Source organism: Thalia democratica, chromosome 2 (genome assembly GCF_965202585.1).
Source record: "Thalia democratica chromosome 2, ktThaDemo2.hap1.1, whole genome shotgun sequence".
Taxonomy (NCBI): domain Eukaryota; kingdom Metazoa; phylum Chordata; class Thaliacea; order Salpida; family Salpidae; genus Thalia; species Thalia democratica.
Window position 1 is genome coordinate 73,579,287 of NC_139166.1, and position 72,089 is coordinate 73,651,375.

At 24.5% G+C, this 72,089-nt stretch overlaps 3 protein-coding genes across 3 annotated transcripts; 1 reads left to right on the forward strand and 2 right to left on the reverse strand.

Moving 5' to 3' along the window:
* Positions 1–15,967: 15,967 nt before the first annotated feature.
* On the forward strand, positions 15,968–26,846 carry LOC145828933 (polyubiquitin-B-like). Its single transcript, XM_082936678.1, has 5 exons — positions 15,968–16,046; positions 23,024–23,239; positions 24,010–24,231; positions 25,757–25,981; positions 26,728–26,846. Exons 1-5 carry the CDS (start codon positions 15,968–15,970, stop codon positions 26,844–26,846), a joined length of 861 nt encoding a protein of 286 aa, XP_082792804.1.
* A 14,460-nt stretch (positions 26,847–41,306) lies between these two features.
* Positions 41,307–41,987, reverse strand: LOC145828934 (14-3-3 protein 2-like). Its single transcript, XM_082936679.1, has one exon. It carries the CDS (start codon positions 41,985–41,987, stop codon positions 41,307–41,309), a length of 681 nt encoding a protein of 226 aa, XP_082792805.1.
* A 4,092-nt stretch (positions 41,988–46,079) lies between these two features.
* On the reverse strand, positions 46,080–46,745 carry LOC145828935 (uncharacterized). The gene is made up of 2 exons (XM_082936680.1): positions 46,653–46,745; positions 46,080–46,532 (listed from the first exon to the last, which is right to left on the reverse strand). The coding sequence occupies exons 1-2, from the start codon at positions 46,743–46,745 to the stop codon at positions 46,080–46,082; spliced, it is 546 nt and encodes a 181-aa protein (XP_082792806.1).
* Positions 46,746–72,089: the final 25,344 nt, after the last annotated feature.

Sequence of the window (72,089 nt, forward strand, 5' to 3'; positions counted from 1 at the left end):
CTACTATAAAAAAATTAGTTAAAAATAAAATTATGACAGCAAAAAGACAAAAATGTATGTTTTTTGTAGATTTTTAGTATCATAAAAAATAAGTTTAGGTTTTATAAAAATATGTTGATTCCAAATTTCTAAAGTACAAAATTTTAATTGCTTTATTAAAACTAAAATTATGTTAACTTTCAGATTTCTAATTTATTTTGATAATAACTTAAGTCTAGGCTTTGATTCTTTTTAAGACAATCTTAAATAAAACATCATACTATAAAATTTGCAAAATAAGTTTTAATATAACCAAAGTTGAAAAATTATGAGCTAATGTTAAGTTACTTTATTTTAAACATTTTTTTATATTCTTAGTAAAAAACTTAAAATTATACATAATAATATACATTAAAAACTTTATAATGTTTCCTGTTATTTCCTGTTAATTATCTAAGATTTTCATTTTCATATGACGTTGGTATCAACGGACAATTTATATACAACATTTTTAGTTATATTTAAATGTTTTACATTGCTCAACACTTATTTTATTAAGTTTATAACCCTAAGCATAAATATTAACATATTATTGATTAATTTTTTAAACTTTATAATAAACAGGTTGTAATATACATTTATATGAAATTAAAAAAAAACATTAAACTGAAATTAAATACTTTGTGGAAGGTTATATTAAAAAGTCTATACAACCCTTAACAAAAAAGTAAAAGTAGAAACGGATAATTAGTTTATATATAATAAAAAGTATTAATTAGATTTTTTTGATTAATTAAAACTAGACCCAGTATAATCCATTTCAGCTATAAGTTTAATTAGAGAGTAATATATATATATTTTTAACATTTACTTGAATGATATTATTAAGAATAAGTTTAAATGTAAATAAAATTGTGGTCAAAGAAGTTAACAACAAACTTTGAATTTTAATTTTTAACTTTAATTTTGCCTCTATAGTTGTTTTATACTTAACCTTATTTGCTCGTCAAAAAATTACATTATATTAACTTTAAGATTTCTTAATTATATTTAAAACAGGGTTGATACAGGTTAAGTTTAAAGATCCTGACTTTTCTTTTAAACTTTAATGACTTTTTAATCAAATTCATAGTTAAAACAACTTAAAAAAACATAAACAAGATTTGTAATTATGCAATTTTTTTTTACAGGTTATAAAAACAGTTCTTATGCTGGATCCAATCATACAACTTTTATACATGTCTTAAACAACCTTCGTATGGTCAATATAAAAGCAATATACAATTTTATAAGCAAATTACTTGTATCATCTATACCACAAAGTAAAAACACATGTGAGATTATATAAGAACATAATTTATTTGAAAAGTTTAATTAGACCCTGAATAAAAAGAATTGCAAAAACAAAGCATTTTTGAAATCAATTTATTAAGAACATGTTTAAACCATTTTTATGAATTTTTCTGACACATTTCAAAAACCCGCATTTTCCTGACTTTTATTATATTTTCCCTAGTTTTTTCTGATTTCCTGATTTCCTTGACTTTCCTGATATTATGGCAACCCTGTTAAAACATCCTAAATTATTATTTTTTTTTTTTTAATGTTAATAATAAAGTTGGATTCAATTAACTAACTAAAAAGTATTCAGAAACAACTTTTATATGAAGTTTAAGTATTATAAGTTCATATTCAGTTATGTAGACATGATAACTGCTTTGTTTTTTGAACTTTTTATAAAAAGTCATTAATGTATTTTATCAAATAATTGTATACAACTGATAAAAGATTTTAACTTCAATTACGTAAGTACATTCGATGTTAACTTACTATAAAGTTATTAAATTTTGTCCTGTATATATTGAATGCTAGTTTATATAGACTAAACACTACAACAGAATAAGGGCTATTATTTTATGAAACCAAGAGAAAATATTCTTTTTTAATCTATAATATACAGTTACAAAAATTAAATTTTCTAACAAAGTACAAAATTAACAATTATGTCATTTCCAAGTAAAAAGTTTTTAACAACATATAGTATTCAATAAAAATTTAAAATACTCAATAGAATTAAAACAAAAAAGTAGTGTTTAAACTAATGTTTATTAAACTTAAATAAAAAAGCACAATTATAAATTAGCATGTATTTTTAATTGGTATTTAAATTTTAATAAATATATCAATTAAGATTTATATTTTTTTTTGGAATAAAAAATATATTTTAGTATTTTTGTATATAGATACAAAAACACTAAAAATATGAATTAAGTAAAAAGTTTAAAAACTATATAGTCTAAAATGAAAAGTATTTGAGAAAATATAGATTTTTAAAGAATTAGATCTAGTTCTTTTGATTTTAAACAAATAACTACTTTTTAAATAACTAATTTTTCTATTTAAATTATAAATCAATGATCTATTTACTTAAGTTCTGATAAAAATTTTAATCAGCTCTATTTGCTCTCCAATATGTTTACTTCAGCTAGTTCTTCTCACAACTGCCTATCTAATTGTGACATCCTTATTTATATTTGTATGTTACACATGATTGCACGTTAAAATGTAAGTGTAAGATTTTTATTTTTCACTGAATGAAACTTATTTGAAATTTTATTTTGGAAACTTTAATAAGATTGTTGAATTTTAATTGTTGAATTGTAAAATTATAAAAATATAACTTTGTTACTTCTTGTAGCACTTACATGAATTTACTGAAAATTTTTGATAAGAATCCTAGCTTTTCAAATTTCAAAATAGTTAGTGTTAATTTCAAAAGTTAGTTTAGCGGGCAAGATTTACATAATCATGGACAACAGTTTTACCTTTTGCAGGCCACGTTTTAGTTAAACTTTTTATACATTTGCGGTTCGTTCATTTTTTCTGCGGGGTAGTACCTATCCGTGGGTTTTACGTTAAAAAAATCTCTATTAAGCACTATTTACAGTTCAATATATTGCATATAATGCAACTAATTAATCAAAGTTTAATAAAAGATAAGCACAAAATGAGTAATAAGTTTTATATTTAAAGAAGAATAAATTACACAGAATAATATTGCAGTGACTGTACTTTAAATTTACAAAACATACTTCACAATTCAATTTTAATAAACATAAAATAACAGAACAAATTAAATTTAAGTAAAAGTACTGTTTTTAGATACATCCAGTTAAAATACTTAATTGATTTAGTAACGTCGTATTAGAAAATTAATGAAAAAAACGAAAAAGAAGCATAATGAGTAATCAAATTTATATCTAAAAGTTGTTCTTTAAATCATACCTAAAAGCGTTTAAATATTTTCATTTATAAAAATAAATTTTTCATATTCCCAAGGTTTTATAAGTACATCGAAAAATTGCAGGGTGTTCAGTAAAACTGATTATCCCTTCCCGCTAAAATCTCCCTCCTAAAACTCTTCTATGAAACAGCCAAGCATATTAACAAACTATTTTAAAACGATAGGTCTCGCAAATTCCATCCGACCGCACACCCTTCTGCCATTACAAAAGTACCTTGCTGCTTGGACTGAAACGACTATTTCGTCTTAATGCAGCTTTGGCCTGCATGTATCGAGGCCAGGCAACGAGTTCTCAGGGTCCTTTAAGACGGACCTCATGTTGATGAGGAATATGAAGTACTTTTGAAATCAGTGAGCTAGCAATGTAAAAAATAAAACTTACTAAAATCTAGTTATTTTTATATACAGTATACATTTTACAATAATAAGATTCTCTTCAGGGAAATTACAGTTGAAATGCGATCCCCTTTAGGACCGACATTAGAAAATATCCTAATGGGTTATATTGAGTATAAAGTGATACCTAAACTCATAACTAAGCACCCTAGCACCAAACATATGAGGTATGTTGATGACTGTTTCATAATAACAACTAGTGAAAAAGAAAAAAATCACATATTCCTAGAACTAAACAAAGCACATCAATCCATTAAGTTTACCAAAAAATCTAAAACAAGTAACCAATTAGCTTTTGTCGATGTTTTGATTGTTAAAAAAGATAGAAAATTTACAACAAAAGTATTCAGAAAGCCTACCTTTAACAACAACTACTTAAGCTTCCAATTATTATTATTATCCATTAAAAGTTATAAAACAAAGTCTGATTTTTAAATAAATAAATAATAAGATTTCAATTTCATGCTAGTGAATAAAAACTTACCGAAATAAGTTGTATCTCATTTAACAAATACTTAAAAAATAGAAAAATATAAATATCAAATCTTCCAAATATAAAGACTGTTTTTTTTGTTAGAAATTAAACATTTTTCTCTCTACAGTGCTTCTCGTAAAAAAATTTGCGTGAGACTTATAGACAGCTGTACTAGTAAATCCAAATGTATTTTGTATTTTAAACTTAGTGTTAAAAACATAAATATTTTATTAGTAACTTTTTCCTAACAAAGAATTAAAATGCTATAACCTGTAAATATTATTCGACATTATCTGACAATTATCACTTTAACTTGTCTTTAAAGAAATATTTTTTCAAAAAAAAAGCTAATTCTTTCATTAATTATTTTATAACTTATTTTAAAAATTTAAATCCTATAGTATAAAGAATGAAAAGTGCAGGTAGCTTATCATATGATAAAATCCAAACTTTATGTTTCAATTCAATTTAGTCAATTGTAAAAGTCAAGCCAAGAAAAAACATAACAGTGAGGCCATTAATATGCCTATTTATAATTTAGATATTTTTATAAGTATTTAATTTGGATCATACAGATTACTGTTATATGTTAAAGACTAAATGAACACAAGTTTGGTTTTTCAAATTGTTTTAAAACTAAAAGCTAATAAAACTCAATTAAAATTAGAGGTCTTTATGTTAAATTAAGAAATAAAGATTTTTCGAATGCTATTTAAGCTGATCTATTTAATGAATGATTTATCATAATTACTTACATGAAATTTAAAGGATTTTTTTTTAAAGAATCTTGGCTTTCTGACAGAATCTAAAAATTGTCAAAAATCGACTGCATTTAGTAATTACATATGTAAAAGTAAAACAATTTAAAAAAGTGCTACGTTTTTTAGAATTGCTTCAAAGATTTATTTGAATTTTGGAACATCTTAAAAATAAAAATTGAATTGTGTAATCTACTGTGATGTGATAGTTGTTTTGTTGCAGTCTACTGTGACGTGATAGTTGTATCATTTAGATCTACTGTGATGTGATAGTTGTATGGTTGCAAATCAGTGTGATGTGATAGTTGTTTCGTTGCAGTCTACTGTAATGTGATAGTCATATCATTGCGATCTGCTGTGATGTGGTAGTTGTAGTGTTACTATCTACTCTGATATGTAAGTTTTATAAATGAGATCTACTATAATGTAATAGTTTAAACGTTTATTTTTATATTGTTACTCTAAATCTAAGCTTAAACTAAGTATGTTGTTATTTTAAATTAAATTTTGTTATTTAAAGTATTTGTAAATCTATTTCAAACTTTTTTTTTTATATTTTTATATGAAAGAATTTATAACTTTAATAATTATGCAAAGTAACATCATACGAAATTTTATTATTTGTACACTGTTAATTGCTAAATAAAATGTTTTATTAAAGAAGAAAACTTTTTATTTATATCATTTGATGCACTTTTGAAAGATAAATATTTATAGTACTCGCAAACAATTTATTCTACGTCGACTTACACAGTCAAAAATTAAAATCAGACTTGATAATTGTTAATAACATCTTTAATTAGCTATTATAACTAAAAAAGTTAAACACAATTATAAATTATACCCAAATTGAACTGATATTGATTGTTTATAAAATGAAGTTAATCTAAGAAATATAATTTATATAAAAATATTTCTTTTAAAACAAAAAGTATTTAGATTACCAATTTTTACTTATAACTTCTTTGCTGATTTTTTAAATCTATTTTATGTAAATTCTAAACTATGTTTAGTAAAATTACAGTACAGTCTTTCGAACAGCGTTATGTGTATTATTCAAAATATGTTTTTGTTTTTTTTAATAAACTTTATTTACAGCTTGTACATGAAAGTTTTAAAAACGATGTGGCTTACGACATAACGAGAGGTTATTAGCTGTATTTCTCAATTTTAGCATGTATAAAAGCAATTGATGAGAAACTTTGTAATTTGTTAATTTAACATTTACAATGAACTTTTTTTAAAAAAGATAAATACTTCGACAGAAAAAGGTGAAGTATATGCGTTTGAAGATACAAAAAAAAAGTAAAATATGTATTTATAAAACTTTTTCTCTTGCATCATATTACGTGGAACGAAGTGTGTATTATTAATAATATGGTTATATTTTTAAGCATCAGCCAAAAATATGGAGACCACTTTACAACTAAAATATTAATGGCCTTTACCGTCCCAACATTTTTAATTGCAAAAATAAAGTTTGCTTGCTCTGGATAACATAAGTTTGAAAACTGCAGTTAGTTTACCATAAAGACGGAAGAAGCTTCATTTATTTTGTTAACTGTTTTTAATAATATTTCTAGATAATCATTTGTTAAAAATTATGGTAAATATGAAATTTTATTAAACAGAACATTAATTTTAGATGCGTATTTCAAAATAGTATTTTTTATGTTTATTTCAGTAGAAAACCGTGGTAGGTTGATATTTAAATTAAATGTTTGTCTAATGTTTTAAGTTACCTACTTTCTCTTTAAAAAAATATTAGCTCATCAAAGAACACAACTGGAAATTTCTCTGAACAATATATTGTATTGTTCACTCTAGAAAAAAACTCAGTAAGAAAAGGAGAAGAAGTAAAAAAATATAATTCAATAACATTCAAAGTTAATAACTTATGAAAATCAAGCACTTTATAATTTCTGTTAACTATAGTTTCTTTTGCTTTGTTTTTCGTTATATATTTCATCAAATTTGGGTTTAAATTTAGTATTGGGCCCCTTTAGAAATTTAATGTTTTTTTTTATATTTTTATTTATTTTAGCTATTCTCCAACAGTAGATTAAATTTTTAATTTAACTTAGTTATCAAACTAAGTTTTTTATAGGGGAATTTTTTTTTCTTTAGATTTTTTTAAGATATCCCCAAACAAAATTCTCCAAGATATTTAAATTTCTCATGGCTTTACGGAAAATAAATAATAAGTTTCAAATATTTTTTATTTTTAATATACTTGTTTAAGTAAGTTTTAAGTTAAGGAAATTTTAATTCTATTTTTGTTTATTTTAAGACTTATACAAGTTTTACACAAATTCATAGCACTTGAGCCAGAATTTTTTCGAATCATTTAAATTTATGTAAAACTTTCATAGATCATAAAAAAACGTGAAAAAATTTATTTTTCCTAAATTTCAACTAAAAAACAGAAATTAATTTTTTATGGAAATATTAATAAAAAAAAGTTTTTCAAAGTAATAACAAAGTCAAAATAAAACGACAATTTAACTTACCAAGTAGTCTTTTTCATACATTTAAAAACCAAAAATATTTTATTTAACTTAGAAACTATTTTAAATCCTACTGTAAAATATTAAGACTTATATTAAGTGAGAAGTACCAAAATGACTTAAATATTAAGCTTATTACAATTGTTTTATTGCAATTTCTTTCATAAAAAACTTATCTTAGTAAGTTTTAAAAATCTTTTAAAGATGTAGTTCTCATTTAAAAATATTAGGGTTCTTATACCAATTATATACTATAACTTTGATTATATTTAAGATGGGAACCGTTCAGTTCCAACCCGCGCACAATTCCCACCCGATCAATTCCAACCCAAATCAAATCCCACCCGATCATTTCCCACCCGCGCAATTCCCACCTGAATCAAATCCCACCCGATCAAATCCAACCCGAATCAAATCCCACCAAAATCAATTCCAACCCGATGAAATCCCACCCAAATCAATTCCAACCCGATCAATTCCCATCCGGATCAATTCCCACCCAAATCAAATCCCACCCGATCATTTCCCGACCAAAACAATTCCCACCCGAATCAATTCCTATCCACATAATATTACCCGGTCAATTTCTATATATTATCAAACCCAATTATATTTATTCTTGTACGAGTTAAAAATTATAATACGCTTGGAACTCACATTAAGAATTTAGTTTTTGTATTTTTTAAAGTCATTTGAAATATGAATTTAGTAAGGTAAAAACAATTTTTTTATTTCAGCTAATTTTGTTATTGTTGCTTATTTTATCATATTTTTAGTTTAATGTCAGTTTTGTTTGTTGATAACTACGATAATTAAATAATTACGACTTGCGAGCAACAGAAAGTTTGTCTGTTACTTGTAAAATGGTATCACTTTTACTAAAGTCTAACCCAGATTAGGTTTAAATAGTAATTAAGTTTTTAGTATCGGAACCATTTTCGATCATGGTAACTAAATTATGTCCAAATAATTTTTTTTGTACGAGTTGGAACAATTGACATTGACACTTATTTATGTTTTAGTTTTTGTAATTAATTAAAACAACAAAATAATATAGTTTTATACAACATAGTTTTCTTACATAAGAACTTTGGAATTTGAAAATTATATTAATGCTTATTTTATTAAACTGTAGACCTAAATAATTTTTTTTTCGTTTATTACTAGATTTTTTAAAAGTAATTACGGCCGACAAGGAAAATTGGCCTATCTTTTGTAAAATGTTTTTACGGCTAATACAATTTAGTCCAAATCAGGTTCAAGAAAATTCAAGTTTTTTTAGTATCCGAACTTTTTTTTATAACAAACTATTCTACGGTAAATGATTTATGTCCAATTAAATTTACCTTTGAAAAGACTATAGAAATTAATATTGCTCGGTATAATTTTTTTTAAGTGAAATTTAAGAAAATATTTTGTTTTATTAAGCTTAATGTTTCATATTTCTTGTATAGAACAAGACTTCCTTAGTTTAATTTAACCACAATTTTAAGTATTTGATGCATGCGGCGCGAATAGCTTATTGTAGAAAAATTGGTATTTAAAAAAAAAAAAACTTGTTATTCAAATGTTCTTATTCACTTGTTATTAAATTTTTTCTTTAAGTTTTAGCTTTAAAACTAACTAAATTAATTGTGTACTATATCTACCTAAAAATGAGCTTATTTTAATTGTAATTAAGGAGTTTTTTTTTCTCAAATATATGTTTTATAATTTATGTGAAAAAAGATAAGTTAAAAAAAAATTTGAACAACTCATAAAAACTTACTGTTACACAAAGACTGATGTAAATGTTTAAAATAATACAGGGTAAAATACATTTGTCTTACTGTATAATTTAAAATCAACAAAATTTAAAATATGTTTAAATGCATATTTATCAATTGTCTTTTGTGCTATTTTTAAACACCTCCTAAAAATGTTATAACTTAATATCTACCGCTATAGGACTTTTAAAAATTGATTTTTAAATATGTGTGTTAAAAGCACTTTCAATAAATTTATCTTCATTAAGAATGTAGTATGAGAATTAACCAAAGATTTATAATTATAAATATAATTAACCAATTTCAGAAATAAAAGAAGTTAATAAAAAACAAAAACGAAAACTGCATAGATACTATAAAATTTAAGTGATTGGCTTAAATGCATTATATAAAAAATGATTCAACAGAATCAATCTCAGTAAAGAACATAGAAATTTTTTTAACGTTGTGTTCTACATTTTTAAAATAATTAAAATATCAACACTATTGAAATTGGAGAGATGAAAAATTGAATATATATTAATAACCAGACAAATATAAAATAAACTTTGTAAACAAAAGGATTTTTAAACGAACAAAAGCTTATACAGATACTAATAAGTTGAAGTTATGGGCTTAAATGCCTCTTATAAAAATTGATTCAACTTGATCATAGCACTAATGTTCAAATATATCTTTTACAAAGTTTTACATTTTAATACAAGTAAATTAAATATTATTAAAAACGAAAAAAATACTATACAGTAACTTCTCGCATCTTTGCGCACTCGCGACGTTACGCACTTTCGTTTAGTTACGCATTTTAAAATTCTAAAAAATTTAAAAGATAAAAATTTAAATGTTTTTAATATTGCACAAATTAGGTTTATTGTATTTTTTAATTTAAAATACTTTTCAAATGCTAACTCATCTCTCTATATCTTAAAACTTTGTTTTTTGACTAATTGATAATCATTTAGTTATAACTCTGTATATAATAAATTTTGTTAAAAATTAAAGATTAAATTAAATTTCTTAAAGATATACGACTATGTTAAATAATGAAATAATGAGAGTTGAAAACTCAAATTAAAAATACAGCACTCTTGCCCTATATATGAATAAATACCTAAAAAAGAAATCTAATGAAACTTCCTAGCAAAAAGTAGCAGTGATACTTAATAAACATAGAGCTTACACTTAAGACAAATCTTAATTGTTTTGTTAGTAAACATATCATAAATTTTTCTACAAGTAACATTATAATGTATAAATTTAAATCCTTTTTTTAATATTTGTATAGTTGTATGTTTTGTTTTCCTATTTATAAATAAAGTAAACAAATTGTCAAAAGGGGGAAAATTCCCAGTCTGCTTTTGACTAGAAGCAATATCAAAAAACAGCCATTATAGTAAGTATATTTGGTACCTCTCGTATCTTTACGATCTCTCGTATCTTTACGCATTTTTCTGAGGACACAATGTGTGTTAATAAGCGAGAGGTTACTTTATATCAATAACTTAATTGTTAAACGTTATTAAAGAAAACTTTTTTGGTCGAAATATGTGAGTTAATATGAAATTTTAAACTTAAAAAGAATGGAACTTGACTGAAACTTGTAATCAATCTTTCTTTTAAACTTTATATGTACAAAAATTAAACGGATTATAATTTAGGCATAAAGCTATTGATCTGAACTAACCGTATAACATATATAAAGGTTGATAATTATTTTATTTCAAATATAAATGAACTGGATTGAGTCGAATGAGAATTCACTCGAGAGATAATTTACCTGAATGGGAATTGAAAGTGAGGGAATTAATCGGGTTGGATTTGATTTGGGTTGGATTTGATCGGGTAAGAGTTTTAGGTGTGATTTAATCGGATTGGAATTGATTTGGGTGGGAATTGATTTGGGTGGGAATTGACTCGGGTGGGAACTGATCGGGTGGGAATTGATCGGGTGATAATTGATCGGATGGGAATTGATTCGGGTTGGAAATGATCGGGTGGGATTTGATATTGGTGGCAATTGATCCGGGTGGGAATTGAACGGGTTGGAATTGATCGGATGGGAATTGATTCGGGTGGGATTTGAACGTGTTGGAATTGTTTCGGGTGGGATTTGATCTTGGTGGGAATTAAGCGGACGGGAATTGTGTGGGTGGGAATTAAACGCGGATTGGAAATGTTAGCATACCATTTAAGATATTAACCAATATTAAGGATAAAAGAAACAATAATTAGTATTTACTGAAATTAAAACTTAAGCGAGTCTTTTATAATTTAGTATAAAGTTTTAATAATTAATTTTTTTTTAGTCACAAAAAAGTGCTTAAAAAATTGGGTCTAAGGACCATCATGGTTGTTAAGTTGAAATATTTTGAAATCAGTTTAACTTGTTCTTTAGCAAAAAATTTTATACATTTTATTTTTAAGATTGACAAAAATTTTAAAGCTAGTACAAAAAATTATAAGTTTAATTAGCCATTTTTGGGCTTGCAAAAAAAAAATTAAACTGTTTATTTTTGATATAAGAAATTAAAAACAACAATTAAGAAGTTATAGAAATATTTTAACAAACATTATAGTGTTTTGAAAATATAACTTGTTGCATGAATATTTGAAAATCATATAAATCGTGACAAAAACGTTTTTGTTGTACATACAAATAGCTTTTTTTAAATATAACTTATCATAAAAATATCTCCTTTAAAATATAGAAACTGAATATTTTTAATCCGAATGTAAGTAATAGTCTGAACAAGCAAGTAAAATTATCAATAGACATATTCTTACAATTTAAACTATATAGTATAAACTAATTTTAAATATATTTGAGGAAAAAACTTTGCAATATTTTATGCAATAGAATAGGGGTAAGTAGCGTTTTAAATCGGCGGAAAGAATCCGGAAAAATTATCTCTTGGCGAACTAAACCATTCCGAATTAGTGAACTGCCGTATCCAGCCGCATAATGCCATTTTAGATCCGATTTCAATTGCATCCTAATTTGAAAGTATTATCCGGTTCCAACTGGATAATCCTGGAAAACTTTCGATTCCGGCCTGAATTTTATTATATGAATATATTTATTAATTTTTTGAATGTTTCTAATTAACAAGAAATTCTCAAGTTTGACAACTAAAAAAGTAGATTATGACGTGTCAGATGTTAATATAATGTTTATAAATAGAATTTATATAGTAATTAACAAAGAAAGGTAAACAAAATATCATATTTAAACAAACGTATGAATTCAAATAAATCTTTTTTTGCAAGTTTAATAACAAATTTAATTGTAGAGACTTTTTAGCTTACAATAGTAATATGCGAAAAAAAACAATTTCTATTCGTTTAGAGTTAAAATCAGCAGGCCTTTGGTGGTTGCATCTAATTTTAGACAAAATTTATGTTGGCAATTTTTACCTCAGAATATCTTATGCAACATTAATATAGTATTTTGAAGGCAGAACTTACAGACCGCAGGTAGACCCTTTCATAAGTCGCATGCCATTAAAAAAAAACATGATAGCGGACTACAATTTTACCTTTTACGGATCGCATTTGCGCCGTGGGTCACAGTTTACTGTTATTGAGGTATTTAGTATCTTGAAGCTTTACAATTATTAAAGTTTTAGAGAAAAGAAATCATACATTTAGTTTAAAAACAATCAGTACCTACTAACTAAACATATACATTAGGAGCTAAATTACTAAAATACGTTTAATAATGTTTAAAAACTATTGTAAGAATCAAATTTCTAATAATTTTTTTTTTCAATTTTCATATTTATTTTAAGAGTTTTCGACTAAATCTTTTCATAAATCATTTTCAATTGTGCACAATGTCCTTATGTGGTAAATGGCCACATGTAACATAGTTAGCTGAAAATTAAAAGGTCGCCTTATTTATCAGCACTCAGTGCCCTACCAGATCCGTACATTGAGAATTAGCTTGATCACATTAATATCTTGAAATTAGAATTTGGTCAGTTTCAAATGACTTTTTTTAATTAATACATGACCGAATCAGGATCCGAATCTTACTTTAAAATTAGAATGCACCTTTAAAAAAATACTATTTCGTCAATTCAGAATCCAAACACTTGGATTATGTTGGTCACTAGCTTGTCTTACTAAGTAAGCTAAATTAATTTTTAATTATTATTACATATTTTTGTGTGGTCAATAAAATTAAAGTAACTTATACGAAACTAATATTTTTTACAGCGACAATATTTTCCCAAAGTATTTTTTGTTTTAACTTGTTTCAATTTGTATTTAAGTTCATTTAACAGGATTTTTTTTAAGGTAAGAAGTTAAAAAAAAAACTTAAATAAAATCAGTATCAAACTGAGTTCATATATACAGCAAATTTAAAACAGTGATAAAAATCCAAAAGTCAAAAGTGGGTACCTAGGAAATTAGAGGTGGCTCTGTAATCACTGTATTGTAAAAATAGTTCTAATTGTGTTATTCTTCTGTTTTATTGTGCTCTTTATCAAAGTTTTTTTTTCAATAATTTAAAAAACAATACACCATGTTATAAATGAGTTATTAAAACTTTACTTATTGATAATATACAATGTTAACTAACAACTTAAAAACAAGTTACACACTTTAGTTTAAATCAAAGTTAACTGTTTAAAAATAAAAAAATTAAAAAACTTCTGTATTCAATCACTTTAGTACTAATAATTTGTTTATAATTTAAAATTGTAAGTTTAAATCTCAAGGTTTTAACTTTATTACCTTTTTTGAGTTTAATAAAAATTTTATGTATCAGGTTAACAAAATCGGTGGTAATCAGTTAATACTGTTTTTAGTATAAAGTTATAGATATGAATATTAACATTTATAAGCTAGTTTTAAAAAAGGTAATATCTGAATAAATATAAATTATTAAATAAGTCACTGCAAAAAATGCAATTCTAATAAAAAGACATAAAAGTATGAATAGAATAGAGTAAGATTTATCAATTTTTAGAGAGACACCTCAAATATGATTTCAGTTAAAAAAGTTTAATGAAGTTTTTCATTATTTTAAGTAGACAAGATTTTTTAATTTATTTCTAACTGTTTTGTAAATTCATTTTATTAAACTTGTTGTTATTTAGTAAAATAAAGTTTACTTTTATAGAAATTTGCAGATTACTTAGCAAAAATGCATATTTTTGTTGAGAAGTTGGGACAAACAAACAAAAATTTTAAAATTTTTGTTGATCCACTTGATACAAGTTCAACTTTGAAAGCAAAAATTCAAAATCGAGAAGGTTAGAGTTTTCACTAAATTTTTACTAAACAAAATGACATTTTTATTGATCTAAACCTAAATCAATGCTAATTTGAAATAAAAATATTAGTACTATACCAACTTTTACTTTAATAAGTAAATTAAAATTACTTTACATTTATGTGTCTTGATAAAATAGAGTTAAAAAGTAACTAAAGAAGATAAGCTTAAGTTAACATAAATTAAGCCTTGTATCAGAAAAAAAAAAAAGTATATTTATTTACAATTTACAGTGTTGCCACGAACTTAAGAAACTCAGGGAATTCAGGGAATTTTGATTATTTTTTTTATAACTCAGAGAAACTCAGGACAGTTATGGTTTTTTCTAATTATTTCAGAGAACTTATAAGATTTTTTTTAAAATCTCAATGAAATTTTATTCTAGATCTTGAATGAGATTTTGTAAACCCAGTTTCTATATATCTTAAAAAAAAAGCTAACTTTATATACTTTTTATAGTTTTTATTTAGAAACTTTTTATCCTTGCGGCTAGTTCGTCAATATTATTAGAATTAACTTTGTAATTTTTTAAATAGTAATAACATTTTTAAGGATTTGAAAAAAAAAAATCAGGGAAGTTTAATGTTACTCAGGTAAGTTTCTGGTCACTCAAGGAAGATTTTTTGACTCAAAGAGTGACAAACCTGAACTTTTTTAAAAGGTAGATAAATTAAAGTTATAGTTTTTCTTTTTGTAATCTTTTTTATTAATAAATTAGCATTGATTTACTTATAAATCAATAATAATTCATACTTTTTATTTACCAACTACTATAGAAAAAAAGTATGTACTTAATATATTTTGTATATTTTTTTTATAGAATTACAAGTTGAAACTTTACTTTTAATATTATATTTTAATGATTAGAAGTTTAAAATTTTTAAGTATTGATTATATTTTTAGGCTGTTTTTAAATTATGCTGTTGTTATGTTTTTACAAACATACTACATACTTTAAAAATGTAAATTTCAAATTTTGTGTGTGAAATGAGCTAGAAAGTATAAACAATATATACTTTTTATTTTTTATATTTATAGTTGCTTATACTTTCTTTTATTTTTTTATATTTATTAGTATTTTAAAAAGTAGTTGTTTTTTTTAACAATTCTTTTTATAAAATTTTAGTAAGTATTAAAAGTTTAAGTTTTGTATTGTTATCAATCATATTTAAAATAAAAATTCTTTATTTGTTTCCATTAACTTATCAACTTATGTTTTTGATTTTTTTGTATTGTATTAAATAACATTTTTAGAACATTGGTTTAGGACTTAAACTGTTATTTGAATACACTTCGCTAAAGGCTTTTTTCTTTTTATCATCAACTCCTAAGTATGGAGTATAAATTTTAAAGTATGACCTTAATGCCCTTCTACTGTTAATGGCCCCTCTTTGGCTCCTTTGCAGATTATGGTCTTCTATTTATTCTATTTGAATGAAGTGAATAATAATTAAATAAAATGAAAACGAGACAAGCTTAAGTTTTGAAAGAAGAATTTTAAATAATGAAGAATGCTCTGATGGTAGAGATGAAAAAAATTGTGAAGGAGGAATTGGTAGTTGAAATAAAAAAGGGATTTGCAAGTGAAAAAAAATGTTAAAAACTGCTAAAGAAATTAAAAAAATTAAAACAGATTTAGATACTACAATTCAGTTTATGAACTCAAAGTTTGAAATTGTTGTGAACCAAAGTAAAGAATTAACTGACAAAGTAAGCAAGTTGGTATATGATAATTAAGTGACAAAAAACCAGTTAAAAGGTTTGAAAGAGGATAAAAGTAGTTTAAGTTCACAGGGAGATTTATCGGAAAAAAATCTTATAGGAAAGAATGTTAAAATTACCTAGGTAGTACTTAAGAGTGATAATGATTAAGAGTTTAAGTTGGGCGGAACAAATTGAAATGGTAAAAGGTAAATTACTAAAGGCAATTGGTGTTGTTTACAAAACAAGGTACTTTTCAAATGAAAAACCTTCATACTTAATTTTTAATTCCCTTTTTGTGTGCCATATAAGGTATGGTCTGTTATGCTAGGACAGAACCAATAAAATGAAACTTAATGAAGTTAATGTACTCTTTTATAAAACACTAAAGTGCATTCACTTTAAAAAGTTCAACGAGAGTGTAAAAAATTTGAAAATAACAAAAAAAAAATTAATATAAAAATTTAATCAAATATGAGTTAGGAGTTTGAATGTTTTTTACTAGTAAAATTTATGAGTTACTTTAAAATTATAACTAAAATTCATTGCCATTAAACAAGGTCTTGAAAAAAATATTTTCTTACCAAATTTTAAAAGCAGTAATGCTCATAAATAAATGGCTAATTAAGGTAGTTAACTTTGAATAGACCTACCTATTAAGTTAAAAGACTAAAGTTATCTTGGAAAGTTCCAGGTTGAACTAAAGGATAGTTTATTAAATGATCATCTAATTCAAGAGAGTTTGCATGAGGTGAACAGGAGATTTTTTTTCTTGTTATTATTATCTACAGGGTTGCCACTTTACCTGGAAACCTGGAAAAACCTGGAATTTGAGAAATTTTGAAAAGAAAAATCTGGATAAACCTGAAAACTTGATCAAAAACCTGGAAAAACCTGCAATTTTTATAAGTTAAACATTTTCAGTTGTAAATTTTTGATTTGACATAAAAAATCTATCATATAATAAATATTTTTTGTCATCATAAAAAAACTTTTTATGTTAAAAACACATTTAAATTAACTTTACAGTATCTTTCAATGCTTTTATAGTGTTTAACACAGTTTCTTCAATAGAAATTAACTTGATACTAAAAAAAAACCAAAAAGTGTGTAATTTTTAAAACCTGGAAGAAATTAGGAAAACCTGGAAATAAATTTGAAAAAATGTGTTGTAACCCTGTATCTATAAACATAAGATTATTTTCGTCTAAGTAGGTTTTTTTTTTTTGAACAATTTAATTGGGTTTGAATAGCATTGGTTTAGTCTAGTTTATAGAAAGTTGTAACATATATATATGTATTTTATTTTTCTGTTTGTAGTTTAATAGTGTACTAGTAAACAATTTCATAGTCTAAATTTTATATGTGTAAATAAAATTAATAGTCTCTAAAAATACTTTTGCTAGAAAACAAAGAAAGTTAAATATTTAAATCATGAGCTGAATTCACAGATAAAACTTAAAACTAGTAATGAGTTGACTTATTTTATTATCATTAGTGTTTTTGATCTTACTTGTTTCATTATCATTATTTTTTTTGCAATAATAAAATAAAAACGTGTTTACAAATAGAAGTATGTTTTTATAGTTGTTTATATTATTGTCTTGGTGTAGTTAAATTTCTATATTTAGAAATTTATTGAAGATTCTAAAAACTGATAGTTTTAATTAAAAGAATATATTTTTTTATACACTTTATCTAGCTTATGCAAAAATTTTTCATTAAAGATACTGCTTTATTTTACTTTTACTAGAACATTGCAGCTTTATTTTATATATTCATTGTTATTATATCTTATTCTTTTTTAATGTTATAGTTTTTATCCATTTTTACTTTTTTTTTTTAATAAGTTGAAATAAGTTAATAGTAGAGTACAAACTGCTAAACATACATTGAAAAATAACTTCAAATTTATTTACTAATTTTTTATTTCTGTTTTTTAACTTATATAAAAGGTTAAATTATTTGCTAAAATTGTTGATTTATTTTAATATGAAAAGCATTTCAGATAGAGTTTACTATATTTTTTTTGTGTTTATAATGTTAGATACATGTGTATATAAAACTTATTTTAAATTTTAGAAAAATGTTTAATATTAAAAAAAAAAATAGTTTCATTTTTCATAGAGTTTTTCGTTTTATAGTTTAAACTTTGACTGTAAATATATTTTTTTTTTATTTGTCGCTCATTATAATTTTGTTTAAGTTGGGTATGCAACTCGATGACTTTGAGCTCTTTTTGTGTATCAAGGTCCATGGACCAAAAAATTTTTGATCATGTTTTTGTTTTTGTTCAATAAACAACTCTTTGTGGATTACCCTTAAAAAAAAGATAATTGATTTAACTGTAAAAGTAATGACTAATGTAGATTCTTAGCTAAGGGAAGTTAATATTTAATAATCTTGAAACTGGTGAATAAAAACAGAAATAAGGCTACAGTATATAGTAACTCCTATCTTAGTAAATAATAAAACATCGATCAAAGAAACTACGTATTTAAATATAAAAAATATCTTGCTAAAGCTAAACTTTAAAAGGTCATCGATGGTGCTAAAAAAGCTTTTGTTAATAAAAATCTTACTCCAAAAACCAAAAAATGTTATATCATGCCAATTGTTTCAGGGAAAATACAACTGGAGATATGTTTGGACAAAAAATGGAATATTTATTTTTAGGAAATCTAAAAGCTATGATGCAGTCCCACTTAGAAACATTGTAGATTTCTAATAGAAAAATTAGTTTGATAAACTAGATCTATCTGAATTTATTTATAAAGAACAGTATATATGATGTCTAATATTAATAATAATGTATATACATGTCTCGTTTGTAAAAAATATTGATAGTGATTGTATTTGTTGTAATATAGGTGACCAATGGTTGCATCATCATCATATTAATTAGTATAAAAATACAATTACAAATCAAAATTTTACAAAATAAGCAGTAAAACAACACTAGTTAAGAGTAACTATTAAGTTAAGAGCCTTAGTGTAAGTTTTTATTTTAAAATATTTTCTTTTATATTTATTAAAAAAGACTCTTTTAAACTAAAAAGTACCTCGCGAGCTGCAGAAATTAGCTTCGAGGACCGCATTTGGCCCGCGGGCCGCAGTTTGCCGACCCCTGATGTTGAGTATGCAATAACGCATGCAAATTTTTTCAAAACTTTGTCAGTGTAATTTATGTAATGTATAGACTCATTTGAAATATTCAGCCTTAACATTAAACCAATTTTAAAATCATGTCCTAAACGAGAATGAAACTTTTTTTTGTAAACTTTGTTATAATGCCACGTTTCCAAGTACACTTCTGCAGGCAGATTAAATATCAAAGAAGTAAATAATGACTTACGTTTGTTACATTAAAACATAAAAAGCTTATTAAGAAACATATCTCTACTAGAAGAATTAATATTATCCTGTAAAATTTCACCAGTCATAGTAGGGGTCTGTGAAAGTTAGTTAAATAAAAATGTTGATCTGGACACCATTATAGTACAAATACACATTTCACTACACAAATTCCTTATCAAAAGCAGGAGGAGTTGGTATATATGTTAGTTACTTTATAATATATACAGTTAGAACAGATCTTGTTTTCACTAGTGAAACTTATGAGTCTGTCTGCTTGGAGATATCAATAAGAAAAAATAATGAAAGTGTTTTAATTGAATTAATCTTTCCTCCTTCAGTAATTTCAACAAGAGACTTAACTAAAAACATTAATATACTTCAAAATAAGGAATTTTGCATAACTGGTGACATTAAGTTCTTTAAGAAATATAGAAAACATTAATTAAAAACTATTTTAATGGTTTTCATATACTTGGACTTACACGCTCAATTAATGTACCAACTAGAGTTACCCATCAAGGATAAATACTAATCGACCACTTTTATTATATAAAATAACCAAAAAGTCCAGAATACTCAAGTTTTTTGTTATCTGATATTTCTGAACATTTTTCATTATATGTAAGACTTGTATGTAAGACTATTAAATTGTAAGTTTTCAAAAACTGAAAAAAGTGCTAAAACTCAATTTTACCTGAGCTATTCTAAAATCAACAGTAAAAAACTCTCAACTGATAGCTCTAATATTCTTTCTGAAATTCAAATATGTAAGATTACTAATTCCAAGGATTCTATAAATTTATAGTTTGAACGTTTGTTAAAAAAACTTAAGGAAATAATTGAAAAAAACATGACTACAAGAAAGCTGTCAAAATCCAAACAAAAATTAATGTTGAAACCCTGGATAACTAAATGTATACTGAAATCTATTAGGTATAAACAAGACTGTATAAAATGCTGTGCAAATATAATTTTAGTTTTACACAGAAAGTAAAGACAAAAATTAAAACAATTTCAAAGAAAAGTTATTTTGAAAAAATATCACAGAACTGTTATAAAAGTTTAGCAGATACTTAAAAGATTATTAATGAAACTATTAACAGACAAAAGAAAAGCTATGAGTTTGCTCACAAACTTGAAATTAATGAAAAATCCTTATCTAAACCAGTTGATATTGTAAATGACTTAAGCTATATATTTCAAATATTGGAAAACAAACTTGTCTAAATACAGTAAGCTACCAAAACTTTTCTACAAATGGCCTAAAAAGTTACTATAAGAGTTTTGTCTGGTTTGAAATTCATGAAAAAGGAATATCTGATATTATAAAAAGTTCAAAATCAAATGTAGCAAATGGTGCTGACAACATTTCTGTTAAAATGCTAAAACTGATGAAATCTCTTATAGCACCAGTATTTAATAGACTAAAAACTTTGCATTTTAAAAAGGTGTATATCCTAGTTCTTTGAAATTGGCCAAAGTATTACTAATATATAAATTAGGTTCAAAAAAAGTTCCAGCTATTTACAGACCAATTCCACTCCAGTCAAATATCAAAACAATCATTAAAAAGGCTATATATATTCGATCATATAGTTTTCTTTAGTAAAATTAGTATACTTAATAGCTCCCAGTTTGCTTTTAGAGAAGGACATTATACTACTCTAGCTTCATCAGAGTTTGTGGAGAGTACACTGACTTTTTTTGTTGAAAGTAATGCTGTTTTGCAGTGTTGTAAAATTTAAGTAAGGCATTTGACTGAGTAGACAAAAAAAATTTGTTAAACAAGTTAGAGTGTTATGGAATTAGGGGAAAACTGCTTAAATCTTTGGAATCGTTTCTCACTGAAAAAAAAAAACAGTTTGTAGATTTAGCAGGGTATACATTAAGTTGTGTAAGCGTCAAGGCGGGAGTGCCACAGGGCTCTAATTTAGGACTCGTGTTCATCAACAACTTAAAACATAATACAACACAATAAGTCATAAACTTTGCTGATGATACACTTTTATATACAACATTTAAGACAATCACCTATAAAAAAGATAATGAATACCTAAACTTCCAATTAAAAATCGTATCAAGATGGTTAATGGACAACAGGCCTAGGCTAAATTTAAATAAAACAAAGTACATGCTCTTCTATTCTGACAAAACTGATATTTTGAAAATCATAAATTTAGGTATAAAAATTGGCAGTTCAACTATATAAAAGGTAAATAATATTAAATATTAGGTTTTCACAATTGACAGTTATCTTAATTGGTCTAACCATGTTGAATCATTAAAAACAAAAATATTAATGACAATAGGTATTTTATACAAAACACGATAGTATTTAAATTAAAACTCTTTGTATTACATTTTTAATTTAATTCTGAAGAGTTATGTTAGAAACGAATTACTTAGTTGGGGTAGAGCAAGTAAAACTAAATTTACAGAGATAAATTAACTTGTAAATAGAGCTAAAAGGTGCATGAATTTTAAAAGCTGGAGTGATAATGTTACCAGTATGAAAGTAAAAAAATAAAATTATATGTTGAAAACATGTTTTTGTATGAGTTAGGAGTCTTTATGTAGTCAAAAAAGGTATATTGCCAGTAAATTTTAATCATTACTTTAAAAGTATAAACAAAGTTCACAATTATTTAATAATATTTTAAGAGACAAATTATGTATCTGGTATTTATTAGCATGAGGAATATTTATCTTGAATAAGTACTTTACATATAAAACAAGTATAAGAAAATACTGAATGTTTTTGCTTTTTGCACTTAACAGATAGGTCTGTAGATTTTATTAGAACAGGTTATGCTCTACAGTTAATGATTATACTCAAGTTTTTTTTTACATATATAAAAGGAAAATATGTCAAACATAGCAATTTCACTACTTCTCAATTTTGTTTTATAATTGACCTTTTTGTTGTAATTTTAAGGGATGTTCTTGTAGAGTGAGCAACAAGGAAAATGTGAATGTACATGATCGAAATTTTAGGGAGGAGACGTTGTGGTGCCCATGGTAGATTATTGTATAGACTATGGTTTTTGTAGTTAATATGGGCAGTAATGGGTTTTTAAAAGATTGCACACTTTATTTTTTTCTTTTAGAATTAAATTCTTTGTTCAGTTAAAGGATAAATATTACATTTACATTGATCTTAAAGTTAAATTAAATTAAATTTCCAAATAAAATGGATCAAAGTTTTTTACAAATAAATGGTGTGAGGCTTGATGACCGAAAAGTCTTTCTTCACATTAATTCGTTGACCAAAGTTGGAAGCGTTCACATTTTTCTTTGTTCTTTCCAAACTTCTTAAGCAGCCCCGAAGGGAGCTGTATGACCGACTTTGGAAACCTTTGTCTAAACCATATGAATTAAACTAGCTAGGATTTTAAGTACAAACTAAACAAAAGAACTGATTTAAAGTTTTAGTTATTAGATTATGAATAATAAAAAACATTTGGTTTAAACAAAATTTTAAAAATAGTCCAATTATTCACAGGTGTTCCTTTCGACATGCAACGTTTGATATTCGACGGAAAACAATTGGAAGATGGAAGAAGTTTGTGTGGCCACAACATCAAAGATGGATCAACTGTTCAACTTGTGTTGAGGATGCAACTCAAAGTGGAAAGGTTGAACAGTGACCAGTTCACAGTTGAAGTTGATCCCCAAGACACATGCTCAGTTGTTAAAGCAAGAATTCAAGATGATCAAGGTATTAGTACAGTTCGTTTTGTTTCAACTAAAACACTTAAATTTGTTAGTTTTTTTATAGCTTAAAGCTTTAACAAAAACCATTGATATACTTTGCAAATAAAATATTTGGTTTAAATTAGTTAGTTTTTCCACAATTGTGTTGAAGAATAGCAGTATAAAGTAAAAAGTAATTTACTTACTAGCTAGATTAGTTTTGAAAATTAAAATAGTTTATTTTTTTATTATGTTAAAAATAAGTACTTTAGTTTATTGGAATTAATGTTGTAACAAGTATTTAGTTAAAAATTTTAAACTTTGTCTTATAAGTTCTTTACACTATAGTAAATAAACTACTTAAGAAATTTAATTAAATACACTAAAACTATATAACTAGATATATTTCGTGCTGTTCTGATTAATAGTTACAAACTTTCTTAACTAAAATTATATAGCTTTTAGCACAAATATACTGTTTTAATTATAAATAGTTATAATGTAAAAATTTTGAAGTTCTGTTGTTTTATTTTATATATTTTATCATTAGGATTATTTGTTAGCCTAATAGGTTTTACGGCTTAGTTTGTATGTAGTGCATAAAGATTTTATTTTGAAATAAATAGTATTATAAAAGTAATGCTATCACACTTTGCTTTTATTATACTTATGTCCCTGATTAAATTTTTTATAACAGTCGGTAAACGAGTATAAAAAACTTAATAATTTTCTTTTTATTTTTGAAGGTTAGCTTTATGTTTTTTCAACTCACTACTGTTTGTTACTATATGTCAGGTTTACCATTTAAAGAACAAATTTTGGAATTTGAAAACAAAAAGTTAGAAGATGGGAAAACATTGATGGATTACAAAATCACGAAAAATTCAACAATTGGTTTGAGACTAGCTGGTGAATTGCAAATTTATGTGTATTTTTTGGACGGAAAAAGAATAACCTTTGTTGTTAGAGATTCTGACAAAACTGAAAGTCTTAAGGATAAGATCAAACAAAGTGAACGTAAGTGTTATAAATTTTTGTATGTTATACTAGTAATATCAATAATGGTTCTATTCATATGAACCAAAAATCATAAGATTATGTAGTTTGTGGAATAACTTTTTTTTATAATAATTTTTTGTGTATTTTATAGTTGACTTGTGGTTACAGAAAATAATAAAACAATTTTCTTTCAAAAAGACTAGTTTTAAAGATCTATTGTATTATTTTAGTTTATATATATGGTTTGTATATAATAAGCCAAACTATACTAGTGAGTAGTGAACGTTAGAAACAAACTTTGGTTGATAAAAATGAAAGTTTGTATTTATTGTGAGAAAGTAGTTTTAATGTTTAACAGTTTGTAAAAAAATTGTATTTAATTATTATTAATGGATTGGAAATAGAATTTCTAAAGACTAAATATCGGACAAAATGTTATACACAGTTTGATAGAACTGATTTTTTTGTTTTTAAATTGTATGTAGATAATTGTTACTCAATTTATTCAAGAAAAAATATAAGCTGAGTTAAGGGTGGTTTTTCTATTTAAAAAAATAGAATCACACTGAACTTTTGCATTATTCTAAATCAAAATTTAGGCTATGTTAATAACACAAAAATACTAAAAGTATTTACAATTACAGCCAGTTTTCTTACCAACGAAATAAAGTTTCTTAAAAGTAATTATGAACCTAAAAATTTGACACCTTTTCTAAAACTTAATATGTTAAATTATATTTTTAGAGGAGTTCTGAAAATCCTATAAGTTTAAAGTTTTTTGAAGAAATAGGCAAATGTTTAGTTTCTTCAAGCACTGTTATTAGAATACGCAGAGTTTAAAGTAACTTTTGAGGTGGTTACATTTAAATTTATATGGCTGCTAAAAAGTACTCAAAGTACACAATAAAAAAAGTATTTTTTGAGAACAAAAACTCTGTTCTACCCATCTACGTCTGTGGCTTTATGACCACACTGTATTAACAAAAACTCGTAAGAAAATTTTGGGAAATTTTGTATTAACTCTTATTAACCATATATTTATTTATACTGATTAAATTATGGGTAACTAATGTTTTTTTATTGCTGTAGTACTTATTTATCAAGTTTTTGTAATTGTGTTTATAAAAAAATAAATTTAACTTAAAAAGTTTTATGATTCTATATTAGCTGAAAGCTCTTCTTAATAATATAATATTGAGAGTAATTTTCAATACTTCTTTCTTTCATACTTACATTTCTTTGGTGTCACTTTTATAGTTTACGACATTAAGCCTCACATATATTCTCAAGCCTTTTGTATGTGATAATAGCGTTGCACTAACAATAATGTAGTATAAATACTGTCAAAAATATAAACACATAACATTTTTTAAACTTTCATTTTATTTTTTTAATCGATACTGTTGAAAAAAAGATACCAGAATTTATAAACTTTCACATGTGTATGGTACTTGAGAAAGTATTTTCATGCTGAAAAATTAAAAAAATTTATGAATCAAAGAGTAAAATAACTGTTTAATTATAACAATTTTTTTATCATTAGGTATCCCTAAAAGGCTTCAGCGTTTACTCTTTCGAGGAAGGCAATTTGAAGACAATGATAAATTTTCGGACTTTAACGTCAAAGATAAGGATACCATTCACCTGGTACCAAGACTTATTCCCAACGACGGAATACTTATAAAAACGGATAGAAAATCGTTCAAAGTTCGTCTGTTTACAGATGACTCAATAGAAGATATAAAGGAAAGAATTGAAGAACACGAAGGTATACAAATAAAATGATAAAATATTTTTCAACACCATAAAAAATATGGGCAATCTTTTAAGTAGTTGGACTTATTAGAAATTTTTTCGCGGTGAAAACAATAATTAAAAAACCTTGTTAGGCTGAGCAACTTTGAGTAAAATTTCTATTAATAAATTCAAATATCTTCTAAAGCAAATTGCAATGAAATAGGATTAGTATAAGCACTCTGTTTGTTGAAAATAAAACTAAATTAACACATTTTAAAATATTTTTCACAAAAAGAAAAACTCTATTTCTTACAATAAGAAATAATGTCAAAAATTTAGACTTTTTAACTCTTTTATTCAAACAAATTTAAAGTAATTCGATTGTACATAAGTATTTTAGTTTATCTAACTTTATTGAAATCTAGCATATATTATTATTTTTAAATGGAGACAACTAGTCATCTTTATTTAATTTTAACTTTATCGAGTTAATAATTAAATATAAACATTTCGTATTTGATAAAATGTAGCATATAAAATTAAACTAATAATAGTTTTATTTTTTTTAAACTTTAAAAATTTCACTATTATAAAATTTATTTCTAGTATGTATAGCTGTTTTAGTATTGTATAAGTAAATCTATTAAAACCTAAAACAATTTCAAGTTTTGTTAAAAATATAATGAAATGTTTTATTTTAGTTTGTAAGTCTACATTTGACAGCAGTCTTAACTTCTTACAGTATATTGAGATTTATCAAGATTATTTAACTTTCAGGCATATCAGTGGAGGAACAATGCTTGAAGTTGGGGCGTAGAAAGCTGGAAGACGAAAAAACTGTGGATTTTTACAAAATCACACACAAGTCAATACTTCGCTTGAGTTTGAGATCATAGAAGATCTCTCTAATGCTTTTAATACGCAGTATAAATTGTTCTACATCTTAATAAAAGTGTGAATGTTAATTAATTTGTAATTTATTAGCATTACCTTCAAACAAATTATTTAGCACTATATTACAGCTCACGACCAGAATTCTTGCGTGAAATACTGGTGAACTAAACCGCATTAAACTGACATTGTAAACTCACTTTTTACACTTTTAAAAGTTTATTGCTTTGAAGCAGGGCTTTCTAAACTTTTAAGTTAACAAAAAAACTTAATTATTTTTTTTATTTTAATTTCTGTATGGTATTTTTTATATTGCATATTTTCACAAACAAAACTAAACAAACGTAAATCAGAAAAAAATATTTAGAAAGAAACTCAATGGAGAACTGTAAAATTAATTTCATTAACCAAAAATAAAGATTTAAGTTAATTAAAATCACAAAGTATTTGATTTAACATTTTTATTTGACTTAATAAATCATTCATAATAATTAATAGTTTAAGAAACTTCCTGGTATCTAAAAAGCCTTACATGATTAAATGTAATTAAAAAATATTAGTGAATAATTGTGTTTTCGTGTGAACCATTTTAAAGGTTTTAAACTTGTATAATATCTAAAAAACAAACATAAACGGCTAAAAGAGTATACCTTAAATTATTAACATCTATTTAAAGCAAGTGTTTAACATTCATTTAAATTTAAATTCCTTTTGTTCAGTTAAACCTTTTTTTTTTTAACAACTTGTGAAAAAAAAATCCAAGTCTGTGACAACAAAAATTAAATACAATCCTTTATATAATTTAAACGCGCTTAACAACATAGTAATAAAGTTTGTATTAGATAACAAAAAGTTGGATAGTTCCTTAATTTCTAAAATTCAAATGTACTCTTGTACGTTGTACAAATGTAAAAAAGGTTAAGTACTTTACAATTTTAAAAAGTTAACATGTATATTTCATCCTTAAAACCACAAGGTTATGAGGATGAAAGTAAAAGATGTAAAGGATTACTTAACAATAAGCTTTAATTATCACATAATTTTTTTGTTCAGCTCTAAACAAGCGACATTAAGTAATTTTAGTATATTGTTTTAATAGTTTTAAATTAAGTTTGAATTAAATCACCAAGTTTATTCTTAATAATATCCTAAATGAATAAATTCTAGTAATAGAAAAGTCATTTGTATTATAATTTGTTGTTTATATGTCATAGAATAATCGTTTTTGTGGTTGTTCAATTTAAGTTCAAAGTATTTCGAATATTTTTAGAAAACTTACTTAGAACTTATAATAGACAGAATGTAAATAAATAGAGTTTCATATTATCAGAAACACATATGCTAAGTTATTATTGGTTTACTTAAAAAGTTTAGATATTTTTTTTTAGTTTTTATTTTTTCACTGTCTTTTACAATAACTGGTTGTAAATTTTTAGGTGAATACTTTAGGTGAAACTTAAAAATAATTGTTTCTTCTTTATGAATTTTATTAATAGAAAAACCTTAAACTTAGTTTAAGTAAAGTTTTAATGCTTAAAAAAACAAGCATACGTCGTATAGGTAATAATAATATATCTATATAAAGTTATAATTTGTTAAAAAAGTACGACTTTAAAAATACTGGTACATATGTTTTATAAAGCTTTAATTTATCATAAAGCTTAAATCACCAGCTGGTTAAATTGAAAATAAAAAGCACTGTACAAAACAAAAATGCAAAAGTTATGCAAAAAAAAAACATTATGACGTTATAGTGTGCATTAAAAAAAATCAGTACGAAAATTGATATTTCATCTAACTAATCAAACAACTAAAATTCACAAAGACAACAGTTAAACGACTATGAAATACTTTAAAATTTATTGTATTTTAAGAGGAGCTTTTTGATATGTTGACAAGACGATATGATTTTGTACCTCTTATTTTAACAACCTTCATTTTTTAACGCATACAAAACAGCCGTTAAAATAGTTTTTTAAATAAGAGGAGCGAATTTATATCGTCTTGTCGACATATGAAAATGCTCCTCTTTAAATACAATATATTTTGTTGTGATTTTTAGTTGTTTGATTAGTTAGATGGAAGATCGATTGTTGTACTGAATTATTGTAATGCACAATATTACGTCATACTGTTCTTTGTTTATTTGCATAACTTTTGAATCTTTGTTTTGTACAGTGCTTTTTATTTTGAATTTAACTGGCTGATGATTAAAGCTTTATAAAACATATGTACAAGCATTTTTTAAATCGTACGTTTTAAATAAATTATTTAAATTCCCTTCAAGTGGGCTTTATAAAAGGTGTTTAAGTTTGAACTACAGCAACCTCTCGCTTATTTACGCACATTGTGTCCACAGAAAAATTGTGTAAAGATACGAGAGATCTAAAGATACGATAGGTTCTAAATATAATTACGATAATGGCTGTTTTTTGATATTGCTTCTAGTTAAAATTAGACTAGGAACTTCCCGCATTTAACAATTTGTTTACTTTATTTCTAAATATAAAAACTAAACATAAAACTATACATAAATAAAAAAAATAGATTTAAATTTAAATAAAATAACAAAACTTGTAGAAAACTTTACTTATTTTTAATAGTAAGTACATTTTATTAAAACAATTTAACACTACTAAATATACTTTGTTGGTATTTTGTATTTACAAAATGTTTTAGTAAGTAATTAAGTAAAACTTTAACTCAAGGTCAAGCTATTTCTTTTTGATTTTGAACTTTTTTTACGTATATCCAGCGTATGACGTTAAACTGTTCTGGTGTATGACTCGTTAACCGAAAGGTTTTTGTATCCAGGTCCTCGGAACAAAAACCTTTTGAGCGTATTTTTTATCGTTCAATAAACAGTATCGTGAATTAGGTTTTAAAAATTAAAAGCACAGTTTTCAGAATGGTACTGTAATTTTATTTTTAGTTAAAGTTTTAAACTAGATATAAAAGAATTCATTTTTTATTTTATTTTTGAGTAGCATTTACTATGTTAGTATTAAATTCAAGGTACTAGTAGATGTCATAAAATCTGTAACACAGATCCTAAACAGCCGTCCTCTAACCCAGTGGTCTTTAAGCTGATAAAATTTGTTGCACACTAAACTGCGTAAAATTATTTCTGTGTACCGCTAAATTACGCCGCTAGTGGTATAAACACGTAAGGACTTTTATTTTTTTATAAGGTTGCTGCAGCATTTTCTGTGCTTTGTTTTTAGAACCTTGTTTATTTATTCATGGAAAACTACCAAAAATTTATGCACTTTTTTATGTTTCAAAAACTAAAAGTTGTTTCATAAATCTTATTATCACAATGATATTCTTACTTGTATCGCACAATTTTTACTTAAGAAACCATATAAAATAACCATTCTGAAAATATTTACTGTATCTAACTGGGATTCGGCCAGTGAGAGGTAAAACTTACATTAGATATTCTAAAAAGTAAAATGTGTACAGAAACTTTTTTAATTTCACTTATGGGAAAAAAACTTCATAATTAAAAAAAGTCATATATAATTAGCAATTTGGCAAAAATAATTTACCTATTTTCGTGTGTCACATAAAACTTAAGTGTTCTGGCCAGCTAATATTTTAATTTTCTACATCTTGTCCGCTGAATGAAAAAAAGTGCACAACCCTAACTTAGATATTAATCTAGTAAAACATTTCAACAATTCAACTGGTACTTGGTCATCTTAGTATGATGCAAAATTAACTAATTACTGGGCATTTTATTTCCATTAACTTTTTTTTACTAAATCTTATTTTATATAAACAAGAAAGCGAAAAAACGACACTAAATTATAGAATGAATAGATAAAAAAATTCGACTAACTTTTTGAACCAACAGAAATCAAGTTTTTGAACAAAATTGGTTATAAAATATCAGTTTATTAAAACTGGAAACTATTAAATCTCATTCAAGATTTAAAAAGAAACTAGCTTGAAATATTTAAAAAACCTTAAAAAATAACCAAGCTGGTCTGTTTCTAGTTCAAAATTTTAAACCAGCTTGAGTTGTCCTGAAAATTAGAAAAGTTTTATACTGTACAGACTTTTTCTTAGTATATTAAGTATCATGAGTGTGTTGCAACATTGTGTTACTGTACACTAAATATTCTTTACTTTATATTTATCTTAATGCGTTTGAATTTAGTTGTAGATTTAAATACAAAAGTTATCTAAAATTTATAAAAAAGTTTAAAAGAATAATTGGTTAAGAGAACTAACTAACATTTTAGATATCCTAAAGGTTTTATGATTTCCTTCTTGTTTGTGGCTAATTAATGGAAGGTCCTCATCTCACCAATGTTTGAACATTTTTAGAAGAACTCACTGTTGTTCTTTTACGAGTGTGATAAGTTAGCTTACCTCGGTTTTTTGAGTGGGCCCCTTAGAAAAAATAGGGTTATTGTATATTTTTATTTCATTTCATGAGTTTGAGTAAACAAATTTATAATTTTTTTTTTTATCTTTATAATAATATGTATATAACCGGCTATATTTTTTTTTTACTAACTGTCAATATTTTGCTTTATTTGGCCATAATAGATTTTATTTATGGATTTTTTATTTTATGAGTTTGAATTCATAATTCATAAAGAACTCTATTAAAGCCAAATTGTGCAAAATATTGACAATTAGAAAAAAATATATATAGCCGTTTTTACACATGTTATTAAGAAGAATAAAAAACATTATAAAAAAACCCATTTTTTCAAGGGGCCCCACTCAAAAAGTTGAACTCTAATCCATTGAATTTTTTTATATTTAAAGACAAAGTACCGTTATCTAGAATAAAAAGAAATTAATTAGCTATTAATACAAGGTAAGTATTTAGATCCAAAGTTTGTACATTTAAAAAAAAAATATTCAAGTGAACTTCACACTCGTTGTTTTATTTTCATTATAACTTGTTTGCTTATTCTAGAGAAGAATTGTTCAACTAAGTTGATTACAGCCTTGAGAGTACTAAAATAGTCAAATAGCAGAATAGCTTATAAAGTAAATTCAAAAAAAATCATCAGGGCTGAATTTCAATACAATGTTAAACTTATCGTTTAGCTAAATAAATAAAATAAACTTAGAATCTTTTAAACACACTAAAAATTTCGTGCAACCGTAACTTAGTTTCGTGCACCCTTACAAAAATTTGTGCACACTAGTGTGCACCAGAGTACACCTTGAAGACAACTGCTCTAGCCAGTCCGCCTGTAGCAGAAGCGTTTTGTAAAAGTCTGAGAGACAATCTAGTCTAAGATAATCAGGAAAGAAATTATTCCATTAATGTTAAGAGATCAAAAATATTAAATAATAACTTCTTACTTACAAATTAGAACGAGCAGTTTTATAGAATACCTTACTAGGAGGCAAAACTAATTGACCTCTTGACTAAATGTATATGTACTTTTTTTATTAAAATGTTTTTATACTTAAAAAGTTTACCTAATTAAATATGCATAAAATGATAGTTAAACGGTAACTTAACATGCTTATGTCTCTAGTAAATATTAAAATAAAGAACTTAATCATGTTAAAAAAATTACAAATTAAAAACAGTTAAAACTATATTACCACTACATCTTTAGAGGATTTTAAATGCTAAATGGTTAAAAAGTCACTGCAGCATAATATGAGATTATAAATTCTTTTAAAACTGAATACAAAATAGGAATTTGAAAGTTCAGTTTCTATTTGGTTAAAGCCTCGAAAAAATAAAGTAATATGGCAATATTCAAGTATTTTTTTTACTACGTTCAACACGATGACAAAACACTAGCACTACGAGTACAAGTGTTTTATTAATATTACAAAAAAAAATATATATAGTAAAAATATCAACACAAAAAGTAAGTTTCTAAAGTAAAACTAAAAAATTAAATAAATACACTTGAGAAGTGTCTAAAAATTAAACTTTAATAAGTTAAATTTGAGCTGACTTCTGTGTAAATCAATTGTAGGCATAAAAGTAAAAACTTATAAAAAGTTGTGTTATCTAACTTACGAGTAAAAGTAACTAAACCAGCTAATATATTTTATAATTTCTACTAAAACTATTTCAAGTTTCGCTTCATATAAAAATTAAAAAAAAAATTATACATTCAAACTTCAGACAAAAGTGTGCCTGCAGATAGGGCAAGTGTTATGATCAGCGAACCATTTTTCAATGCATTCCTGACAAAAAGTATGCTGACCATCACATGTGAGACGCATCATTCTTCTACCGACTTCTACATCTTCCATACAAACTGAGCATTGGCTTCCTACGTGTGTTTCGTCAGATATTAAAATCTGGAATCCCTGAATTCTTTCTGGAGTCAAACCATGCTGCTGAAAATTATCTTTGAGTGTTCAAATTCGTTGACTAGTTTCAAAGAATTCTAGACAAAATTTATAATTAAGTTTTTCGAACATTCTTTCGTTTTTACGTTTATGTCGATGCATTTTATCAATTTTGTTTAAACTTGTGTTTAATCCTACAGTTTTGGTGCCTTGCTGAAGTTGTTTTGTAAGCCTTTCTGTATTTTTAGATATCTTTTCTTTCATCTTTTCTAATTCAACAGCTTTTTCGTCGAACAGATTACTGAAATCGTAAAAACTTTTACGTAACTCTGCATGAAATGTTTCTGCTTGGTCAAGATTTCTCACATTTTGTAGACCATCTTGCCAATTCAAATATAGTTCTTCCAGGTCTCGTTCAAACTCTTCGTTAAATATCTAAAATTTTTAAATAAAAAAAAGTCAATTTAGTTTAATAATAAGTTCTATTTCAAGCAGATTTAAATAAAATGATATAAAGTCAAAAGTATTAAATAAATAAGTATCATCATCTTAATGTGAAAAATTTACATATTCTACAAAATACCTACCTTATTTACTTTATGTTGATTACAGCATTTATACTGAGCAAGTCATAAAATACAGCTATGCGGATAAGAAAATACAAGGTTAAACAAAACTACTCTTTTGTTATACTTTATTTAAGGTCAGGTAAAGTTTAAACTTTGTTATAAAATATTTTAAACTTTTTAGTTTAAATTAATAGAAAACTTAGTTTTTAAACAAATACAAAACCAATTTTTATGCTTATAGAATAGAATTTTCTAAACTTTTTATGAAAAGGCCCCCTTTGAAGAAAAAAAAAACTATTGACCCCTTCAACAAGATTTTTCAAAAAACTAACATTGAATATCTAAAAGAAATCTCATTTTTTAGCCTTATAGCTCCCCCTATTGCGGCTTATTTCCTCTATTTTCTTCCATTATATTTATTATTAGTTTCAAAACAATTTTTAAAATCCCTTAAACCATTTTTATTGCTATTCTTCATCAACCTGAGAATAAATAATGTTATTTGTAATTTATGTCTACATGGTCCTCTCAATTTCTCAAACTGTCCCAAGATGCAATTTGGCCAATTTTTTAAAACCCAGTTTTATAGATTTAGTTTAAATTAAACCTTTCTAATATAGCTTACAAGTTAGTTTGTTGAACATCAATGGTTGATAGACTTTTTTTATACACGGACTTTTTGATCTGAGTTGTACACAACTAGAAGTCAAGAAAAAAACTAAGACTACCATGAGTTAAAAAACATAAAAAATAGAAATTATACTAAGTCAGTCTGAATTAAACTGGTACATAATAACCTATGTTATTCCTCTTTATCCTAACTTACAATATGTTATTTTTTAAACTCAAAATTTTTGATTTGTCCTATGTACACTAAGTATCCTGAATGTGTGGTAAGTACTGAAATCAGTATCTTTTTACAAATGGTCGAAAATATTCTTAGGAATCCAGGCAACTCAGAGAAAATTTAAAAACTATATTTAAATTTAATGCAGGTGCATGTTTTGACGAGTTTCCTATGCAACCCCTAAAAATCAGATATAATTGTTGTATCTGAGCTGTAAAATCTGAGTTGTACACATCTAGAAATCAAGAAAAAAAAACCGAAATACTGTATTATTTTGTTATACTAAAACCATAAAATAAGAGTCCAATTTTATTTTAGGAAAGGAGATTATAAACATTCTACAGAATTTTAAAAGTTGGAAGAAAATCAAGGCTTCCTGTAAACAAATTTGTATTAGTAATATATACAAAAACATACTTCTTTTAAGAACACTTTTATATAAAAGTTCTATAAAAATTTAAAGAATAATTTTTTTTGTGTTTTTAAATTGCTTTTATATACAAAGAAATTTGTTTAATGATTTTTGTAACAATATATCATGTATAACTTTCAACAAACAGAAACTTAAAAAAAATAGTATTAACATTTCAGACTAATCAGTTTTTTGACATAATAATTATTTGCTATAAAATCTTTATTTTTAGGAACATGTTTTAAACTAAACTATTTTTAATAGTTCTTTATACTAACTTAAGCTACCTTTACAAACAGTATTTCTATCTTAAGTGTTATTCCTCCATAAAAATAATAAGGTGATCATAAAACTTATACTTATTTTTTTTACTGTTCTCAATGTGTACACAAAGATGTTGACTATTCTTAAAAAAAAATTGTACTTCAACATTTCTTTTACTTTAAGTAGAAATTTTTAACTAATATTTTTGCAATTTTTTTTTAATACACATAAGCTCTAAAGAATAAAAACGGTTGCCTTTTTTAAATTAATAAATAGCTTAAGTGACCAAACAATGTCCTAAATGACCTTTAAATATCATGAGTCATTTTAATTTCATAAATCCTTAATATATTTTTAACTTTTGAACAAACTACTCATATCTAATGTTTCTTTTAAATATTAACAAAAAGCTTAGTATGTAAATGCTTTAATGATTATTGTTTAATATAATTTTTTTTTGAAATGAAAAACTATTGAAGCTAGTACAAATGAATCTCATTCAAGATCTAAAAAAATATGTCCTGACATTAAAAAAAAGACTTTAGACTATCATGAGTTGAAAACATAAAAAATAGAAATTATAGTAAGTTAGTCTGAATTAAACTGATACATAATAATCTATGTTATCCCTACTTTTCCTTAGTTAAAAGATATTTTATAAAACCGAAAATTTTGAGTTGTAATGTGTACAATTAGTATCCTGAATGTGTGGTAAGTACTGAAATAAGTACCTTTTTAAAAATAGTCGAAAATATTCTTAGGAATCCAGGCAACTCAGAGAAAATTTAAAGACTATATTTAAATTTTATGCAGGTGTATGTTTTGAAGAGTTTCCTATGCAACCCCAGAAAATCAGAAAGAAACATAATAATAACATGATTTAGAATTATTATTTTTTAAATTTAATAGGAAACTCAACTGTTCAGTAACTTTTTCTATCAAGTTAATTTGATTCCTTAACGTTTTAATGTAAGTATTACAAAATAAAAAATTCTAAATATTAAAAATTTTAGTGCAAAGCAATCAAACAAATACAAAAAAAACACATACCTCATTATCTATAATTTCTTTTACAATATTAGCCTTTGAAATGTCCTTAGCTGCTGAACTGCGCTTTGGTTGTGAATTTCCTTCAGAAGATGAGTTGTCCATGACTTAGTTTGTTTAATTTAAACTTTAAGCAAAACTGTAAATACATTGTTGGTGAAGTCATTTTTGATTTATACAATTTCTTTAATATATATATTTATATTAAAAAAAGCTATTAATATAGAATTAATCCCAATGATTTCAATAAAAATTTCTTGGTAACCTGCAAGAAGGATTTGAAGCTTAAAAGTAATTTAAAAGTGGTTTAAAAAACTTTAAAAATATTGACTGTTATATTTTAATTTAGTGTAAAAAATAATCATGACATCAAAAAGACAACATTTTTCTAGTAACATATGATTTACCATGAAATTATCGTTTTCTAGAAACATGTAGCCTTTGTAGTTTAAAATTATTTAATTTATTAACTTATAACTGATGTTATACTAGCTTTAAATTTCTTATTCTGTTTATAAAATCTAAAGTTCTGGTTTTGAATCTTTTCAAGACTATCAAATATAAAACAATATACTGTATTAAAGTCATAATTTTACATTTTTTGCAGTTTAAACCTTGCATCTCAGTTATGTGTTACTAAATTGTTATTGATTAACGTTTTTTGATTACTTTAATTAGGAGAACTTAATTTCATAAATTAAACTGTTTAATAATCTGCAAAAACCAACGTTAAGAGCCAAGAAATATTTTGCCAAAAATAAAAATAAAAACTATATCAAAATTAGACTTCAATGCATAAAATGTCTGCCATCGAAAAAAATGTTACTTATGCAACATGAAAATTGGTACACTGTTAACTATAACGACTACAATTTTTGAGTCGTTATATAAAAAGTGTTTTGTAATTTCCAATTAGTTAGATAAAATAAGATACTCATAGTAAAATTAAAAATTTAATTATCTAATAAAAACTTCGAATAAAAATATAATATGCTTAAAAAACGAATATATAGTAATTGTCTTTTGAATAAAAAAAAAAACTCAGTAACCAAATTAAAAGTAAAACAGAGTAAAGTTTTATTTAAGCAACAACATTTTTAATTATAATTTGTTTCAAAAAATAAATACTTAGATATAACTAGGAGTTAAACAAAACGTAGAAAACTGTAACATAAAGTACAAAAGCTTACATATCTAAAGTAAACTAAAGTGGTTATGACTTTTAACTTCGATTAAATTAAAAAAACTAGTTTAATAATTATAAACTTTTTACGAGGTGCTACGTATTATTATATTCTTTATAATTCTAAATGTTCTATTCTAAATGTTCTATTTAGATTCATTTTTAACGGATAACATACTAACAAAGCAAACATAAAACTTTTAAACTGTTTCTTTTAAATTTAATATTAATAAGAGTAGTAAAGGTAAAAAAGTAATCAACGCAAAAAAAAACTGTAAACAAAGTATCGAACAAAGAAAAATTTAACAAATTAATATAAAAAATTGGTAATCTAATTCTTTTTATTATTATTCTATTCTTTATTCATTTCATTTAATTATTTTTATAAAGAAACGTACTCTTTATAATATTTAATAGTATATTTTATTTGTATAACTTTGATAAACATTAAATAAGTATTATAATTAATTATAAAAGGTTTAGTTTGTGGTGCTTCTATTAATTTAATTTATTATTAAGCAAGTCTAAATATTTGATACAAATAATGTGTTTACAGAAAACAGTTTTAAACATGAAATTAATACTACTTATACAAGCTGTAATTTTATAACTGCGTTTAATATATAAATTAGTACGTATTATGCTATTTTTATTATTATTTTGAACTAATCAAAAATTAAACTTAACTATTCTGTTATGTATAAAGCTAGTTAGCTTAATCGCTGATTATTAGAAAACAATGTAGTAAAGCAGTTGAAATAGTTTTAATTATTGCAGTTTAATAAAAGAAGATATTTTAAAAATATTACATATATATAAAAAAATATTTTTTAATTCTAATTTTAAAGTTTACAAACGTACTTCGAACTTTTGATATATAATATGGAGTCAACATTTAGTTTTAACTCAACATAGAAATCAGAAACTACAAGATGATCAAATCAGAATATTTGAGATGTATCAACAAACAATATTTCTAAACAAACATTTTTATTATATATATGTATAGATATGTTACTTCATTTTAGTTTTTTTTTGGTTAGTATTGAATAATATATTGAGCCTGGTTACCTCAACAATATTCACAAACATAGTTAACTAAAATCATTTAACAAAATATAATAGTCCAGCTTTAACACTTAGTTTATTACAAATTAGATTAAGAATAAAACTCAGAATATTCAATACTTAAGTACAAAACATAATAAAAAGCCCAAGTTAAACTTATAAAATAAATATAACGTGTATGGCATTAGGAAGGAAAACGTTTAACTTAAATTAACTTAAATTTTGTTGTAGATATACTCCTTCAAATCGTCTAGCAATCCTTTAGCACAAAATTTAATTCTTCAGTCAATTCAAACAGGTGAGAAAAACCTTTTTTGTAGGCTTAAGTAGCTGTAGCAAGGCCTTTATCAGTAGAACCTAGTATAAAATATTGAAATGAATAAAAACTGAGTGCAGTCATAATTACAAGTGGATGTGCAGGATCGAATTTTTATTGTCAATTTCATAGGATTCTTCAAATAACTTCAATGCTATACACGTTTATGCGTCTTAATCTTGTCCTGATGAAAGTTTGGTCTAATCGTGAAGTTAACGTGCTAAAAAACATTTGTAATAAACAGTAGCTTCGAAATTAGTACCACCTTTCATCCTTTCTCTATCTAACAATTGAATAACTTCATCACATAATCTTACTATTTCTGATTTTGCTTTATTAATCAAATCGACAGCTTAAACAGCAATTGACAAATCTTCGTTTTCAATTTAAGATGAACTGTCTATATTCTTGTTAAGCTTTTAAGGCAGGAAGTTCATGAAAACATAAATCTATTTTTCTTGTGGCACGTAGACAACATTTATTTGAAAATGCTACTGAAAGTGATGACTTTCCGACAATAGTTATAAATTGGCCAAGATCTTTAGGAGAAACGTCTGTGTAAACGTAAGACAGTTCTAAAAAGTACTGAGTCTTTAAATAAGTTGCGTTAAAGGTTATTTTGTTAAATAACATTCAACAAATAATGATCTTTAGTCGGTTTTTCAAATAATAAAACAATTGCGATGTGATAGTTGTAAACACCGTAATTTTAAAGACAACAGCTTAAGATATTGGTACACTAGTAGTTGGTATGTGCATAAATATAAATATTGCTCACATGTTAGGTTATAATTACAATGACAGTTGTAATATGTTAAGAATTACATTAAGAAAAACTCGTTTTGCTTAATTAGTTTCAAAGTTGAAAATAAATAATAATAAGTGTTGTTAAAATTTTTATGTTTTTTTTGAAAAGCCATGATTATTTAAATACTAATTTAAATGTTTGATTTTTCTTTTATCACCAAACTCAATTTATTTTCAACTTTAATTTGGAGATTGTAAAAACAATTTTAAGCTTTAAATCAAATTTAAAAGAAAAATTTGAGAAAACATATTTCTTGTCGCACTTATATGAAATTTGGGTAGCTCTCAAAACTGCACGAGCGTACAAATTTGCACGAGGGGACAAAATTGCACAAGTATTTAAAATTTCATGAAAATGTTTTTGCACGAGACACTTTTGCACAAGGGGATAAAATTGCACGAAGACGCTTTTGAACGAAGGGTCTCTTTTGCACGATAACAGTTTTGCAAGAGCAGACAATATTGCACAAGCAGACAATTTGCACGACCTGAATTCTTTTTCTTTTTTTTTTAATTTTTTTTTACCTTCACCGTTACACCTAAGAAACCCTTAACCCTTAACCTCGGTCAGAAACTTTTTTTTCCTATCTATTTTTTATTATTTTTATTTTAGTAAAATCAAAAAAAACTACCAAATAGTACAAAAAGATATATACTAAAGTATGTGGTTTTTCGTTTTTAATAGAGTTTAAAATTTTTAAAATTTTTTTAATGTAGTTTAGGAAATATTAAAACGTTTTTTCTAAAATTTAATGTTTTAATCAAACATAGTTACATTATTTATTATAAGTAACTTTAACAACAAATCTATTCAATACTTAATTAAAAATAAAAATAATCATATATTTTTGAAACTTTACACTGTGTTTTTGTTGCTTTTCATTAAAAACGTACTGCAGACTATCAAGATGAAGAAAAAATGTTGTAATAACAATTTTAAAAAAATCATTATTAATGCGTGTAGTAATAAATAAGTAATCATAATAAAACATATCAATATATAAATAATACAAAAAAAAAATTTTTTTTTTTAAATTTTGTCTAATTATAACTTTTTCTTTCTAATCTTAACTCCATTTCATTTAAAATTTCATTGCATAGGAAAAATAGGACATACATAACTATATAATAGCATATAAAAAGTTAATCGCTGCTTTAAAATCATAAGTAAAATAGTTGAAATAATTTTTACTACAGGAAAAATTAAAGACAATCTTTTAAAAATAGTACAGTTTTATTATTTTAAGAAAGCTTAGTTTTTTAAATATAATCACAACTTAGATTTTAAATTTTTGAAATAATATTTTTGAGTCAAAGTTTAGAATAAATCATCAAATGATCAAAAACTAAGAGATGATCAAATTAGAAAATTTGATTAGTATTATTTAAAATACTTCGAAATATACAACGTTAAACTATTAGTTAGGTTAATAATAAATCTATTGAGCGTAATTAACTCAACAAAATTCACAAAGATATTTAACGAAAACAGTTTACAATATAAAATAATAGTTTTCTTTCAAACTTGGTTGATTATAAACTATATTCAGGATACAACCCATATTTGTCAGTATTTAAGTACAAAAAATGAAAAGTTCAAAATTAAATAAAAAATAAACATAACGTGTATGGCATTAAGAAGGATAACGTTTAACATACATTTAAACAAATTTTTTGTAGATGAACTTCTTCAAATCTTCTAGCAACTCTTTAGCACGAAATTTTATTTCTTCAGGTAACTCAAACAGGTTAGAAAAACCAATTTTGTAGGCCTCAGTAGCAGTAGCAAGAGCTTTATCAACAGAACCAAGTAAATCATATTGAAATAAACAAAAATTGAGTATAATCAGAATTACAACTGGATGTGCAGGATTAAGATTTTTATTGGCAATTTCATTCGCTTCCTCATAAAACTTCAATACTTTACTTGTTTCTTCGTCTCTATCATCTACTGATGCAAGAAGAGCCTTTTCGTGATGTTGACATGCTTTAAAACATTTGTAATCAGCAATAGCTTCGTTATTGGTATCAACTTTGATCCAATCACTATCCAACAACTGAATAACTTCATCACATAGAATGTTTGTTTCTGATTTTGCTTTCTGATTTATTTCTCTCTGTAATTTTTCATCTAAACCCGAGTCATCACAGGAAACAAAAGATTTTAGATATGTTTGTCTTAGCTCTTGATAACTGTGAAAAAACATTTCTCTTTCTTCAAGGTTAAGAGGTGTACCCATTTCTATCACTTGTTTCATGTAGCTAATTACATCCTTGTAACGACCATTCGCAGAACACGTTTTAGGAAGAGACACTAATTCACTTCGATTAAACTGAGACATTTTGAAAAGTATGCTGAAAATTTTAGTTGTTTTAAAAATTTTCAAGACCTAGGAAAAGTTTAAACAATGTTCAAGGTTAGATTTGTTTCTAAACTACAAGTAAATAAATAGTAGATATTTATACACATAAATATATAAAATGGAATTTTGCATATAACAGCATATAAAATTGAATTCGTTTTTTCTTTTTAACTAACACCAATATTTTTTTGTATAGTCTAATGATTTTTTAACTACATTGAGTGTAATTCTAGTTATTTTCAAAAAATATGTTAGTTAATCTTCGATAGTATTTAAACTCTTATTAAAAAGCATTGTAATAAAGAAGTTTATTTAAGCTAGTATATTATAATTGATTAGTGGCAATCAAGCTTTATCAATCAGGCTCTAACTGTTAACAAAATGAACTTTTAATCAAATTTTTTAATTAATAGAACAAAGTAAAAAAACTAAATAAAAACAAATACAAAACAACGTGTAACAAATAGTTGTTAAAGCACTATATAGTCTTAAAAAAAGGAGCTTTATAATTCAATATTTGATATATAAAATTTTAACATCAATGTAACTGAAAATGTTGAATTAATTTTTTCGTACCTATATTTTCGTTAAAATTTCAAAAATGTTTTAATAAAAATTAAAAACTATAACATTTTAAACATTAAAAAAAAACTTGCTAATTTATAAATACAAAATTAATAGTTTTAATCTATATTTTTTTAAATAGATTACATATCAGCGTAATTAATTGAATTGAAGAAATAAATGTAATTTTAAACATTAAGTTTAGACATTAACTCAAAAAACATTTTAGATACTTATTTTAGTTGAATTGAGTAGATGACAATAAATGAAAAAAGTTTTAATGTACAATTATGGCAAAAAACTATTACTTAGTTAAAAAGAAATAAAGTTCATGAAGATTTTTTATCTTTATTTTGATAAAAGAATAAAAGTATAAAAAAGTAGAAAATTAACTTATCATGGAAAAAGACAAAGCAGAGGTTTAACTTAATTAAAAAGTATATATTCGTATTTAATATTTCATACAATCGTTAGACAGTATATATCTAATATGTTTATATGATTTTATGTGTTCACAACACATAAATTTTCACTTTCTCTTAATGCATCATAAATATTTATTTTTAGAAAATGGTATTAAATTAAAATCACATTTGTCTGCTGACTGCCTTTTTGTTGATGATTAAATACCAATGTTTATTGCTAATTTTATATATTTCAGCTTTTTTTTTCAATTATTGTACTATTTCATAGATTTTTTTTTATTTATTAATTTTTTATAATAAAACTATTTTTAAATTAATAAACTTTTTTATTTGACGAAAAAAAAGATGTTTTGAATATGTATCTCCTAACAGAAATACTTATATAATAATATATTACTTTACAATCTTTAGTTTTCAGTTTGCAAAAAAAAAAAACTTTTAATATATATATATAATATTTATATCATTGTATCTACTCTGATGTGATAGTTGTATCAGTGCAATTCACTGTGATGCGGTAGTTATATGGTTGCAGTCTACTGTGATTTATATCGTTGTTCTACTGTGATGTGGTAGTTTATTATTTTAAAAACTGTTATGTGATAGTTGTATTGTTGTGTCCACTTTGATGTAATAGTTGCATAGTTGCGGTATACTGTGATGTGATATTTGTATTGTTGCAGTCTACCGTGATTTGGTAGGGTTGTTGTTGCGGTCTACTGGAATGTAGTAATTTATCTTTGCGTTCTATTTTGACATTCGATAATCTTGTTCTAAATTAAGTACCCCTAATACTTTAAATAAAGTTTGTAAAATGTAAGTCTTTGTGAAAATTTTCTAAACATTGTTATGCGCTTAGAAACGATCAAAGTTAAGTTCCAACTTTTTTTTTTATATGCTACTACTTATAAGTGTTAAATTTAACGTTTTAATTTTAAAAAAGATCTTTTTTTTCAATTGTATAATGCAGCTTTAAAAGATTAAATATTTAGAATACTCTCGAACAATTTTATTGTACGTTGAATACAACAGTCAAAAAAAGATAGATTTGATATAATTTTTCATCATTATAAATTAGTTGTTGTAAAAAAAGATAAAAACATGGTTCGAAAATAGTATAAAAATAAGTAAAAGTTATACTTTAAATTTAGTTTAAAAAAATTCAATAGCGTTAAGAAGTTATATAAAAATTAAATATCTTTACAACATTTCAAGAAGCAAATAACTATAAAATATTTTTGGTTTTGTCATTTACAAATTTTAATTATTGGATTAAACTTATCTTTAGATATTTAATTAAGCATATACGCTGATTTTATTAGTTTTATTTGTTTGTTTCTAGCACATTTTTCAGTTTTTATGTTTGTGACAACTAGTTATTTGAGTCTTAATTAACATTAAAAATTAAGCATTTTATTGAAAAAATTTTTGTTATACATATATTCTTTTTTTTAGCTTAGCTTTAACTAACCTTCTTTACACATTTAAAAAATTCTGACAAAAATATAACTGTTGTTTAAAATTATTCAATATCAATTAATTTTATACTATAGTAATGAACTTTAAATAGGTAAACTAAAAGTACATCAGGTATTTTTTTAACGATATGTAATTATACGTTTGGTAGAAAAAATTGAACACACGTTTCGCATTTTAAAAACGAAAAGCTAAATTACTTTATTTAAGTTTATTTGGCGATCATTTTATTTTTAAACTAATTTTTATGTTTTAAAAGTTCATTTGCAAACTAAATTTTTCTAGAATAGCTGTTAAGTAGTTTAGGAAAACAATTTATTTTATTTTATATATTTTAAGCACTTATAAACTCTTTTACTGATACTTTTTTGCCAAATGAACTTAAAAAATGAGTATGATTAATTTAACTGTTAAAAATATACTCACATATAGAAAAACGAACACAACCAAGTTACTTTTAGAACAGAAAGCAAAAATTATAACTAGGTTCTAGATTTTAAAAATGTGACTTACTTTCAGTTGAATATTTGTTTTTATAGATTGAATGAAAATTAAAACAACTTTTGTGTTTTACAAAAAATTTTTGTCATTTTAAGAAAACAGCTAACACAGTAATATGAGAACATTAAGTTATTTTCAAGCTACTAATGTTAAACTTATCACTAAAGTTCGACGATTTTCGTTGTTGATTTCATTGGCATTTAGTTTACATTCAAAGAGAAAACTTTTGATCATATCGCATATAAATTTGATAGAAATCTTAATTTGAAAGGTAAATAAGATAAATTAATAGTACAACTAAAAGTAAGTACATTTTTATGGTTGTCTTTTATTTCTCATAAACCTTATTTCTTTTCAATTTAAAATTAGAATATCTTCAGAACATTTCAAGATAAACATAATCAACTCATGTACTAAAGTCAAAGTTATTGTATACAGTTGTGATACAAATTAGATTTCAAGTATTTTTAAGTATGTCATAAACTGCCTACTTAAATTTTATAAAATTTTAGTACAGTAAATACTCGCTAATCCTGCAATGTTAGGTACGCTTTTTTTTTTGTTATAAGGGTCAGAAAAGCCTTTGGCAAGTTTTCTACCTGTTTTATGTTACGCAATGTACAAAATAAATACCGCGATAAATATTTTTAATAAAATTTGTTATAACTTTTTTTAACAAAGCAATAGTTAATACTTATCTTTAATAAACTAAAGTTTTTTAATTGAAAATATGATTTTGAAGTCAACCTTTAATTTAAATTCAGCAAAGGAATCCGAAACTATAAGACAATTTAATAATAAAATTTGAGAGGTATCAACTATTATTATTTCTAAATTAGTAAGGTTAATGTTTTAAAAGGTTGATATTATTAAAGTATATTGAGCCTAATTACCTAAAAAATATTAATTAACACATTAAATAAAGAGCAATTTACAAAATATAGTAGTAGTCGAGCTTTAGAACCCAGTTTATTACAAATAACGTTCTGAACAAAACTCAGATTTGTCACTACTTAAGTAAAAAACATAAAAAGGTAAAAACAAACTTATTAGTAAAAATATTACCTGTATGACATTAAAAAAGATAGTATTTAACAAGACAAACTTAAATTTTGTTGTAGATGTTCTCCTTTAAATAGTCTAGCAATCTATTAGCACGAATTTTTAATTCTTCAGGTAACTCAAACAGGTGAGAAAAACCATTTTTGTAGGCTTCAGTAGCTGTAGCAAGTCCTAAATCAGTAGAACTAAGTAAACCATATTGAAGTGAAGAAAAATTCATCGCAGTCAGAATTACAACTGGATGTGCAGGATTGAGATTATTATTGGCAAGTTCGTTTGCTTCTTCGTCAAACTTCAATGCTTTACTTGTTTCTGTGTCTCTCTCATCTCCTGATGCAAGAAGAGCCATACTGTGATGCTGTAATCCTTTATAACGTTTGTAATCAGCAACAGCTTCGATATTGGTATCATCTTTGATCCAATGGCTATCTAACAAGTGAATAGCTTCATCACATAATCTTTTTGTTTCTGATTGTGCTTTCCGATTTAATTCTCTCTGTAGTTTTTCATCTAAACTAGAGTCATCGCATTTGATTTATGGTAGCTTAAGCTCTTCATAACTGCGAAAAAACATTTTTATTTCTTCAAAATTAAGAAGTTTACCCATTTCTATTACTTGTTTCATGTAGCTAATTAAATCCTCATAACGACAATTGTCATAACACGTTTTAGCAAGAGACACTAATTCACTACTATCAAACTGAGACATTATGAAAAGTATGCTGCAAAATTCAGTTGTTTTATTTAACTTCAAAACTTTAAATTAAGGTTTAACAGTTATTATTTAAAATAACGATATACATTTAAAGAAAATATTAGATTATTTATTAACTGCCAATAACAATTTGTTCATAAATTTAATTAATTTTTTTATCTTCATCAAGTTTAAACAATTGTCTTTTAATTAATTTTAAACAATTTTAAGCCATTCTATGATTGTATTTGTACTTTTTTTGATTATATTTTGTAATTAATTTAATGATTTTTTTTCAATAGAAATGTTTAATATCTAATGTAATCATATTATAATATATTTAAGCTAACATTTCTTTAAAATTTAGTTTTGAAAGATTCCGTTTTTAAATAATTCTAAATTTTTATATATGAATTTGAATAGTTTTTAAAAAAAATGCAAAATAAGATCTTGTCTTTACTTATACTAAATATATACAAAGACTGGTTTAAAATTAAAAGACTTTGGCTGACTCAGGTTTGCTTTGAATTTGTTTACAAAACTTAAGCCAATGCTTATTACAGTAGTATTATCTGTAAGTTTATGCTTGTTTTTTGTATAATTTTTTAATTTTTTTAATAACTATTTATTTAATTTTTTTTAGTATCATGTAAAATAAATATTACTTTTATGTTTAAATTATTTTAGTTATTATTCTAGCACTTGTAATAACTTTATGCTTTAAAGTGTACTACTCTGCTATTATCCGGTCAATAATACATAATTTAATTACATAATTACCTTTTATTTTAAAACTGTGTCAATTAAGTATAAGTTTTTCAGAGGAGTGTTAATAAATCACTGTTTTAACTATCAAATTGAATTTTATTTTACTTTCAAAAGTGAGTAGTACTTTTTGTTTCAATATTCAGAAAAAAAGGCAAAATACTGTAATTTAAAGAATATTTCCATAAACTAGTTTCTAAACACCCTTCAAACTTTTACTTATTAAATATAAATGTAATTAAGTCTTTGAAAAAGTCTTTATTTATTGAAATTTTTGTCAGTTAATTCAATTAGTATAACAATTAAACATTTACCAACAAGTTTTACTGAATAAATTTATAAAAAAAAGTTAAAACCGATAACTAATAATTTTCATATGTTTAAAGACACCCTGATTTTTCATAGATATATGTTATATAAAAAAAATGAATAAAATTAAAAATATTGTGAGATAAATGTATATAGAGTTAAAAAGTACGAGAAATTTATCGAAAAGATAACTGAAATAAAATACTAAGAAAAAATTTTGCTTTATCATTAAATTAAAATTTAATTAAAAGTTTCGTTAAAATACTGAGTTGCACTGCATTACATTAAGACACCGTTAGACCTAAACCAAGTTTTATTTAAGACTTACAATATAATTTTAAATAAAATTAATTAAACAACAGTTAACTTTAGGAAGTTTTATAAATAAGTAAGTAAACAAGTTTTTTGGGTAGAATAATAGTAAAAATTTATTAAATGTTATTATATTTTTATTATATTAATGTTCTTACTATATCAATTTTTTTTCCTAATCTTGTATTTAAATAACATAATGATACTCTAGAAATCTTAATTTCAATTAAAAAACTTAAATACACTGTCGTAAGATTTATTAAACAGCTAGAAGTCTAGGTTTTGGAAACTTAGCTCAAAAGCTATATACAGTAACCTCTCGCATCTTTATGCATTCGTGATGTTACGCACTCTCGTTTAGTTACCCATTTTATGTTTTAAAAAATAATCAAAAAAGCATTTTTTTTCAACATTGCACAAATTAGGTTTGTTGTATATTTTTTATTTAAAACATTTTTTTCAAATGCTAACTCACCTCTCTATATCTATATATCTTTAGAGTTTGTAAAATTATGTTCCTTGACTACCTTATAAACATTTAGTTATACCTTAGTTTATCAGAAATTTGGTTAACAATAAGAGATTAAATTAAAATTCTGAAAGAAATATAACTGTGTTAGATAATGAAAGTATAATTAAATAATGAGAGTTTAAACCACAAATAAATAATACAGCACTCTTGCCCTATATATGATTAAGCATCTAAGAACCAATCTAATGAAACTTACTAATAACAAGTAGCAGTGATACTTAATAAATATAGAACTTACACTCAACACAAATCTCAATCGTTATTTCTAGTACACTACTAATTTTCATTTGACACTTTTTTTTTTAGTCTAAGTTCTTAATTGTAAACAAATGCTTTATTATAAACTGATTTTGCTAAATAGAATGGAATATAAATGTTAAGCATCAAATAAGTCATATAAAGATAAAACCTACTTATTATTAAAATTAGTCAAATTTTTCTACAAGTGTTATTATTTTATATAAGTTTAAATCCTTTTTTTTGAAATATGTTTAGTTTTGTCTTTTCTTATCATATTTATAAATAAAATAAACAAATTGTTAAACGTGGGAAAGTCCCCAGTCTGCTTTTAACTAGAAGCAATACCAAAAAACAGCCATTATAGTAAGTATATTTGGTACCTCTCGTATATTAACGCTTTTTTTCTGTGGACGTTATAAGCGAGAGGTTATTGTATTTTATAACGTGCATATAGTTCAAACTTTTCTTTTCATTGATTTAGTGTTGAAATCTTCTATCAAAATTTTGTAGAAATTTAATATATGTTCAAGTTATTTATTGAAACGTTTTAGTTTCAAATATGATTTAAAATGTACCTGATTTTTTTTTTAAGTTTTTGTGTTGATTTTATCTACAATTAAAATTTAAGTAAAACATTTTAACACTAAATTTTAAGAAAAATTATTAAATTTAAAACACCAGAAGTTGAAAAAGCATTATGTTAGAATATGTATAATAAATAGTTGTAACAAGGTTGATTGTTTTATTAACCTGGCTAGACAGATCTATAAAGTATTTTTTTATTTGCATATGGCGTTCAGTTGTTTTTCAGAAAAATAAGAGCTACATATAAAACTAAAAAATGCCTTATTAAATTAATCATAATTCTTTTTTGGAATAACTTATTATATTTTATTGTAATGTTTCTTTTATATATTAATAATTTTATATACAATATCACATCTTTAAGAATTAAACTCTAAAGATTTTAGTACTTTTTAAAGTTTTTTTAATTGGTAGATATTTTTTTTAAATTCCAATTAAATTGTATTTCTTGGCAAAGCTCTAGTTAGTTGCATATTTTTTTATATGGTTTAGCGAAATTTATAAATTGAATGTACGTTTTTTTTTTTATAATTATGCTTTTCTCTGTTATCATTAACATTTTGCAACCTATTCAAGCTTACTCTTTCAAATCAAGCTTTTATAATAAGTTTTTAAACTCAAGCTTTTTTATCAAGTTGTAGCAACCCTAAAATTAGTAATTTCAATATTTTGTGGTATTATTAATTCTTTTTCACCTGTAAAATCTACTAACAGAAATTTTTTGATTATTGTATGACTTTAATGTTTTCAATAAATTTAAGTTTGCTTAAAACTTTTAAGCTAAACTTCAAGTTTTAAATATATTTTAATAAATTTTAATAACTTTATATAAATCAAAACAATTTTTTTGAACATTTTTTTAGTGTTCAGTGTTTACTAGTGTTTTACTAATTGTATCGTACTTACTACATATTAGCATTCTTATAAATCAGTTTTTGCTAAAAAAGTCTAAGACTATACTACTTATTACGAATCGAAAATACTTAAATCTGATTAAACTAAAACGTTTTTAGTTAGTTTGAATATTAAAAAAAATTTTTAAATCAGTTTCTTGAACATTATTAGTTTTCTCTATAGCTTTATATCGATACCTAAATATCTAAGATCCAGTTACTGCAAACGGTTTATAAATAACGACCGAAATTCCTTGGTACAAGTTTTCAAGAACTTAGGGTGCAACTATTATGGTTTGTGAATTAGATTTTGCAGCAATTATGTTTATTAACTTACTAACACTAAGTTTTTATTTTTGAAAACTAAACAAATATAATAATTTTGAACAAAAAATTTTAAGCTTTATGTACAATATTACTATAAGTGTTTTAATTTTAACAAAATTTTAATAACAACTTAATTAAATACTTATTAAATTTGAAATAGTTAAAAAAATACATTAAACAATACTAGTTAAAGCTTCTTTTTGACTGATAGTAATTTAATTTTAATTTTTAATTACTTATTAACTTAACTAATGAAAAATATGATTTATGTAATGGATGACGACTGGATTGATTAATTTATCTTTGATGAGTAGTTGGAAATTTTAGAGAAAAAATCCGCACCAGAGTAGATTTTCACAATTAAGAAAAAGTTACTTAGGATTAATTCAAAAAAATTCAAGAAGGCTTTATAAATTAAGATCAGAAACAAGTATAGTTGCCACTACCATAAAATTAGATAGAATTATGATTGAACTTCCACTGCACACTTCTTTGCTCACCTCCTAGTGCGAATAAGAAAACGCCTACTGTTCGTTTTCACTAAAGAGAGAGTCGGGCAATTAGTCCACTTTCAGCCCATGAGGCAATGGAATCTGGTTAATGCGATATTTGCATGGAAGAAAATGGAGCTATACGAAATACATGCCTGTACGAATAGTAGTGAAAATTTAGTCATGTGTTCTAAGTGCGTTTAATTTGTTATTTATTAATTACGTTTGCTCATAGTTAAATTTGTTTACATTTTGAAGAAATTTACGTTAAGTAATTGTCTTGAGTTTTTTAACAATAAAACAGGTTACCTGACTTCTTTGTAATCAATTTAGTGATGGTAGTTATATATACTAATTATATAACGATGACAGTTGTAACATGAAACTATCACCAATTTATTATATAAATGAAATAAAGACATCCTTTTAATGAATAACAAGTTTACTAGCTTTAAACTTGTTTAGCGTGCAAACCGTATTAAAAAGAATAATATTTTATCCATTATCACACTTAAAAGTTATTACGTTAAGCATATGATTTTAAAATGTAGGAAAATTGTCAGTATTTGGGACCATACAACAAAATACATTTGATATATAACTTTTATGTATAAAAGAAAAAATTGTGAACTGGGTTTGAATTTTCTTTATTCACAACTGTAGAAGTTTTATATAAATAATCGTCTAGAATTGATATAATTGAAGTTATATACTTAACTAGTTTTTATTCGTTTTATTTTAAAAGTTTTAGCTTCAAATATACTGCACAGGAAACATGTATACTTTGTAATTATAAAAACATTTTTTCACGCCACACTCACAATATTTAGTATAAAGTAGTACTTAATACATATAAAATAAAATAAAAAATGTTAATTACAATTTGTTCAAATTAAAATAACAAAATTTTTTACACAACAGTAGCTGATGATAGACTTATGTTACGTAAATGGTTGTTGAATGTAAAAAAAGTGATTATTCTTTTTAGTTTGGCAGATCAAACAACTTAGGTCAGCTAGTATTTTTTTCAAAGCTAATAATACTCTTGTGTTTGTTTGAACAAAATTCACAACGTTTAAATAAATTTGAGGACATCCAATCTATAGCAGTATAGTAAATAGTCCTTCTCTATTCATTAAGTCATAGGCTTTAGTAAGATCAATAAAAGCGATATATAAAGGCCTGTTCTGTTCATTGCATTTCTCTAGTAAATGGTGTATAGCTAATACATATCAGTGGTAGGTCGTTTAGAACCAAACACACATTGAGACTCAGGGTGTACTCTTTTAGCCAGCTTCTTGAGTCAACGAAGAATTACTCTTGCAAAAGTTTTGGCAACAATCGCGAGAAGAAAAAATCCCCTGTAATTATTGCAGTCTCATCTTTAACCTTTGCTCTTATATAATTTTATAATCTCAGCATCACACATATCTTGTGGCACCATACCGTCCCTCCAACAACTGACTAAATTGTCATGTAGATGAGGTAGTAAGCATGACTTATAGTTTCGGAGAAAGTCCGCTGGTATGCCGTCACTGCTTGGTGATTTCCAAAGATCCATCATACAAATAGCTTTACTGAGTTCTTCAGTAGTTGATTCGCAATCTAGGTCATTCATTATTGTTAGACTATTAATATATGTTGTCAAGGGTAATACTAATTATAATATTTGTTTAGTGTATCAAATGGAAAAGTATTGAACCCATCAACCCAACTGTTCATTTCTATTGTGTAAGATTTCTCCAGTTTTTGAAAGCAAAGTTGATGTAAACTTTTTTGATAGTCTTTATGATTTTCTTATTCCTTCCTAGACTGATTACATATCTCCTCTGTAAGCACAGCAGCATCTTAAATACGACCATTTGATCAAAAAGTAAAAGTAAAGAACTTTTTTCAGCCCTGATATGTGGCAACCCTGTTATAAAGATAAGTTAAAAATCTTAATTTTTATAATATAGTTTTTGGGAAAATATAAGATAACTACAAATCCTACATTAAAATTAAAAACAAACTTCAAGGCATGTGGTCATTTACTTTTTTATATCAACAATTCATTGACATTAAGTATAAATATTTAGAAAAATGATTTAATGTCTTTTTGAATTTATTCTGAGAAAGTTCTGTGAAAATTATCTATTCTGAGTTTAGTTTTTATTCAATAAATATAATTAAAAAAAAGTTTGTATTTTCAAAATTATACAATCTATTTTTTATTTTTTTAAATGGTTTTACAGACTTTTGTAAATAACTTTACTTTTAATTTATTTTTCAATTTTAATAGTTTCTAAGTTGTTTTTAATACAAAAAAGATTTACCCTATGTTTATGGGGTCGGCAGGTCAAAAGGAACGTTTTTTTATGTGCTTTAAAAAACATATTTTAAGACAATTTTTTGAACAAAAAAAAATTAAGTGTTAGAATATTCTTTAAATATAACACTAAAATTTTATTTTTGTGTTTTCGAAAATATTAGTATATTAAACTAGATGAATAAAAATTTTAATGTGGCGCACGAGGCGCAGTTTGCCGACCCCCTAAAGTAAAACTTTAGACCTATCTTTTAATTTTGCTATAAACTTCTAAAGTTTTACTTAAGTTTTAAAGTTAAGTAAATAATCGTAAAAAAAATTACCTATAATAATAAATAATTAAACTATTTGTATAACGTCAGTTAATAGCAATTCATATGAAAATGAATATATACATGAGATATATTTTAAGTAGGAAGCTGTTGTACACTGTTCTGTTTGAAACTAATTTATTTCTAAGTATAATAAAATTACTTAAGTAAATATAGCTTCAAATAAGCTCATAATACTTTAAAACCAGTTATATTAAAGCTAATATTCCTACAATTTTTAGCATATTGTTCTATTGATTAATGTAAAAAAAAATTCTAAACCACAACTCTACTTATTTTAAACATAAATAAGAAATTTTAAAGTTAGTATAAAATCAGTTTTAAGCAAACAAGTCAGATTAATACTTAAGAACTACAAAATCTAGAACTAATATTTAGAAAACCGCAACTTCATTAGTATTTTACTAAAGAATAAGAAATAAAATGTGAACGTTCACAACATGGTCAATGGATTGGTTTGGAGAAAGATTATTCAGTCCTGGAGCCCCATACCATACATTTTTTTTTGAGCAGTTTTAATTAAAATAGTAAAAAATAAAATTAAGATGATAAAAGAACAATATTTTTATTTATTAATTCTTTTTTGTTTTTTTTAATACTTTTATGTAAACTAACTCCTAACGAATTTTTTTTGAGAAAAATTTGGTGTGCACTCTTTTTTATAACTGTTTCTGCCAATTTTAGTAATACTAAAATACCCATTTTAGTATTTTTGATTTGTAGCAAGGACACTACCATATAAAAACTGTGATAAATACTCAATAGCTTATCTAGCATAAAGTTAGAATCAAAGTGTTTTTGTTCAAGTAAATAATTGAGTTCCTAATTGATAACTAAGCAGTTAGTTTAATATTTTATGTAAAAATTGTTGTGTATATTTTACATCTTTGTATTTTTTTAAAGCTGTTTAAGTTTGTAAAAAAAGTTTTAAAAGGGATATATGCTATGATAAAGTTTGCTTATTTGTATATTTGAAGAAAAGCTTAAATTTATAAAATAAATAAAAGTGGATTTGTGTTTTTTTTTTTTGTAAAACTTAAGTTTTTAAAAAAAAATAAGGCTACATTTATTTATTACAACTTTTTATTAAATGATAAGAGGAAAGATTTTATACAACAGATATATAGTTTAATTTTTTGTGCATTTTAACTGTGAAAGTTCCTTATTTTTTTTTCAATTATAAAGATATATTTATGTTAGAAAATGCTAAAAAGATCGTGTCTTTTTTTAGACAAGCTGTTTTTATAAGATAACATTACAAGTATTTTGCTGATAGAGCTGTTTATTGCTAAAATGGTTTAACAGATGGTTTAAGTGATGTATTGGAAGTTTGATGATTGAATTCCGCAAAATAATGTTGTTTTAACCTGTATTAAAATTAGATTTAAATCATTGTATAGTTTCAAATAATAAATTATATAATTTATATAACGTTTTTATTAAGAGTTAAATTTTTAAAAGTCAAGAAAAGCCAATAAATTTTTCTCAGCTTGAACTGTGGCAACCCTTCATTTTACTATACTACATAAAAAATAACTGGGTCCAAATTTATGACATTTTAAAATTATTCTTGGAAAAAGTTACCAAGCTAAATTCACACACTTAAAAATTAATGAATATTTTTAAAAAACTAGTCCTATAATCTGTTTTGTTGTTTTAGTAAGTAGCTTAGTTCTTACTCACAGACTTTAACTTAAAATAAATGAATTTATAAACATAAGTTGTATTACCTTATTTTATTTAAACCTTTGTTTTGTTTTTAATAGGTTTATCTTAAACTTTATTTCACTTAAAATACTTTTAAAAGCTACAAACTTTGTTGAAACCAGATGTTTCTTTAGCTTTAATTTACAGCATAGTATATACAAATAACTTTAAAACAATAACTTGTTGTCTTGAAAGTCTTCTAAAAAACTATCTGACAGGGTTACCACACAACCTAGAAATGGAATCTTAAAAAACCTGGAATTTTGAATGAATCTTAAATGTAAGTATTAAATTTTTGATTTTCTTTAGAAATTCAGTCATATAATTTAATATAGGTAAACATTTTTTGACATCAACAAAAAAAAGCATATTTAAAAAATATTTTAATGTTGTTTTACTGTTTATCACAAGTTTTTACCACAAACTGAATTTTTTACAAAAATTAGACCCAAAACCGTGTACTTTAAAAAACCTGGAAGCCAGCGGCAACTCTGAATAGAGTTATTTCTTTATTATTTATAGATAATAATGCATATTTAAATTAATAATATGCCTTAGTTTTTTTTGAAATTAATAGGTCTTAAAATATTTTATCAATTGTTTATTATTATATTTAATAAATAATAGCATTTAAGTTTTTCTATAAAAGTTATATATAACAATATTATTATTTATAAAGTCAACTTGTTGTAAAGAATTTATATTATTGAAACTTTAGACATATTAAAGGTTATTTCTGCACATTTTTTAGTTTGTTGTTTTCATTAAATATTTATTCTTACAGGTTACATGACAATTCAAATTCGACAACTTAAATTCCAACAATTAAAATTTCTTTAAGAAAAAATTAAAGAAACATAACTTAAAAATTAATATTCAATAAAAAAAAAACGTATGTAGGCCAGAATAATATCAACAAGCTATTTTTTCATTTAGTAAAGTGTTAAATATTTTTTGAGATGCTTAAATTAAATATTTATAAAAGATCTAATGCAGGGTTGCAAAAAGGTCAGGGAAATCAACTAAACTCAACAAAATGGTTAAAAAACGGCAGAAAAATGTCGGGAAAAATGGGAGATTCTTAAAATTTTAGGAAAATTAAGATAATTTGATACAAACACGTTCAAAATAAGAATGCTATGACTTGCATTCTTAAGTTAAATACAAAAAATTTCTACCGAGTATCCTTTTTTAGAGTCTAATTGAACTTTTTCAATGAATTAAATTCTTTACTTTTTAAGGGTGTTATTGAATTTTAGTAATAAATTAGATTCTCCTATGATCTCTTATGGTTCTATACTATTAAGTATAAATACAAGTATTTTTCGGTTCATTGCACTTACCTCGATCATACATATATATTTCAAATGGTGCAGTATAATTATTATGATCAGATCAAGCAAAGGAACTGTTGTTTAACCTCTATAACAAAAAAAATTAATTTTTCATAATTTTTAGCCTTAGTTTATGTACATTTGAATTAGTTTTAATTAAGAATTAGAGAAAAAAGTCACTAAAAGTCAAGAAATTCATTTCAGCTTGAATGTGGCATCCCTATTCTAAACATGAATTAAAAATGATTTTTATAAGATTTTGAAGGATGTGTATTGTCTCTGTTTTTAAAATAAAATTTAAAGGTTTTAAAGTAGTATCATATAAAATATGTCAGTATGGTTTTTTGATAAATATTTGTTTCAAGCTTATCTTAAAGTTATTAAATTAATCTTATTTATTTTTTCACTCAAAAATAAAAATTAAAAGACTAAACTTTTTTATTTGCACAAGTGTAATTTTTTTTAAATCGTAACAAGTTTTACATAACAATATTATGAATAGTTTCTTTGTTTTGATGTTTTATTATTTTGCATATAAGTTATATGGAAAATTTATACTTTTAATTTATTTATATATGTATGTATTAATGCTACACAATGTATATAATATATGTCCTCTATAATATATAAATCAAACAAACTTTAATATATTTCTATGATTACTTTTTGTTAATGATATTTTAATAGTCATACTTTATTGTTTAAAGAACTTGTAATTTTTTTTTTAATGTTTGATTCTTTTTTACAGCTAAAAACTTAATGCAACTAAAGCTAGAAATACCAAATGATAATGCATTTACTCTTTATATTTTACAAATTAATTTTGATAAGATTAAAATAATAAATATCTTAAAATCAAAACTTTGTGAATTTATCAAGATTTAAATTGTATAAATCAAAGAGGTTTATTTAATGTGATAAACTTATTGATGTACATCTCTTTTGTTTATATTGAAGTCCTAAAATTGTATCATTTTTTATCTAATAAAACAAAAAAAAAATCAAAAAGTTTTAAATTGTGAAACATATTTTAAATTGTATAATTCAATCCTATTAAAGCTGTTTTTAGAAAATATGTGAAATATTTTTTTATATTGCATGAAAAATTAAAGAGTTTTCACGAATGGCATGACATAGGGAATTGTAAGGAGTCAAGAGAAATATGAATCACGTTGCATACAGCTATTACTCATACATTAATATAATTTGTTAATAACATAACTACATAGTTGGATATAAAATACAATAAAGTTAGAAATAGTGTGAACTTCCACATACCACCTACTACGTCATTACACGTCATGCCTGTTGTTTTATTTTACTTTGCAGATTCGTAACTTTTTCGTAGTAACTACGTCAATGCTAGAATCTATAAAAATATACTTTTGTGGTTTTTTTATAACGTATTTTGTATATTACTTCATGTGTTTTTGTAAAAGTAGAAATTAAACATTATTTGTCAACATTTTTAAAGCTATCTAAACAGTTTTTACATCAGTTTTCGAATTTAACTTTTTGTTACAGGTTAAACAGTCATTTTAATTATATCTTTTTACTCATTGTGATTAAATCTATAAATACAGCATTAGTTTTTCTGAAAACAATGTATATTGCATCAACCGAATAATACAAAAACAGCTATAATATGTTTAGAGTTTTGGTTAGTATAAAATAAGTCATGAGAAACTCAGCTTCTAAAGGTAACTCACAATCTAAGAGCAGTTCACCACCTAACGGAAATACACTAGATAATGTTGTAAAAGAAAACGAAGTTAATGAGGTATGTGTTGTTTTTTAATTGTTTAATTGCTTAGCCAAAAGATTTTAATTTAAAAAAAAAATCTATCTAGTAAAATTTTCATTAAAATGAACTACTGCAAAACTGTTTAAAAAGCAAGAGCTTAACAGACAGTTAAAATTTCTAGTAATCTAAAAAAACAATTTTCTATCATATTTTTGTTAGGATTTTCTTGACTTTCAGGCGTTGCACAGGAAACTCGTTATTAATTTGCAAACAAGTTAAACAAAGGGTTTCAAATTTCCCTGAGTTGCTTGGATTTCTCAGAATTTATATTATAAATTATAAAAAGGTAGTGAATTTAGATTTGCTACATACTCAGGATACTTAGTTAAAACATAATAACTAAGTTAACAATGTACACAGGTTGACTCAGGGAAACTCAAAATAGCAAAGAATATAAATGTGTTTTTTTTATCAGTCTGAGTCAGGATAACTACATTTTTTTTTTACTTTAGATAGTTTCAGTTTTTTTGACCTCATTACAGGTTTTTCTAAACATTAAACAGGATATAGTAAATCAAGTTTAACATTTTGTTGTTGTTTACGAATTAATATATTTAACATTAAATATAGAAGCATATAAATACAAATTGTCCTTTTGATATATGAACAAAAATGAACATTAGGTATAGGTAGTTTTATATAAGATTAAACTATATTTTAAAAGTTTTAAAATTATTTATTTAGGAAATTTTTTGTTGTCTCAAAGTGGATCAACCTTGTGAATTGTTTAGAACTGTACTTAAAATAATAATAAAAATATAAACAAATTTTTTTTTGAAATAAGTAAAGATAAAAATTTAATTCGTTTAAAACTATTAGTTCTCCAACTCTTGTTTGTTGAGCACAGAAAAAAAAATATAAGTCCCATACACATGATATTGTAACGTGAAAGAACTTTAAAAAGAAGTAATGTTCCTATTGGTAGCTTAAAATAGTATGAAAAACAAAACTATTCAAAATAAATTTAAGTAAAAACATGTTCTTTATAAATAAAAGTCTTTTTGCGAAAAAAATATATATCTTAAAGTTCAATCTAAATGTTTTCATCTGAAATTAGAGTTAGATCTTCTTTACACTAGTTTTAGTTAAATTCATTTGAGATACTATACCTAAATGCAGAATTTTGAACATTAGAAAATTTTTATTTAAGTAAAAACATTTATATATATATTTTTTAAAGAAATATTTAAAAATATTGATGTAAAAGAAGTTTAAAGGTGCATCTTTAAAGTAAGTTTTATTGTTTTCTTCCTGAAGCTATAACATATAGAAATATTAATTAAAAATAAAACTGTTTGCCGTTTTATTACTATAAATTTGATACCAAGAAATAAATTTTTGTAGAAAATCGATGTTTTTCTATTGTAAATCAAACTGGACTCTTAATTTACGAACTAAAAATCAAAAAATTTAAATTCTACTTGTCAAATTTTTTATTTGCAGCCTATTTAGCGCTAGAAGTCTTAACTCCAAAAAGAATTTGTGTTATCAATTAGTTCTTTAAATTCTATAAAAATTATTTATGTTCAGTAAATCCTCAAAACTATTTCTTAACAATACGACTAACGATCTAGTTTCTATTTGTTTTTATTATTCAAATATTGTACAACAGAAAATGGTGCTTACGTAAATAGTATCTCAATATAGGATTTGTGATAAAAAGTAATATAAGTTTATTTTTTTTTAATTTTTTATCTCTTTAACTATTTTTATTACTTCTACAGTAAAAATAACATTACTTCATCTTATTTTGGTAAATTAGGAAATTGTTTTGTTGAATGTTTTAATAAATTTTTTGAATACTAGTAAAACATAATAACATTTAAGAAGAAAAGGTTTTAACTAATGTCTTCGTATATGTTTCATTATACAAAAACAGCTAAAAAGTATACTTTAAGGGTTTCTGTACACTTTACCCATAATACCTAAATTATATTCAATAGTACAATATTTAAGATTAGGGAACGGTGCAAAATTGCAGAAAGAATATTTTAATGACGGGTCAATTTTGCACGAACTAAATTTTGAACTAAGGATCGATTTGGCACGATAGACAGTTTTGTATAAAGGGTCAATTTTACATGAGTTAGAGTTTTGCACGGAAAGCCAATTTTACACGGAGACTTTTTTGCAACGTTAAAAAGCTGAAATACTTACCCAATCGAAGGTAAAGGTTAGGGGAACAGTGACATTAAAAATGAAAATAAAAAACAACAATAATCAATATAAATAAAATAAATATATAAAAAAAGAAATAAAAAACAAGTTACCGACAGAGGGGAAAGGTTAGGGTTAACAGTAGTAGCAAAAATAAAATAAAAAGTAATAAAACAATTTTATTTTTTTGGTCCGTGCAAAGTTGACACTCGTGCAAAAGTGACCCTTTGTGCAATTTTGTCCGTTCGTGCAAATTTAACAACTACCTATAGGATTATGTTCATGAAAGGCATTAAAATGGAGTAAATGATTAGACTTGCAAACAATGATTACCTAAAACATATTTTATATATAGAACAAAACCAAACAAATTATTATCCTACAAACTAAAATTGTACTCTAGCAAACTTATTGATAAAGATGAAAATCTTTAAAAAAAATATAATTAAAAGAAACCAAGTTTTTTAAAATATTTATTTTAATATATAAACAAATTTTTCAGAAACTGTACGAAGATTTTAATCAAGATCTTGAAGAAATCTATCGGAAATGGCATGATGATCTGCAAAACTTAAGAAATTTAGACCAAACCGATATATTTGAAACGGAACATTGTGAGAGCTGCACTAGTTTTTGGAATTTGTTCAACGAAAAGAGCCTTACGCTGCTTAAGACGGAAAAAAATATATCTAAAGATATTAAAAACCTTAGAAAACAACTCAAGAAAGCCAACAAACCTTTCTCACAACATAAAGAGGTTGTAAGAAAGTTGACTACGGAGTTGAACGATATCAAAAGAATGCGAGAAAACAATTTTAAAAAGTTTGATGTGTTGGAAAGTCTTAGCGTAAAGTTCGAGCAAAAAATCTCAGAAACTCGTCAACGAGTTCGAGCACTAAAACACAAATTTCGCATGCAAGGTTTGACTCAAGAAAGCATACAGGAATTTCAGCTTTTCACGTCTGACGAAAAAGAAGTAGGAAGCCAGTGCGGAGTTTGCATGGAAGATGTAGAAGTTGGTAGAAGAATGATGCGTCTCACATGCGATGGTCAGCACACTTTTTGTCAGGAATGCATTGAAGGATGGTTCGCTGGTCATAATACGTGCCCTATCTGCAGGCACTTTTTTGTCTGAAGTTTGAATGAATATACTTTTTATTTTTTATAATGAAACTAAACTTGATGTAGTTTTAGAAACTTTACAATATTTTAGGTATATTAGTTATTTTACACTTGAATTTATATTAGCGACTTTTTAAAAGTGTATTTAATTGTAAATAAACATTTGGTTTAAAACAAAGTTAGCTTATATTAAACATAATAACGTTTAATTATTAGATAGATCACAATGTATTAAACTTGTAATGTTGTTAAAAATGTATTGTTAAAAACTTTAATATTTTACTACTTTCTTATATTAGGAATGAACTATTTCGTCCTCGTCGTGCTAACCTTTTCTCGTAGTTTAGATTTTAGAGTTTTGTTCCAATAAAAAAACAAATTGTTACTAAAACATTGTCTTGTTATTATTTTGTATACAAACCCTTCTTAAACAAATAGAGACTCATAATTTTACGAAGTGATCAATTTACAAAATTTAAGAAGTATCACATAGTTGAACTTCTAATTAATTAGAGTTAATTATTTTATAATGATAAGTTTCTTGATATTATGAAACTGGATTACCGAAAATCAATTTTCAAAGTATAATAATAGACCAGCTTTAGAACTCAGTTTATTACAAATAACAATAGAATACAACTCAGATTTGTCAATACCAAGATATAAAACATAAAAGGCTGAAAACGAACTTAATACTAAAAATATAACCTGTATGGCATAGAAAAAGATAGCGTTTAACAAAAACAAACTTAAACTTTGTTGTAGATATCCTCCTTTAAACTCTCTAGCAATACTTTAGCACAAAATTTCAATTCTTCAGGTATTCTAGGTAGGTGAAAAATACCTTTCTTGTAGGTATTAGTAACAATAGCAAGAGCTTTAGCGGCAGAACCAAGTAAATAATATTGAAATCTAGAAAAATTTAGTGCAGTCAGAATCACAACTGGATGTGCAGGTTTGAGATTTTCATTGGAAATTTTATTTGCTTCCTTATAATACCTCAATGCCTTGCTGGTTTCTAAATCTTTAACCTTTCCTGATGCAACAATAGCCTTATCGTAATATTGACAGGCTTGTTGTAGTTGTTTGTAATAAGCAATATCTTCGTTATTCGTATCTCTTTTGATCCAATGACTATCTAACAACTGAATAACTTCATCACATAATATGTTTGTTTCTGTTGTGCTATTTGATTTATTTCTCTCTGTACTTTTTCATTTAAACTCTAGTCATCACAGGAAACAAAGGAATTTATATATGGTTGTTTGAGCTGGTGATAACTGTAAAAAAACATATCTCTTTCTTCAAAGTTAAGAGGTGTACCCATTTTTTTTACATTTTTCATGTAGCTAATCACATCCTTGTAACGACCATTTTCGAGACACGTTTTAGCAAGAGACACTAATTCACTTCTATCAAACTCAGACATTTTTAAAAGTATGCTGAAAAATGTAGTTATTAAAAATGATTAAACTTTAAGATATAATTACTAAAGTTATTTAAATAAAAAATACATAATATGAGTTTTATTATTATTTTTTATGAACACCAGTTTTTGTTGTTATATTTTTTGATTTTGTTTATCTCCGTTTATACTAAAATTAAGTACTTTTAAATATATACAAAAGACATTTTATATATTATTTGTTATAAATTTTTAACGATTTCTTGATTGATAATGAAAAACAATTTTTGTCGTATTTTTATTTTATTAAAAGTTCAAACAATTTATTATAAAAAGTAGAAAAAAATAATTATTTTTTTATTTAATATATCTATAAAAATAATAAACAAAATGACAGAAGCTCACAAAACATAATATTTATATTTTTAACTTAACTTCAATAAAAATAGAGTTTATCAGTTTGTTATATTAAATCAAGAATAAAACAAGTAATAACGCTAATTTGCAACTAAAATTTAGGTTAAGAAACAACATTTTAAAATAATAAATATGTATAATTACACAGAAAATAAGGTGATTATTTAAACTAAATCACTTTCTACTGAGGCTACTTTCTGGGCTTATGAGATAAATTGATAAATTCAAGCCTAAAGGTACAAAAAAAATTATCAAAAAAGTATAAGGCTAAGTTTTATAAAACAATTTCAAACCTACCTGAGTCAACCAAAGTTTTTTTTTTAAACCTGTTTAGTATCTGGCACTTCGTTATTAATTAAAATTAAATTATTTCTAGAAATTTTTAAAGACTGTTTATATTCCGAATAAAATCATTTATAAAAACATTAATAAAATTTATTATTTTAGCTTATTTTTTAGCATTGTTAATCTGAATGGAGTCATTTAATAGTTACACTAAATAAAACGTATATCGTGTAGAAATAATTCTACAGAGAAGGTTCCCAGAACTATTTATTAACTAAATAATTTTTTGAATAAGTAAAAAACTTACCTGTAAGTATAAAACTATGGCAAAATAGTATAAGTGCTGTTGATATGTGTCAATCATAAAGTTTTGAAGAACTTTTTTTGAATTTTCTTAATGTTGTTTTAGAAGTATTTACTACTTATAATTTAAATTTTCGGAAAAAAAAGGTCCTATTTAAGCACCATATTGTTATTGGAACAATTTTACGACTAAATACTATTTACTTTTAGATTTGGCTTATTAAAAGCAAAAAATAAAAAGTTATTTAAATGAGTATGATGCTTTTTAAACAAATTTTTGTTAAACTGATTTTATTGGTATAGTGATTTAGAACTTTTCAGAACTTTCCTTAAATAATTTATGTGTGTTTCCGTTGTAGTTTTTTATTCATACAGAGCTAAGCTGCTTTTGTAGTCAACCGACTAAATTTTCTCAATTTAAATGTATTTAAACCAGAAGTTTTTTAAGCATACAAGTTTTGTTTAATTCTGTTTTTCTTTTAACGATACAAGATTATAGCTTTAGAAGTTGTACAAAAGAACTTTTTAGTTATAGAGCTGTAGTACACCACCCACTTTTACAATCTATTACTCACTAATAAAGTTTTATTTATTAAACTGAACATTTTTAACTTATGAATTGATAAAAGAAAATATCTACAAAATTCAAGTGAACTCCGGCCTGCAAAAAATGAAACTGCGACCCATTAGTATGTGAATTTGGCCAGCTAATCTTGCATTAAAAGCTTAAACTATATATCTTATGATTTGTAATAAACAATTAAAATAAAAGGTCTTTAGTATAACTTACAGGATATTTTAAACTAACAATAGATATAATAAAAAAAGTAGTTTTTGTCACTGAAGTAAAGTAACCTCTCGCTTATTTACGCACATTGTGTCCACAGAAAAAATGCGTAAAGATATGAGATATCGTAAAGATACGAGTGGTACCATTTATACTTACTATAATCGCTCTTTTTTGATATTGCTTCTAGTTAAAAGCAGACTGGGGATTTTCCCACTTTTAACGATTTGTTTACTTTATTTATAGATATTATATTATTTTTATACTAAAAAAAAGATTTAAATTTATATAAAATAATAACACTTGTAGAAAGGTTTTACTAATTTTAACCAGAAGTATTTTTATCTTTATTTATGTGTAACTTATTTGATAATTAACATTTATATTATATTCTACTTTATGCTAGGAAGTTTCTCTTTTAGATGTTTATTCATATATAGGGCAAAAGTGCTGAATTATTTAATTGTGTTTTAAACTCTTATTATTTTACTATAATTTCATTAATTAAGACAGTCATATTTCTTTAAGAACTTTAATTTAATCTCTTATTGTTAACAAAATTTCTGATATAATGGGTATAACTAAATATTTATCAATTACTTAAGGATATAAGTTTACAAAGTCTAAAGGTATAAATAGGTGAGTTAGCATTTAAAAGATATTTTAAATTAGAAATATACAATAAATATATTTTGTGCAATTAAAAAAAAAAATAAAATTTTATATTTTGAATTTTTTAGAATTTTAAACTGCGTAACTAAACGAGAATGCGTAACGTCACGAGTGCGTAAAGATGCGAGAGGTTAATGTAAATCTATAAATATAGCTTTACTTTATAGTACAAGTAAAAGTTTTTAGAGTGTATGACATAATTTCATTTTGTTATTTTATTTTGCTGTTGCGATAGTAGAACATTTTTATAGTTGACGAGCTACAATAATAGAAAAGTTCTTTCGCCGGCCGATATTATATAGAAAAAATATTAGCTTAGCTTTAAAACACTAAAACATGAAAAAAAAACACCTAAAAAAAGAGAAAAATATTGTTAAATAAACATTATACTTACTTAAAATCACAATTCAAGGACAATTTAAAATATTTGTAGCAAAGTAAAACATTGTTTTGCGCAAATATTTTCAAGTTACAAAGTTAGCAACCAAAATTGCATTTTGGAAAAATTATTTTTTAATGTCGCTAATTACATCGTCATAACAACCATTTTCATGACACGTCTGAGCAAGAAACACTAATTCACTTCTTTCAAACTAAGACATTTTGAAAACTATGCTAAAAAAAACAATAAGATGCAGTTCCAACATTTATGATACAAAAAAGCCGAATTCGTCCCTCGGGCTGTACATTACACAGCCCCATAATGGTTGCAGCTTTATTGCAAGTAAACTAGTTAATCTTTAATTCCTACTTAATAACTTAGTTCTAGCTTTATTAGTTCAGAAAACTTTGATAGTGATTCTCATACTATTTTCACTAAATAAATTGCTAGTCTATAATATATGATACAAGCAATATGTTTACAGAAAACAGCTAACAGTTTTTAATTAGATACTACTTATTAAAATTATGTAGTTATGCCTATTATGTTAGTCTCGTTTTAATAGTAACTAGTTATTAAATAAATTAGCTTAGAATATACTAATACTATATTATTATATATAAACTTAGCTTATTCGTTGCTCTTTGAAGTATATTAATAAAGTATAATAAATTGAAATCACAAAATTAAAAAACAATAATCAGATAAAAGCATTAGATGTACTAATTAAAAAAGCTTTAAAAAAAAAATTTGAGATTTTTATTTTAACTAAACGTTTAATTTTAAGTTTTTATAGGACTCTTAATTTTACTAGATGATCAAATTATATAACTGTAGAAGTATCACTAAAATGTACTTCTAAATGATTAAAGTTATCTCTTTTATATTGATAAATTTTTTGAAAATATGAAGCTAGATAAACAAAACAAAAATTACAAACCTACTTAATTAATAAAAAAATACAAAATGCAATATTAGTCCACCTTTAGAACATATTTTATTACAAATAACGTTTAGAAAACAACTCAAATTTATCAATACCTAAATACAAAACGTAAAAGGCTAAAAATTAACTTAGTAGTAAAAACATAACCTGTATGGTATAAAGAAAGATAGCGTTTAACTGAAACAATCTTAACCTTTGTCGTAGACAGTGGTTCCCAACCTTTTTGATGCCCCGCACCCCTAAAGTCTCTTAATTTGATCTCGCAGCCCTAACACTATATGCTAAAATTATTTGTTAATAATTTGATTATTAAATCAATGTTTTTATTAATTAATAATTTTTATTTTTATTTTTATGATAGTGTACTATATTAACAAAAACAAAATACTTGGAAATTTAGAAATATAATAAACTATATTCGAACAAGTTTTATCTATTTTTTAATTTATACAAAAACAATGCTTCAGCCTATGTCTTTTTCATTTAGGTTTTTAAGATTTAAAAAGATATTAGAAGTGAGGAAAAAGCACTAGAAATTAATAAATATTAAGCTTAAAATTAAAAATAAACTTTTTATACATTTTGTTATGAATATGTATACTTAAAAAATAAAAATCATCTGTTTTAAGTTAAGCTTATGTGATGTTTTATTTTCAAAACTATTAGCAGCTAGAGGGTTTCAAAATAATAAGGGTTTGAGTTAAAATTTTTTAAAGTTAAAAGATTTAAAAGTCTTAAATTGAAAAAGATATGTATAAAAGCAAATACAAAAAAAAAGTTTGTATGCTTACAACAGTGGCGTAGCATCGTATTTCGGTCAAAAAAATTGCCTAAATAAAAGCTTTTGTGATTAGCTATAAAAAGATCTTTTTATAAGTAATATAATTGAAATTAATTCATTAAGTAAAATAAGTTCGAAGTAACTGTTTTAAAAAATACTTAGAATTATTAGAAGTTACTTAAATAGAAGATTACATTATAAATGTAATAGACTTAACAGAACCTGTGCTTAACAGCTAATAAAAAACCTGCTTAAGATACTAATTTTTATTTAAGTATTTCAACAAAATAGATGCTAGCTCATAAACTGTTTTAAACAACTAATGGCCAGTTAAGAAAATAAAATATTTAAAGAATAAATAATTAAAATTCACAGGTGTAAAACTCTAAGAAAGCTTTACTGAAATGTTAATTTATAAACTAACAGCTATTATATAAAATTAATAAAATGAATTTACTTCTAGAAAAGCGCTCTTGCTCTATGATGTATAACTAAAATTAATTTATTCAGAAAATTAGCGCCAACTTCTTTTTATAACAAAATGTACTTTTTAACTTTGTTAACTTTATTAGAGAGTGAAAATCTCCTTATATCATACAAAAATGAAAAGCCATCTCGCACCCCCTGGAATGCTGACTCGCACCCCTGGTTGGGAACCCCTGGTCGTAGATGTCTTCCTTTAAAAAGTCTAGCATCTCTTTAGCGCGATTAGTTCTTAAGGTATTCCAGGTAGGTGAGCAAAATATTTTTTGTAGGCATCAGTAGCAGTAGCAAGAGCTTTAATAGCAGAACCAAAAAATAATATTGTAATTAAGAAAAATTGAGTGCAGTCAGAATCACAACTGGAGTTGCAGGACTGAGATTTTTATTGAAAATTTCATTCGCAAAATTCTTTAAAAGCAGTTTAGTGTGTTCTAATTGCTGACTACTGAATTGTTTGTGTTTGTACCGTTGTTCTATAAAGTACTTGAAATTAGTTGCCTAAAAAGTTAAAAATATTTATTTAAAGTTGTTGTGAATTTGAAAATAATCACACAGTAATATTTTTTGATTTAGAATAAATAGTTAAATCTAGTTCATACATTATAAATAGAGATGCTTACAAGCGAAACTAGTATAAATTTTTGTAAAAAAAAATAAACTACCTTACAAAATTTCAGTTTAAATTTTAAATTTCGAGCAACTTAAACCAATAATTTTGAATTGTTGTACTTGTACAACGTAAAATAAATTTAAATGTTACGATGCTTTAGAAAATGATGAACTATTTTTTTAAGATAGGCTTAACATTAGACTTTTAACTATAATAATTTCCTTAGTAACTGTTTACATATACAAAACTTAGTAGTTAAACAATCTTTTTTTTTTTATTATAAACTTTTATAAATTAAAAAAAAGCTTTAAGCAGGGAAAAAATACAGTTGTTTTGCTATTTTTCAATTTCTGCCCCTAATCTTAAAAAAAACTGCTTGCTTAAATAGATTCAATCTAATGAAAAGTAAATGAAACTTTTTACTATTGCTAATCAAATGTTGGTTTTATTTAGGAAACAATATTCAAACTTTACTTGAAATATTTGGATCAATAGTGCAAGTATTTTTGATACTCAGCTTAAAAGTGCTTTTATACTTAAACTATAGATTTAAAACAAGACGCTTTATACGTTGATTGGCATTCTCAGTCTTTTATCTCAATCACTTTGTTTTAAAACATAACTGTTATTTCTCTAGCCAAGTCGCTGGCAGCCTTTTTAAGTCGTAGGCCAATTTTCGTTAAAGCTGCTCATGGGCCACAGCCATCAAAATAATTTTAGTGTTTAGTAAAAAGTTTCATTCCAAAAACATGATGAAATAAGTAATAAAGCATAAACTATATATAATTGTAGAACAAATATACTAACTTGTAGTTTTTACTTTAAAACCGATTTTAATTCACTGTTTTAAAAAAGTATGTTTTTAGCTGAAACACACATTGTAGGTAGACCTAGCTTATACCTGCTTACAGATGTGTAGTTTTCTCAAGAAAAATATAAAAATTGTCGAAACTCTATTTAAAGTTTAAACTTTGACTTTGGTGCTTACTTTAAGTTGATAACTTTATTGGTTGTATTGTGAACTCGAATGATTTTGTTTTACCAACAGTAAGTTAAACTAATTTTTAAAAGTTTCAGTTTTTAAAAACAACATTTCAACCGAACTTGTTCAACCTTCCTTGATAACCTTTTAATTACTAATATAAAGATTTAAAACGTTCGTTTACCAAACTAGACTTTTTAAATCTTTATATAATTAATTTTAAAGTAATTAGTTTCTTGTTAAATTTTATTTTAAGCATAGTTTTAATTTAAAATTTTTATCGCTTGTTTATTTCGATTGTTTTAATTCTAACGAGTTTTATTAGTATACCAAATTTGTTTAGCATTAGCACTCATTTAATTTTTAACATTTGATAATTACGTCATTTTATATCTTAAAACTATAAACTTCAGTATGATTTTATTTCAATTTGTATTCATTCCAACTCAGTAAGAAACTATTTCTGATGAGTCTTACTACGAAAGTACTTAAATAAATTTAAAGAAAATGAAATGTATTCTGTTATATATTTTTAATAAGTTATGCACCGGAAAAAAGCTGTTAGAATCTTCGTGGAAACAACACACAAATTATGTTTAGTTTAGGATTTTGTTTGGAGGTTATTTTAAAAATCTGTCAAAACAGTTTTGTAAAAACAACAATCTTTATAATTAAGGTAAGCTGTATTTCAGCTATTTTTATTTTACCAATTTTTTATCCAATAACATTAAATTGTTATTCTTTTGAAATCTTACTTTAAAGACCTTTACTGATTTTAATCGTCTGAAATTACAAACAACACTGCAAAAGAATTAACGAAAATAAAAAATTGTGAGTTCTTGTTAGAAATAGAGAAAAAAACATTATTTAAGCTTTTATCTTCAAATCACATTAAAAAATAACTAGTATTTAATTTTTTGCTTTTCTTTTGAAGCTTACTGTTTCGGTTTACGTCCAGCATTTAATATGCCAATAATAAGACAACATGCAGATTTAATTTTCTTGTTGACTGAAGGTTTTACAAAAGTTCATTTTAAAAGTTTATATGCATTTAAAGAGTTTGGCTACATTTCCTGATTGGTCCACGTGGAATTGGTAATCTCTCGTGCATTAGGTTAAAAAAAAATTTGCAAAATAGGAGTTTTTTTTTTAAATTAAGATTTAATTATACTCAAGAACTTTATCTATCTTTCTTTTTGCATTCATTTTGTTTTTCTTTATAAAATAAGTTACTACTTACTCAAAAATGTTTCCGATGAATATATTCTTTTATAAAACATACTACAACGGTAGAATGTGTTGCTATTTGGATAAGAACTGTTTAGATAAGAGTTTACAAGAAGAGTTATAGACTGTTTATATTTTACTTTTTTAATTCTAGTGCTTAGGTATAGCTTCAATGCATTAACTTTGAATTTACGTTACCTATTTTTGCAATATTTCTTGGCAGATGTATATAATCTTAATATTAACTTTTTGAGTATTCAAATAATAGTACTTAGATTATATACAACTTTGCAAGTTAAATAAACGTAGTATTTATTTAAATAAATAACTTAAGTCTATTTAAATTTGAAAACTTTAGTTTCAAGATTAAAAAGTAATTTGCTTCGGCTGCATTTTGAACACTAATTTTTATGGAACAACTTATGATGTAACAGTTCCTTTTTAAACTTTAGTCATAACTTTGTACTCAAAAACAACACATAAGTTGTCTTGTATTTAGTATTTTTCTTAAATTACATTTGAAATTTTACTTGCTAGCCTTTTAAAACATTATGAGAAAATAATTGCCTTTACTTTAACAGTTTTTGTTTAACTTTAGGACATTTATTTATCTTTAATATTACTATTTTTCTTGCACTTTACCTATCTTCTAATTAATTTATTTCGTTTACTTATTATTTATGTATTATTTACGAGGTTAACCTGATTGACGCGATGACGTAGCAAATTGCATTGGAGGCAGCTTTGATTTCTAAATTGATTGGATCAACTCAATTGGGTTTTTGGATAATTTTTTACAAAGTAGCTCAAAAGCGTTTGTTGCTGTGAAGAGTAAAAGTTGTTGTCGTTGTTGTCAGTTTT

Bases quoted from the DNA above. Each gene is read 5' to 3' on its own strand.
- LOC145828933 (XM_082936678.1), top strand. From the start codon at position 15,968: ATGAAGAATGCTCTGATGGTAGAGATGAAAAAAATTGTGAAGGAGGAA. The intron at 24,232-25,756 runs GTAAGTGTTATA...TTTTATCATTAG, and splicing joins TAAGATCAAACAAAGTGAAC to GTATCCCTAAAAGGCTTCAG. The intron at 25,982-26,727 runs GTATACAAATAA...TTTAACTTTCAG, and splicing joins AAGAATTGAAGAACACGAAG to GCATATCAGTGGAGGAACAA.
- LOC145828934 (XM_082936679.1), bottom strand. From the start codon at position 41,987: ATGTCTCAGTTTAATCGAAGTGAATTAGTGTCTCTTCCTAAAACGTGT.
- LOC145828935 (XM_082936680.1), bottom strand. From the start codon at position 46,745: ATGTCTCAGTTTGATAGTAGTGAATTAGTGTCTCTTGCTAAAACGTGT. The intron at 46,533-46,652 runs GTAATAGAAATG...GAAAAACTACAG, and splicing joins TAATTAGCTACATGAAACAA to AGAGAATTAAATCGGAAAGC.